At 47.7% G+C, this 70,761-nt stretch overlaps 2 protein-coding genes across 4 annotated transcripts; one reads left to right on the top strand and one right to left on the bottom strand.

The window, feature by feature from the left end:
* Positions 1 to 17,046: 17,046 nt before the first annotated feature.
* On the top strand, positions 17,047 to 24,662 carry LOC311604080 (low affinity immunoglobulin gamma Fc region receptor III-A-like; the record flags this gene model as incomplete). Of its 3 annotated transcripts, XM_084793602.1 has the most annotated exons (6): positions 17,048 to 17,257; positions 17,931 to 17,957; positions 18,323 to 18,577; positions 20,739 to 20,993; positions 24,112 to 24,286; positions 24,459 to 24,662. In XM_084793602.1, the coding sequence occupies exons 1-6, from the start codon at positions 17,218 to 17,220 to the stop codon at positions 24,517 to 24,519; spliced, it is 813 nt and encodes a 270-aa protein (XP_084649728.1). In that variant the 5' UTR covers positions 17,048 to 17,217. The 3 variants fall into 3 exon arrangements, with proteins under 3 accessions (XP_084649729.1, XP_084649730.1, XP_084649728.1); XM_084793603.1 differs by lacking the exon at positions 17,931 to 17,957 and having other exon boundaries at positions 17,047 to 17,257; XM_084793604.1 differs by lacking the exon at positions 24,459 to 24,662 and having other exon boundaries at positions 17,047 to 17,257; positions 24,112 to 24,290.
* A 16,568-nt stretch (positions 24,663 to 41,230) lies between these two features.
* LOC311593695 (low affinity immunoglobulin gamma Fc region receptor III-like) lies at positions 41,231 to 49,019 on the bottom strand. Its single transcript, XM_084775140.1, has 5 exons — positions 48,874 to 49,019; positions 48,163 to 48,183; positions 47,206 to 47,463; positions 42,720 to 42,974; positions 41,231 to 41,429 (listed from the first exon to the last, which is right to left on the bottom strand). The coding sequence occupies exons 1-5, from the start codon at positions 48,938 to 48,940 to the stop codon at positions 41,245 to 41,247; spliced, it is 786 nt and encodes a 261-aa protein (XP_084631266.1). The 5' UTR covers positions 48,941 to 49,019; the 3' UTR covers positions 41,231 to 41,244.
* Between the last annotated feature and the right edge of the window lie 21,742 nt (positions 49,020 to 70,761).

Below are 70,761 nucleotides of genomic sequence, written 5' to 3'. Positions count from 1 at the left end.
CAGGGCGAAATAGGCTAACTCAGAGTAAAGGCAGACATGCTAGGCTTTTTCTCTGGCTTGGGGTTACCACGTGGGCCCAAGAGAGTCAACACTTTTTACCAAACCAGTTTCTAAGGACCTGTTATAGAATCAGCTTTTTCAGCTTCCGGTTGATTTTCTCAAAGCACAATTCATCTCAAGTCCATGTATCTAGTTTTAGCAAAGCACTCTCCTGGACATAAGCAGCTGGTCCTGACCAAGCCACCAGCATGACCTGTCAACAACCTCATACAGGCACCAGACTCAAAACACCAAAAGAACTCTTCATCAGCCAAACATCCCTCCATCATATTCTGACCTAGGGGATGACACCTCCAGACAAAAGCCCAAAGGTCATGGTTGCCTCTTTCCTTTAAAATTCACATCCAAGCCAGGAAAGCTAGGATTCTGTGTACCAGAGAAACCCTGCCTCGAAAGACCAAAAATAAATAAATAAATAAATAAATAAATAAATCTCATATCCAACGTTTGCCAGTTCTCCTTGTTAAACTTCCTAATCTTACTACACCATTCCCTCCTTAGTCTGAAGTCACCTTCATCTGCCACCAGAGCTATTGCGACAACCTGCCTCATTGTTCGTTCCCTCAGTCGTATTCCTCAACCTGTCTGTGAACTGTCACCAGAATTGTCTTCTTAAAGCCCAAGGTACATCTTGACACTTTGTTGTCCAAAACGATGAGCGGCATCCCACGACCAAGCTCACCACAACGGTGAGTGCAAACACCTTTTTACCTTCCACCTGCATCTCACTGTGCTTTTCTCCTCACAATCGAAACGCAAGGCGTTCAATGGCCAGTGGGGTCTTTCATCTCAGTTAGATATTCTGTCCACAAGATGCTTGTTCTGCCTCCTAAAGGTTAAGGGTTCAAGAAAGTTCAGCCATTTGCATTGGTGCAGGGGGAAAGTGGGCGGTCCTTGGGAGAAATGGAGGCTTTCCCACCTCAGGTGTCCTGGTTCTTCATCTTGGTGAACTCAAAGGATGAATTTCACAGGCAGCAACAGGAGGGCGTGTTTATAACGTTTATTATATGTTTACAAGTAAGAGTTTAAGAGATCGGAGGCAAGTAGGACTCATGCATAGCAAGAGTAGGTCCCAAGCAAAGGACTGCCTCTGATGGTTCTTGTCCAGCGGATAGTAAGGCTTCTCAAGGCTGAGGCAAAGAACTGAGCTGGTCTGCCTTCCAAATACTAGGCTCTCTCAACCCGCCTCTCCTGGCGAGCTTGACAGCAGTGAGCAACTGGCGCCCTCTAGCGTTGTAGTCCTCGTTCAAGCCTTTGAAAGCGGTACCCTATTACTTAACACTTTCATGCTTTTAGGAAGGAGTTTCCTAGCCCTTGGTTATAGCTATGTGTAGTCTCCAGTCAGCCCTACATATTTCTATCCCTCAGTCTTGGCAGGAGCCAGAGTTATAGCCTTTATGGTGATCTAGAAGTACAGAAGTACTGGCTAGCATCACAGCCCTCGGCCTGGAGACCCCTGGCTCTCTAAACTCTGCTACATTAACTGAAGTCTTTGAGTCCCTGAAGAGAGTATCATTAGGCGGCTTTCCAGGGCAAATGCCAGAAAACAGCTTAAATAAAAAGAATGGCTTTCTTAAAGGGAAGACAGCCCCAGACTTTTAGATAATTTATAGTAATATTGTTGGTGGTGGGGAAGCTGGGGAAGACACACACACATGCACACACACATGCACACACACACACACACACACGCACACGCACATGCACACACACACACACATGCACACACACACACACATGCACACACACGCACACATGCACACACACGCACACGCACATGCACACACACATGCACACACACACACATGCACACACACACATGCACACACACACACACACATGCACACACACACACATGTGAAAGAGAGGGAGGAGGGAGGAAGGGAGGAGAGAAAGAGTGTGAGGGAAGGAGGGAGGGAGAGAGGGATGGAGGGAGGGAGGGAAGGAAGGAGAGAAAGAGTGGGAGGGAGAGAGAGAGAGAGAGAGAGAGCACTGAAACCTCTTCCCAGTGTTTCCAGTCTCATCATCATCATCAGAAAAAGCATCTTAAATGAGGCAAGGCAAGGAATTAGGAGGAAGTTTGTTTCAGAATGAAAGTGCACACCCAGACAGTGAGCAAGGGCCCCCAGAAACAGTCACGCTGCACAGAATTTTGGATAGCTTGTTTGGGCAAACTTTAATGGAGGGAGAAGATTATGAGTTAAGGCAGGGAATTATCAGGGAGCCCCAGGAATGGCTTGGGATCCCCTTTCATTTCCCCAGCAGGGTGACTGCTCATTTTTTCCTCATATACAGCTTTCAGGTGTAACATAGCAGCAGGTATGTTGAAGGAATTGGCCCTTTTACGAGGGCTCGCCGTTTAGAAACATCATTCTGATGAAGCAAATGACAATTGTCATCTCAGTCGCATCCCAGTCTGTTTCGGGTGGTCTTGTTTTTTTACTGTTTAAGCAGGCTCAACATACCTATGCATCAGAGGGATCTGCTGTCGCAGCAGCCCCTAGTCCCCGTCCCACCCCGCAATGCCATTGGGGGGCCCCCAGACACTTCCTTCTCTTTGCTTTGCTCTCTTTAACATGTCAGCTACTTTTCGTGTGAACGCTTAACGAGGGTGACTGAAGTAGCTCCCTGGCTCCCATGGAGCCTTTAAACAGCACCATGTCCAAAGACTGACAGAGAACACACCAATCCCTGTACCTCAGAACTCAGCAGATTGGGATTGGCTGTCCACAAGCGTGTCACATGCTCAGCGCTATGACTGACAAGGGGATGGAATCATATGACTGCCTTAGAGCTGTGGTTCTCAAAGTCAACATCAGCATTACTTGGAAGAAACTTGTTGGAAATGCAAATCCCCAGGCCTTACCACAAATAGAAACTTTGAGAGAGAGGCCCAGCGTGCCAGATGACTCTGCTAGATAGCTCAACTTTGGGAACTTCCAGCTTAAACTAACTGAAAATTATTTCCTGGTGCTAGGAAAGCTCTAGCCTTGTCTAAAATCTTGTGATTATCATAATCTGAGAAAGATCATGCTTTGTTACTGTATTGGTCAGGGGGAAGAGACTTCCTTAAAGGGGGCAGCTATTAGCCTGGCTTACATGACACAACCCAAGTAGTCCAACCATGGCTGTTTTCACAATGGGGAAGGTTGAGAACTGATCGTTGAGTCCACAAGGCTGGGGATCTCAGCGGTCCCAGCCTGGTGCTGACAGCCGGGGTGATTCCTGAGGAGCCACTGGTCAGTCAGTCCACAGTGAAAGGCAGAAGGAGCTGGCCTCTCATAGTCAGCGAGTAGTGGTGGGTAGCAGCAATGGCGGGTAACAGGGTAGGTGAACTCAAAAGCAGGGTTTTAGGAACTCACTAGTGGGATAGGATGTCAGGCACGCAAAAAACAAAAGCTTTTCCCTCAGACCTCAGAATACCGGGATTACTACCGGCAGCTGGTGCCCAGGTCTACAGTGGGTTTTCCTATGTCAGCTGACCTAATCCAGGAAGTCCCTCCCACATGTACGCACGGGCTTGTCTCTTAGTTGACCCCAGTCAACTGGACAACCATGGTTAATGATCACTGTTAATAAATTAAAAAGAAGAAAGCAGAAATGTCTGTGGAGTAGACAGACTTCTACAAGGTAAATTCCATCTTTGACTGTTCACCCTTAATGATGAAAGTCACTGGGCATGGTGGCACACACCTTTAATCCCAACAGAGGCAGCGAGATCTCTTGAGTTTGAGGCCAGCCTGCTTTACACAGTGAATTCCAGGAGAGCCAGACCTGTGTTGATAAAGCCTGCCTCACCCAACCCCAACAAAAAGAGAGAAGAAAGACCTAAGTAAGTGGTTTAACAATAACAGACGCTCAAAGGAGTAACAGTCTCTTCCTTCCCACTGTGAGCTGTAGTTCCCTGAGAAAGACAAATCAGTGTTGAAGACTCTGCAGAGTAAGTCAGCAGTGAGGAGAGACACACGGCCCTCTGCTGTTCCCCCTCAGAGGCCTGAGCAGGTCCCCATCTCTTTTAGTGACTTCACCTCAGATCAAACTTCATCACAGAAAAGAATTTCAGACCTAGCTAGTACAAAGAAGAAGCCTTAGGCTGGGCTTTAATCCCAGCACTTGGAAGGTAGAGGCAGGTGGATCACTGTGAGTTCGAGGCCAGCCTGGGCTACAAAGCAAGTCCAGGACAGCCAAGGCTACACAGAGAAACCCTGTCTCAAAAAAAACAAAACAAGAAGAAGAAGAAGAAGAAGAAGAAGAAGAAGAAGAAGAAGAAGAAGAAGAAGAAGAAAAAGAAGCAGCAGCTTTGTGGATGTTATTAAAATACATTTATTAATTGGCCTTTTAGAAACAATGTATAGTCGTGAAACTCACTACGTGGACCAGGCTCTCAGAGATCTGTCTGCCTCTGCCTTTGGAGTGCTGAGATTAAAGGTGTGAACCATCATGCCTGGCTTTATTTTATTATTTTTATTAGTGCGTGCGCATGCGCTTGTGGGAGGTTGGAAGACAACTTGCTGGAACTGATTCTCTCTCTCCATCGTGTGGTGCCCTGGATATCAAACTTGCATCTGCAGGCCTGGCCACAAGTGCCTTTACTATCTGAGTCATCTCACTTTCTCTAGGCCTAATTTTTTTTTTTTAAGTCCGGGTCTCTATGTAACTCTGGCTTGCGTGGAACTCTCTATATAGACAAGGGCTGGCCTCAAACTCAGGGACCCACCTGCTTCTGCTTCCTGAGTGCTGGGATCAAAGATGTGCCTGGCTCACGATATTTTTAAAAAGGAGTTTAGTACTGGGGTTATGAGAAAAGAAGATATTCAGGGAAAGAAAATAAGATACGCCTAAGCCATGGGTGTGGACTTCTCCAAGACAAGCAAAGGCGTGGCCAGGTGTGAGTGTGTGCTCCTCAAAGGAGAACGGCAGCCAAGTGTTTTAGGATTTATCATATATTCCAGTTTGGTGGCTTTCAGGTTGTGTCTCAAGAGGTGACAGAAAGTTCACACACCCATACACACACACATCCTTTTGCTAAGTGAGATTTTGAGGTCGTTGTGGAGGTGTCCTGTTCAGAAGACAAAACCAGAAGCCATTAGAATTATACAACGACTTTGTACATGTCCTTTCCTGTAAGTGAAATTTCTGCTGTAACGCCCAGAAAATCGTAGGCTTGTGGTTGGAGGAAGAGGGGAAAACCGACAGCTGCTGGTTCTTTGCTGGCAATCCACTTCCGGTTGTGGGGCTTCTTCCGGTTATGATCCACCCTGAGATTCCGCCTGTTTTTCATTCCTGCTTAAGGATGCACTAACTAAAATAAAACAAGGTAGTATTTCCACTTCCTTTTTCGTTTGTTGATTGGTTTTGGATTTTTGTTGTTGTTTGTTGTTTGTCAAGACAGGATTTCTCTGTACAGGCCTGGCTGTCCTGGAACTCACTCTGTAGACCAGGCTGGCCTTGACCTCTCCGCCTGTCCCTGCCTCTCATTGCTGGGATTAAAGGTGTGGGACCCCACCTCCTGGTTCCCATTTTTTTCCCCCCAAGAGCTAAGTCTTCATTTCCCTATCAGGGTCTCTTGACTATTTTGTGTCTGAGTAAAAGCAAGAATTCCAGTTTTATAACTAATTTTTGGTTTCTGGGGGGGTGTTTTGTTTTGTTTTGTTTTGTTTTGTTTTGTTTCCAAGACAGGTTTTCTCTAGGATAGCCTTGGATGTCCTGGACTCGCTTTGTAGACCGGGCAGGCCTCGAACTCGCAGAGATCCGCCTACCTCTGCCTCCCGAGTGCTGGGATTAAAGGCTTGCTCCTCCACCACCCAGCACTAATTTTTACATGTTAAAAGCTTTGCTCGTCCTTTTACCTGTCCAACATCACCTAAAGACCTTTATTTGGAGTTTCGGGAGAGAAAGAATACAACTTTCTTTCTTTTTTAATATTTTCTATTAATTTATTTATTTAAACACTTTACAGTCTGATTGCAGACCCTCCTTCCTCCCCTCCCAATCCTACCCTCACACAAGCTCCCTTCCCCCACAAGTTCTCCCCCTCCCCTTCTCTGAGGAAAGGAGGCAGAATATCACTTCTTACAGTGTCTGGAAATTATCCATGATGTCAGCCGTGTAGGGTAGAGATGGGAGGTCCAGCTCCCCAGTATGTCACCCACAACACCCAGAGGAGCTCGATTCATCTTTTAGAAACTGTAACTCAAGTCAATCAATCGGGGTTTCAAGGCTTTGGCCCAGACAAGAATTTCAGGACTAGTCTGAGGACTAGCAGAGACAGGGTATGGTAAAGAAATTTAGCATAGACTTTAGCATGCCGGCTAAGAGGAAGCGGGGAAACGCAGAAGAAACAAGACACGTCTAAAAGCACGAGCGTGGGATTGCCTGAGAGCCCTTCGTTGCCTTCGCAATATTCAAATACACCATTTGGGGGGATTGTAAGGTCGGCTAAGGGATGTAAATAAGATGGGGTGAGGTGGGGCGCTGACAGGATTTCACAGGATGTAGGTCTGCGTCACCTGAATACATGGCGGTAAGACACCTTTACCGTAAACCAAGTGGACAGTCCGGGTTGAGATTCTCAGGAAACGGTCTAGAGAAAGGAATGAGGCCCCAATGCAAGATCGCACGTACGCACTCCTCAAGCTTAGTTCCCTGCTGTTTTAAAACAAAGTGTCTCTACATGAAAGGATGTCCTTTTTTTTGTGCTGACATCCTTCACAGCTGCATCTAACCTAATTACCTAACTTTACAAATGAGGAAACAGACGCAGGGAAGGGAAGTGGTTTGATGCCCCCATGAAACTGAAACCAAAACCTGGATTTCCTTCCTTCTAGACCAACATTCCTCTCATAGTGGGGCACTGCAACAACAGTCTTCTGTTCTGAAACTTTAAAATTTGGCTATTTCAAAGAAGTGATAGATGCGTCAGGAGACTGGTATTATACACTTATAGACCAGCGTGGGAACATCACAGGGTGCCCATAAGTGTATAGAGCTTTTCTTTTTTATATACCAGTTAAAAGATACCAAGTTTTAAAAACTATTTAAAAATCATTTTAACCTTCATTTTATTTATTTATTTATTTATTTATTTATTTATTTATTTATTTATTTATCTTAGTTTTTTGAGACAGGGTTTCTCTGTGTAACAGCCCAGACTGTCCTGGAGCTCACTCTGTAGACCAAGCTGGCCTCGGAACTCACAGAGATCCACCTTCTTTTGCCTCCTGAGTGCTGGGATTAAAGGCGTGAGGCACCACTGCCTGGCCTTTTCATCTTTATTTTATGAATATGGGTGTTTTGCCTACATGTATATATGTGCAGCATGTGTGTGCAGTACCTGTGGGGCCGGAAGAAAGCATCAGACCTTCTGGGACTGGAGTTACAGATGGCTATGAGGCACCATGTGGGTCCTGAGAGCCAAACCCAGGTCCTCTAGGATATCAGCCAGTACTCATAATAGCTGGGCCATCTCTCAAACCCCCTAAAACTAACTATTAAAAAAAATTATTATGCCAGGTGTGGTGGCACATGCCTTTAACCCCAGCACTCAGGAGGCAGAAGTTCGCTGTGAGTTCAAAGCCAGCTTGGTCTACAAAGTGAATCCAGGACAGCCAAGGCTACACAGAAAAGCCCTGTCTCAAAAAACAAACATGTACTCCTCTTGTGGAAAACCCAAGATTGGTCCCCACGGCCCACATCTGGCGGCTCATAACTGCTTCTGCTCCTAAGTGTTAGGATTAAAGGCGTGTGCCACCATACCCAGCAGTATCTTCCTTTCTAATTCCCTCTCCGGGGGGTTCTCGCCTACCCTTTACCCTATTTAATATCTCCGTGTCTCTGGGGCTGGAGGGATAAAGGCTCAGTTAAGAGCACTGGCTGCTCTTCCAGAGGATCAGGGTTCAATTTCCAGCATCCACATGGCTGCTAACAACTGTCTGCAACTCCAGTTCCAGGGGCTGCGGCGCCCCCTTCTGGACTGCGTGGGTACTACATGCACCTGCTGCACACGCATAGACATCTAATATAAAAATAAATAACATATTCATGTTTTTACCACCCTATTCCTCATTAATAATATCTTCATGTCTTTAACTACCCTGTTCCTCATTCTATATCACCAGTTTTCTATTTCTTTTCCTCACTTACTAGACACATAAAGTGAACTTTTTTTTTATTAAAATGATTCTGGTACTTACTAGATTTATAACTGTGCTCACATATTTTGCTATGAAAATTAAAATAAGCATGTGGAACAATTGCTTAAAAAACAATTAAAGGTAAGTGCAGTGGTGTATGTCTGTGCTCCCAGCTCAGGGAAACTTGAGTAAGGGGCTCTCAAGTTGGAGACTAGCCTGGTCTACATAGTTCAGACAACTCTACTTGTCTCAACAAAACAAGGCAACTAAATTTCTTTGTGTCTTTCTGTAGACATTAACTGTTAGTTCCTTTGTAAGTGGTTGGGGTTGCGGGGAGTCATCTTTCCTCAACCAGATATTTGTTAAGACACAAAGTTAGCTGGGTGAGTAGAGCATGCCTTGTAGAGCCTATACTTGGGAGACTCAGACAAAAAAACTACAGTGAATTCAATGTCATCCTGGCCAATATATATAAAGACCTTGAAACCAGAAGGGCATCTTAGCAAACATAATATGCTTCCTCATTTCGCAGATGTAAACACTGAGATCTGGTCAAACGCGACTTCTCACCTTGGTTAAACAGCCAGGTCTGGAGTTCCTGAGCTCCAGGTCAGTGTTCGCTCCTCCTCAGTATCTCTCTTCCAGAAAGAGAGTTTTGCTAAGGGGTCATGGCTCATGCCTGGGATTTCAGCACTCAACAGACTGAGACTGAAAGATCCCTGTGAGTTCAAGGTCAACCTGGGCTACAGAGTGACATCCTGTTTTTTTTAAAAAACTCAGAATTTCTTTCTTTCTTTTTCATTTTTCCAGACAGGGTTTCTCTGTATATGTAGCCTTGGCTGTCCTGGACTCACTTTGTAGATCAGGCTGGCTCAAGGTGATCCACCTGCCTCAGCCTCCCAAGTGCTGGGATTAAAGGTGTGTGCCACCACGCCTAGCAAAAAATTGGAATTTCTTATCCTTTGAGTAGATATTAAGGAAATGCCTATATATTCTATGGCTTCCTTTGGCTCAGTGCAACAACCCAGACTCAAGACCTGCCTAAGCAAACAGGAGATGTATTTCAAATTAAAGATATCTGAATTGGGTGCCTCAGAAATTCCTGGAGACACCAAAACCACATTCTATCCTTAATTTTTGTTGTTGTTGTTATTTGTTTTTATTTTTGTTTTTGTTTTTGTTTTTTGCCTCTGACCTTGGTGTTCACCTCAAAGTCCCAAGCTGAGTGCATCACTAAACTATATGTCGAGCCCGGGTGTGGTGATGCAGGCCTTTAATCCCAGCACTCGGGAAGCAAAGGCAAGCAGATCTCTGTGAGTTCGAGGCCAGCCTGGTCTACAAAGTGAGTCCAAGACAGCCAAGGCTAACACAGAGAGACCCTGTCTTGGAAAAAAAAAAAGATGTTTAAAATATATCTCAAGCCCTTGGACTTGGGAGGCATAGTCTTACTATGTAGTCTGTACTGGCCTTGAACTCATGGTGCCCCAAAGTGCTAGGATTACAGGTGATACTATCACAGCCAGCATCAGTCTTTTTGTAGACTAGGCTGGCCTTGAACTCACACAGATCCGCCAGCCTCTGCCTCCGGAGCACTGAGATTAAAGGTGTGCGCCACCATGCCCACCTTCACAGCTCTCAGCAGAATCTGAAACAAAATCAACCCTGCTTCTTGTCCCATAGAAGAAAGAGACTCTCCCAAACATGGCGCTCTTTTCTACCTGGTTGATCTGATTAGGGCAATGCTTTCCTTTCTTCCACATGAGTAATAGCAGCTGGAGCAGTGCCCCATTCTCCGAGGGACATAGATCCACGAGGAGCCACCACTCCACATGGGGATAAAGTCGACTGCTGAATTAAGTCAGGATTGTACTAGAAGGGAGGGAGATGGGTAACAAATCAAATTCTGCTGACTCAGCTGGGTTACAGAACTGTTGAGTTGGCAAGAACGCCGAAATCATTACAGATTCAAAATCAACAAATCCGTGCTTCTTGCGTATGTCGGTGTTCCTCTGTAACTGAGCTGAGAACAGTTCCTTGCTGTTCTAACCTCCGGCAAACTTCTGCATGTGGCAGGGAAGGCGGCATGGGTAACCTCTGACTTTCTTGTTTCTGCTTAGTGTCAGCTAAATGCTTCTTCTTAAAAAAAACTTTTTTTTAAGAGAATGAAAGTTCTGTTGTTCCTTTTATATTCCAACAAACAAAGCAAAAACAAAGACAACAAAGAAACTGCAAATTAATTTACATGCTTTGCATCAAGAGATGGGATATTTATTTTATGTTCTCTCTCTCTCTCTCTCTCTCTCTCTCTCTCTCTCTCTCTCTCTCTCTGAGACAGTCCTGGCTGTCCTGGACTCACTTTGTAGACCAGGCTGGTCTTGAACTCACAGAGATCCACCTGCTTCTGCCTCTGCCTCTGAGTGCTGGGATTAAGGGCATGAGCCACCACCAGCACCTGGCATTTGTCTGGATTTTTTAGATTTATTTCTTTTTATGTGAGTGTTTGCCTGAACCATACTCCCTTGTGCAGCACATGCATGCAGCAGTGCCCTTTGAGGCCAGAAGAGGGCATTGGATCCCCCTGGGACAGGTGCTATGGATGGTTGCAGGCTGCCATGTGGGTGCTGGGAATTAAGCCTGCGTCTTCTGGAAGAGCAGCAAATGCTCGTAAGTACTGAGCCGTCTCTCCAGTTCCTGTGTGAGCTTTTTAGCTGTCCTGATGATTATAATGTGGTGGAAGGGGAAGATGTGTAGCTCCCAACCCTTGTCATAAAGGCCATGTGAATGTGCTAGAAAGACAGATTTATTTTTCTGGAGCTTCTACTCTTAGAACTCTAAGCTACCGTGTAGGAAGTCCAGCTGCCTCCCGGTGCTGCTACATGCGGGCTCTCCAGTTGACGCTTACAGCTGAGCTCAGACTTCAAGCTTTCCTGGCCTGGGTACCAAGTGTATAGGGAAGAAACCTCCATGGGATCCCAACCTCCAACTGTCAGAGTCCTCTGAGAGGACCTGGGTTCAGTTCCCAGCACCCACAGGGCAGCTCACAACAGCTCCAGCTCCAGTTCCAAAGGGTCCCAACTCTCTCTTCTGACCTCTACTAGCATGACACACACGCAGTGCACAATTAAAACCTGCAAAGAAAACACCCACACACAAAACAAAAACAAGTAATGCAATGTCCTAACCAGTTACGTACTTACTTATTAAGGAGTGAGTGTGCCACTGTATGCATACGGGGGTCAGAGGACAGCTCTGTGGGGCCAGCCAAACAAAGGTCAGCAGGCGTGTGCAGCACGCAACCTTACCCACCGAGTCCTATCATCAGCCTTGTTTTTTTTTTTATTTTTACTTCTTTCTCTTCCTTTTTGAGACAGGGTCTCATGGAGCTTTGCTGACCTTGAATTCCCAAACCTCCAGCTTCTACATCCCACGTGCCCGGATAGCAAACGTGCACTACACACTCAGCTCTCAGAATCCTTTTTTTTTTTCTTTTTTAAATAAAAATAAGCCTGATCATGGTGAGGCAGCAAATACAGCACAATGGTTAAATACATTTAACGCCCTTGCAAAGGACCCAGGTTCAGATCCTTGAACCCCACACCAGGCGGCTCGCAACTGCCTGTAACTTCAATTCTGAGGGATCTAACATGCGCGCCCCCCACACCTCTGAGGACACCTACAGGCATGTGGTTCACAAAAAAAAGAAGAAGAAGAAGAAAAGAAAAAGCACGCAGCACTCACAGCTTAATGTTACTCTACAGCGGAGACTCTTTTATTAGTTCCTGGGAGCTCTCAGAGTCAAGGAGTGGAATGCGCGGCACTGCTTCCTCTGGGATCCCCTGGCCAGTGTTAGCTCAGTCCTCACTAGATGACGCACCCGTGGCCTGAGTATTGGGAACCAAGTCATCAAATAAAATGAGTAGACAGCTGTTATGGTTTAAATGTGCAATGCCACCCACAAGCCCTCGGCCCCTAACCAGTGGCAGTCCTTTAGGAGGTGCCGGAACCTTTAGGAGGTGAAGTCTAGCTGAAGAAAGTGGCTCGGCGAAGGGGGTGGGGGTGGGGGTAGCCCTTGAAGTTTGTAGCCTCACTCTGTTTCCTGGTCCTCTGTTTTAGCTCTCTTCTCTGCCAAGCCAGTGCCAGCTGCATACTCCCACTGATGTAGTGCTGCCTGCAGACGCACCTCCTCCACTGTGGTGGACTGTGTCCTATGAAACCGTAAGCCAAAACAAATCCCTCGGTCATAGTGAGGAGAAAAAAAAAAAAAGACTAATACCACAACTGAGTCTGGAACATGAAGGAAAGCCTCAACCCCCCATCTTCTACCTCTCCCACTAATCAACAGGTATGGCTCCACATCCCAGACCACCAACTCTGTCTGAACTGTTTCATTTAAATTCTGCAACCCCTTGGGGTTACTGTTATTATGCTGGCCCCACATTTACAGAGAAGGAAACTGAGGCCTATAAGGCTTAAATAAATGGTAAAGTTGAGATTTGATCCCAGGCTCATTTGAGACCAGATGTCACATGAACAAGAAGTCTGGGGGCTGGAGAGATGGCTGTTCTAACAAAGGTCCCGAGTTCAATTCCCAGCAACCACATGGCCGCTCACAACCATCTGTAAGAAGATCTGGTGCTCTCTTCTGGCCTGTAGGCGGAATCCTGTATACGTAATAAAAAAGAAAGAAAGAAAGAAGCCTGTGCTTCTTTTTTTAAAAGATTTATTGATTGTATATATATGAATACTCTATCTCCACGTACCCTTGCAGGCCAGAAGAGGGCATTAGATTACATTAGAGATGGGTGTGAGCTACCATGTGGTTGTCGGGAATTGAACTCAGGACCTCTGGAAGAACAGACAGTGCTCGTAACCACTGAGCCATCTCTCTCTTCATCCTTTGGGGGTCCAACTAGCACATGTTCTTCCATGTAGACCCTTCATCTAACTGGACCAGCCACTGCCTTCTCTGTGCATATGTAGTATTTATTTATTTATTTTTGTTTTTGTTTTTTAAACAGAGTCTTTCTGTGTAGCCCCGGCTTTCCTGAATTCACTTCCAAGACCAGGCTGGCCTTGAACTCACAGAGATCCACCTGCTTCTGCCTCCCAAGCGCTGGGACTAAAGGCGTGCGCCACCACCACCTGCCTGTATCACGTAGTATTTCAAAAGCACCCTCGTACTTCCCACAGCACTTCAGATTCTTACCTGGTGGTCTCTCTCCAGGAATCCATAAGTCTTGTGGAAAAGCAGCTGATTGACTTGTGTAATCTCAGTAGTTTGTACTTTGAATTCCAGTACTGAAAGAAACAAAGAAAGAGGGGGAAAAGGGGGGGCAGGGAAAGGGAGGAAAAGAATGAGAGGGAAGAGGAAGGAGAAAGCACAAAAAGTGAAGCTAATCGTGTGTTCACAGATACCATGTAAGACATCGCCAGTCCAGCTACGCCTCCGTGGAAAAGTTATTTTTACCCAACTCCGTCATTTGAATCCTTGCAACAACCCCAATAACATTCCATTTAAGGACTGCTACTCGGTGAGCACCCATAAAGTCCCTCTGGTCTAGCCCTTGGAGATTTGAATGAGCATGGGCCGGATAAGCTCACATATTTGAATACATGGTCCCCAGCTGGTGGAACTGCTTAGGAAGGAGGAGGAGGTGTGGCTTTGGTGGAGGAGGTGGGTCACTGGCATTAGGAGGTGTGGCTTTGGTGGAGGAGGTGGGTCACTGGCATTAGGAGGTGTGGCTTTGGTGGAGGAGGTGTGTCACTGGGATTAGGAGGTGTGGCTTTGGTGGAGGAGGTGGGTCACTGGCATTAGGAGGTGTGGCTTTGGTGGAGGAGGTGGGTCACTGGGATTAGGAGGTGTGGCTTTGGTGGAGGAGGTGGGTCACTGGGATTAGGAGGTGTGGCTTTGGTGGAGGAGGTGGGTCACTGGAGGTGGGCTTTAAGTTTCAAAAGTCCAGGCCATTCCCAGCATTCCTCTCCACCTCCCACCTGCAGATTAGGCTGTGAACTCTCAGCTACTGCTCACGTGCCACGCCTGTCTGCCTGCTGCCTTGATGGTCATGGACTTACCCAGTGGAACTCCAATAAACTCCTTTTTCTTTAAGTTGCCATGGTCACTGTGTCTTATTAAAAAAAAAAAAAAACTAAGATATCACCTATCCTGGGGCTTCTTTATCTTCTCCTGTGCACACTTTCCTCTCTTTCCTGTGTAGCATATGCCCATGCTGCTAACAGCTTTCTCCTTTATTTGAGGGTGTCGAGAAAAGATGAGTCAGAGACGAAATTGAAACCCCCAAAGAAGGAAAACTAAAATGAAGCCTTATGCCACAAGCAAAACAGCAGAAAGCTACCAGGAAATTGAAGAACAGAAAGTGCCTGGGAACACACATCCTTTACCTTAGAGACTGCCCACAGGCCTATAAGCACTTTTTTTTTCCCCCTTTCAGGTTTTCTACCTAGGTGTCAAAGCGCTGTAGCAAAGAGCTTTAAGATTTCAGAGTCTCGGCTGTGTTTTGTGCAATGTGACCCTATTGAGCAACATTAGAATGCCTGGGTCACGCCCATTGTCCGTCTTCACTAAACATCTAAGCCACGGGCCAGTTAAGGAGGGTCTGCAGCAAGATCATGAGTAGGACTGGGTGGCAACGGGCAACTGTGGAGGAATTTTAATCCAGCAACATGGCTACTCAACAAGGCATCCCATCCAAAGATCTAGGTCTGTGTGATCTGGCTGGCATACAAACACACCCTTAGTCCACACCTTTAATCCCAAGCAATGATGTCATCGAGGGACAGACAAAGTGATGAATCAGAGAAAGATTTGACGAAACGAGTCAGAGATCGGACAGTCAAGAGAACTACAGGAAAGGGAGGCTACTTAAGAGCAGTACAGGGAGAGAGAGAGTGGAGCTGAGTGGATGCAGTTCAGTTGTGTGCAGCTGAGCTCAGTTGAGTTTGTGCAGTTCCGTGTTCTGTCCTGTTCAGTTTGTGCAGTCGGTGCAGTTCACTTCATGGAGTTCAGAGGCAGTTTTTCCAAGCAGAGCAATTCAGTCAGAAGCTGAGAGAAGCCAGATTAAATCAGTCATATTGGGGAGCAGTTTGAGCCAGAACAGCTGAGTTGAACCAGCTAGCCACGGTTCAGAAAGAACTAGAAAGGGTGAACTTATTCAACAGTGAAGTCTCAGAAACATTCCAGGTCTAGGTTAGCAGACAGAGTCTGGGAGCTGAAGCCTTCAAACTCCAGCCTTACAGAAGATTAGATTGTATGGAGGCTAGAAGCTTCCAAGCTTAGGCCAAGGATAGACTGAACGGAGCTAGAAATCCTCTGGGCTCAGCCCAAGCTGTGTATTCATAAAGCTTAGGTATGGCTCTCACCTCATCCCTTCCTATGAGGAAGTAAAAACAACTTTTGCAGGCAACAGTCAACTAGCTCTACCTATAAACAAAACAAAGAGAAAGTAAAACATGAAGAGTGATTTTCATATGATTCTGGAGTAGGGAGAGCATTAGCACAAAGCAGCGGTCAGCAGGCCTCTTTGGCAGCCCCTACTCCACTCAGCCCTTGCTAATCTTCACTTAGTCTTCCTTACATTGCTCACCCAAGTCAGATGAGAGCAGACCGGATTCCTAGGAACCCACTGGGGGAGCAGCCCTACCAAACAAAACACTTCATTTCTTTTGTCTGGTTGTTGAGCTAAAATGACCATCAAACCCTTAGCTTTGTGAAGAGGTGGTTGAGGGAGAAAAGCGTGTGAATGTGTTTGGGGAGAAGGTGGGAATGAAATGACATTAACCAAATCTTACCACTTCCTGCTACTCCACCCTCCATGTTTTCTGTTGAGGAGCCCTGCGCTTTGGCCATTTGACCCATAGACCAAGCCACACCCAGAGAATCATTGAAGACAGAGCTCCCCCTGAGCTCCTGTGGAGTGGAAGGTCGAGCTGCTAGGCTAGCTTCCTGTTTATTGGTTGCCATGAGGTAAGCAGCCTCCTCTATGGCAATGTTCCTGCCACCACAATGTCCTGGTTCACCACAGGCCTACCACGTGGAGCCAAAGGCTGTGAAACCCTGAGAGGAAGTCCGCCGAGAATGATGTAAAAAGGACGGTGACATATCAACTAAGGGTCCTCTACTTCCTTTCGTCCTCTGCTGGACACTGAAGTGGGACAGCAGCAACCATATTTGGAGCTCAGCACTAAGTAGCTACTGTTCCATTCAGAAACCAGCTGCCAAGTCCCCTCAGCTCACATCTTCGTCTTGGTTTTCCACAAAAGAAGTGCGTATACTTGGTGTGCTGGCTGGTTCCTATACAGAATCAATGGGAATCACACAGGGAGGGGGGGAAGTGTTTAAGGAGTGCTTGTTCTTACCTTGCACCCCAATTCTCTGTTATTCTTCCTCTCGCTGGTTTCTTCTCTTCCCGGAGCATGCCTTCTCTGGTGTGAGTTTCTTTTAACAACAACAACAAGCTATCAAATTTACACTAAGGAGCTGGTAACTTCTATGGACGACATATCCCAAGGGTAGACATCTTGAAAGGACATGTAGGCTGAGACAGTTTTGAAAAGAGATATTTCGTGGGTTGTAAGGTTTAAATTACTAGTTTATATTTATGAGGTCAGACCCTGGGCTGGAGACAGATGGGTCTGTGCCAGGCAAGACAGTGATAAATTCTGAGTTAGATCCATCACCAAGGCCATGCTGCCCCATTCTTGACCCTGGAAGCCTTGGGACTGCTAAAAGTATAAGCTGTTAAGTTCTCCACTCCATGTGTCCCCCATTGGCTGAGCTGTTATCTCCATAGAACAATGGGCCCCTCCCCCTCCTCCCCCTGCCCTGCCACAGGGCTTGGCCCATCTGAGTTCGCGCTCAGAAGTCAGATAATGTTTCTGGAGAAAGGAAACTAGTGAGATGGACTCAGGGGTTGGGGGAAAAGCTACTTACTTCCTCTCTTCTAGGCAAATAGGCTCCTTAAAGGGTTCCGGATATCTGTGGTAACATTTTCTGTCTGGTACAACCAACATGTGGCGGCTACTACCACCAGCAGCTCTGTTTCTTGTAGGTAAGTGGGGCTCAGTGGAAATGAAGGTAAAAGCTTATGATGGCCTGTGTTCAGCAGAGAGCTCCCCTTTCAGGTCAGGCATGGAACCCCCCCGCTACGGGCCTGGATTTAAGTCCTAAGACAGATTGTTAGAGTTGAAAGGCACCCTGGCTCTGATTTGTGCTTCATGTGGAGAGGGCTGTGAGTTCTCCCGGCTGGGTCTCCATTTCCCTAAGCAAGAACTAGGTGGCTCCTAAGGTTTATGCCTTCCAGTCCGACATCCCAAGTTCTCTTGTTTCCCCTCTTTCCAAGTGGGGTTTAGGTTTTCTTTTTACTGAGACAGGGTTCCTCTGTGTAGCCTTGGCTGACCTGCACTCGTTTTTGTAGAGCGGCCTGGCCTCGAACTCACAGCGATCTGCCTGTCTCTGCCTCCCGAGTGCTGGGACTAAAGGAGCGTGCCACCACCACGCTGGGCGCAACCAATCTTTACTTTAGAAACAAAACAAAAACCCTGACAGTTTAAACAGGGAACAAGGAAAAAGGAAACAATGTCAAAATCTAGGATTTGAGTTTCCTGCAGGATGGGCCCAGGGTGTTAGAGGAGGGAAGGAACCTACGGGAGTGAAGGTGGGAGGGAGGCTCCGGGCTCAGCACCCGATTCATGCTTTTTTCTCCCCTACCCCCCACCCCCCAGTTTCAGTTTCCTCGGACATTGGAGCTGGTGAGTTTCCCCTCAGGGCCTTAGGCTGATCGAGGCAGGCACATACAAAGCCACTGGAAGTTGGAAAGGGACGACTGTGTGACGGCTGGCATGTCTAGGGGGTGGGGGGTGGACTAGGAGCAATACCCTAACAAAGTCAGGACCCGGCTTAGTAGCTCTGGCCAATTTTTCTCCAACTACAGAAAGGGTCAAAAAAAAAAAAATGGGGCTAAGTGTTTCCCTGCCCGGACACTCTAAGAATAAGCCATAGATGGGCTTAGAGCACTGTGGGTTTGATCCCTCTGCCAGTGTTACCCTGAGAGTGTCAGGGAAGGGCAGACTCATCTGTGTCTTCCTCACTCCACATTCTCTTGATTCCACATCAGGTCACCAAAAAGCTCGGGTGATACTAGACCCTGGATGGGTCCAGCTGCTCGAGAAAGACAACGTGACCCTCAGGTGCCAGGGCACCTACTCACCTGAGGACAATTCTACAAAATGGTTCCATAATGAAAGCCTCATCTCATACCAGGGTGCCAACTATTTCATTGCAAGCGCCAGAGTTAATGACAGTGGAAAGTACAGGTGCCAGACAGCCCTGTCCACGCTCAGCGACCCGCTGGAGCTAGAAGTCCATATAGGTAAGTTGAAGGCAGAGAAGGGCCCTGAATTACTTGAGGAGAGCCAGTATGGTTTGGGTTAATAGAGATGAGATGTGGTCCATCAGATGGGAGCTGTAAGTTAGCAAAGCATCAGACTCTTTTTTAAAATTTTATTATTGTGTATACAGTGCCCTGCCTGCATGTACACCTGCTCGCCAGAAGAGGGCATCAGATCACATCATCACATTATAGATGGTTGTGAGCCACCATGTGGTTGCTTGGAATTGAACTCAGGACCTCTGGAGGAACAGCTAGTGCTCTTAATCTCTAAGCCATCTCTCTAGCTTCTCCTCCTCCTCTTCTTCCTCCTCCTTCTCCTCTTCCTCTTCCTCCTTCTATTTCTGTAAAGATTTAGCAACAAAACTCTTGCAGTGAGTACAGGATGGTGGCATTGGACGATTTCAGGAATTGGCATTTTCACAGGATACATACAACATAGCTATGTGCCCTGATGTCAGTGCATGCTCCATAATATTCATTAGTTAGACTGATGAATTTGTTCTTAGCATCTCAGTTTTCTCCTCATTCTCAGATGTTACCCTCAAGTTCATCTAAAAGGTCAAAGAGTGGTCCTCTTCAATCTCAGACCTTTTATTTTGTGTTGTTTTTGGTTTTGTTTTTGTTTTGTTTTGTTTTTGAGCCTGACTCTATTTGCATAGCGGTTCTATTTGTAAAATGTGTGGGACAGGCCTGGAGGGGTAGAAGGTGACACAGAAGAGGCACTACATCAGGGTCCCATTGAACTGGGCCTATCAAGTTGGTTCCTGGGGTCCCTTTGCCTCTAGCGATCCAACTAGGCAACACATTCCTCACTCTGCAGAGGTGCAAGAAGGAATATCAGTTATCTTGTTGGATGAGAGGAAGCAATAGAAAAACCACATCTTGGGGCTGGGGGTAAAGATGCTTGCTGCTGATAGGTGGATCGCTGTGAGTTCAAGGCCAGCCTGGTCTACAAAGTGAGTCCAGGAGAGCCAAGGTTACACAAGTCTCGAAAACCAACCAAACAAACAAACAAAAAGATGCTTGCTGCTAAGCCAGATAACCCGAGTTCAGTGCCCAGAAGCCACAGGGTGGAAGGAAAGAACCCATGCCTGTAAATTGTCCTTTGATCTTTATAAACATAATACAGCACATGAGCACACACACACACAAACACTGCACACACCACACACACACATTCACACACATACACACAGGTACATTTTTAAAAACAGAGAACTGAAGGGACAGGCATGGTGGCTTGTTCCTTTAATCCCAGCACTCATGAGGCAGAGGTCAGCTTGGTCCCCATAGTGAGTTCCAGGAGAGCCAGAGCTACATAGTGAGACAAACAAAACCAGAGATGACAAGGGCAGCTACCATTCGCCTCCTCCTCCGCCCACATCTTCCTCTGCCTTTCCTCCCTCCCTCCCTGCTTCCCCCATCCAGGCCCTCCTTTTGGCTTTTATACTGAGGGCTCCTACACTATTGTCGTGACCACTTCTATGAACACTCAGTCTCCTCAATCCTGACCACTGCAGACTCTCTCAATAGCCCTATAACTGCCTGTGTCTTTTGAAATCTAACTTTTGTTTTGTTTTGGTTTGGTTTTTTTGAGACAGGGTTTCACTGTGTAGCCCTGGCTGTCCTGGAACTCACTCTGTAGACCAGGCTGACCTTAAATTTAGAGATTCGTCTGCCTCTGCCACCCAAATGCTGGGATAAAAGGCATGTGCCACCAATGCTTGGCTTAGGAAGTCATTTTTAAATGTAATTTTTACCCTTTGGCTTAAAATACTTGTGAGTCCTTATTACCTGCCAAATGTAAGCCCAGCACATAGGGACCGTGCAGTCATCCTCAGCCAGCTTCTCACCCTCCTCATTCTTAGTTTTTCAGTCTCTGTGTGTGTGTGTGTGTATGCATGTGTGCGTATGCGTGTATGTGTGTGTATGCATGTGCATGTGTGCATGTGTGTGCATGCTCATGTGTGTGTTCCTCTTCTCCTTTAGACAAAAGGTCATGGTGTGAGCTGAGGAGCTGTGAAGGACAATTCTCAGGCTGGATTTCCATCGAGCCGAGGGCGGAGTGGTGACTTTCCCCTGTAGAAGACACCCACCGTCAGAATTTGGCCTCCCACTCCGAGACCTCTCTGTCTTCCAGGCTGGCTGGTGCTTCAGACCACTCAGTGGCATTTCTGGAAGGGCGACTTCATTCGACTGAAATGCCACAGCTGGCAAAACAAACCCGTGTATAAGGTCACCTACCTGCAGAACGGCAGAGGCAAGAAGTATTTCCATAAGAATTCTGAGTTCAACATTTCAGAAGCTACCTACAGCCACAGTGGCTCCTACTTCTGCAGAGGCCTTATTGGCCGAAACAACAAATCTTCAGAGACCCTGAATATCATTGTAGAAGGTAAGGATTCTTCAGGACCTTGTCCAGCATGCTAGGACTTCATATTGCCATGATGATGATGATCATCATCATCACGTTTTTCAATCGTATGTGTGCATGCATGCCTTTGCATGTCTGTGTGCACATGCCACAGCGAGCTTGTGGAGATCAGAGGGCAACTTTTGGAAGTCAGCTCTCTCACCTTCCACCTCACGAGTCCTGGGGATTGGACTAACTAAGGTGGTGAGGATTTGCAGCAAGAGCTTTTGCTGGCCTCTTTTCAAATTTTTTTTTTTAAATCTTAATCTGGCACAGATATAGAGGACCTTGTGTATTCTCAAAGGGTGTCTTCATTATTTTTATATATTACTGTGAAGAGACACCACCACCAAAGCAATGGAAGAAAGCATTTAATTGGCAGTTTGCTCACAGTGTCAGAGGGTGAGTCCCTGACCGGCGTGGTGGGGATCACGGCAGCAGGCAGGCACGGGCACTGGAGCAGTAGCTGAGCGCTCACATCTCCACTGTGTTTCACATAGCAGGCAGAGAGAATGAGAGGCTGAGCCTGGTGTGGGTGCCTTCTGCAACAAGACCACGCCTACTAATCCGTCCCCCAAAACAGTTCCACCAACTAGGGGGCTTTGAGTGGGCCACCACTTCAAACCTCTGCTCTTGCGGAAGACCTGAGTTCAACTCCAAGCACTGACATGGTGACTCACAACCATGCTTCCATAACTCCAGCTTTAGGGATCTTATGCCTCTTCTCACCTGCCAGGGCACTGCGTGAACATGGTACACATCCATGCATATGTACGTACTTATGTACATACAGACTTACACAAGTAATTAAATAAGTATTTTTAAATTAAAATTAAAACTAGGCCGGGCATGTGGCACATGCCTTTAATCCCAGCACTATGAGGCAGAGGCAGGTGGATCTCTGTAAATTGAAGGCCTGACAGGCTTAGCGGGGGGGCCACATAGTAAGACCCTGTCCCAAGCAAAACAAAAAGCAAACAACAACAACAACAACAAAACCCCCAAAACAACAGCAAAATGCAACTAGGGCTGGGGAGCTAGCTCAGTACATCTTAAAGTGTTTGCCTCACAAGTATTGATGGCCTGAGTCAGAGCCCCAGAGCCACATAGCATGCCAGACGTGGTGGCATACCATAATTCCAGTACCAGGATGTAGTGACCAGGGATCCCGGGGCCCTCCCATTTAGCTTAAGTAGTGAGCTCCAGATCAATGAGAGACCTTGTCTGTCTTAGCTCGCTTTCAGTTATGATAAATGACATGGCCAAAAACACCTGCGGGGGGAGGGGGGAGAGATTATTCCCGCTTACACGTCTATGTCATACTCCATCACTGAGGGAAGTCAAGCAGAAACTGAAGCAGAAACCGTGGAAGAGCACTGCTAACTGCCTGCTCTCTGGCTGATGCTCAGCTAGTTTTCTTCTGTAGCTTACCTGCCTAGGGATGGTGTTGCTCACAGTAGGCTGGCCTTCCCACATCAGTCATCTGTCAAGACCATTTCTCACAGATGGTCTAACTTGGGCAATTACCCAGCTGAGGCTCTGCCTTCCCTATGACCCTAGGTTGTGCCGTAATGACAGTAAAAACTAACCAAAATATTGCCTAAAGGAAGTAAACAACATTTCTGAAAGTGACACCCAAGGTTGTTGCCTGGTACTTGCTCTATAGCAGGCTGGCCTGCACACACAAACACATACACACTTATACCCATACTTACATACACAAACACACACATGTAACTCAAGTATATGAACACACAAGCACAAACACACCACATGCATAATTTTTTTAACTAAAAAAAAAAAGTTAAATCCAGCCGGGCGTGTGGCACACTCCTTTAATCCCAGCACTCCGGGAAGCAGAGGCAGGCAGATCACTGTGAGTTCAAGGCCAGCCTGGTCTACAAAGCAAGTCCAGGACAGCCAAGGCTACACAGAGAGACCCTGTCTCGAAATCAAAAGGAAAAAAAAAGTTAAACACAGGGCTGGAGAGATCCCTCGGGGGTTAAGAGCTCTAGCTGCCCTTCCAAAGGACCTGGGTTTGATTCCCAACACCCACATAGTGGCTCGCAATTGTAACTCCAGTTCCGAGGAATCTGACATCCTTTTCTGGCCTTCGTGGGCACCAGACATGAACTTGATCCACAGACACACATGCAGGTAAAATGTCCATACATATAAAATTTAAATTTAAAAATGTTTCAATAAGAAAAATATTGAGCTGGTCTTGGTGCGCTCCTATCTTTAATAGCAGCCCTCAGGAGGCAGAGGCAGGTGGAGCTCTGAGTTTGGGGACAGTATGGATTACATAGTGAACATAGTAAACCAGCCAGGCTACATAGTGAGACCCTGTCTTTACAAAATAACACAGAGAGGTGCTGAAGAGATAGCACAGAGGTTAAGAGCACTGTGTGTTCTTCCAAAGGTCCTGAGTTCAATTCCCAGCAATGATATGGTGGCTCACAACCGTCTATAATGAGATCTGGTGCCCTCTTCTGGTATTCAGGCATACACTCAGAACACCAGATACATAATAAATAAATTTTAAAAAAATAAAATAAGATAAAATAAAAACACAGAGGAGCAGGGCGTGGTGGCGCACTTCGAAGGCAGAGGCAGGCATATTGATGTGACTTCGAGGCCAGCCTGATCTACAAAGTGAGTCCAGGACAGCCAAGGCTACACACACAGAGAAACCCGGTCTCAAAAAAACCAAAAACACAAAACAACCCCCCCCCAAAATAAACCAGAGTGAGAGTAAAGTGCACGAATTTGTCCATTTTCTAGACAACAGTCACATGGCAATGTCACAACTGTCATGTGACTCCTCTAGACAACTTGCTTTGCCAGACCCTCTCTATTGCATCACCACCCAACAAGGAGAAGCTGTGTCTAAGCGTTTCACCTGCTAAGCTCTGCTCAGGTTTCATAAGATGGTGAGTCAGTGCAAGTGAGCAAAGAACTCGCCCGGGCCCTCCCATCTGTTGCTGAGTCTCTTGGGCAGGTGTCAGGAGCACTGTCTGGTGGTGTTGACCTCACTGTTTACTCCAAGTCCCCGCCTCAATGACAGTCATCTTTCTCATGTCTCTGTTTCTCCCACCAGACCGGACACCTTCATCCATCTTTCACCCGTGGCATCAAATCACTTTCTGCCTGCTGATAGTACTCCTGTTCGCAATAGACACGGTGCTGTATATCTCTGTGCAGCGGGGTCTTCGAAGTTCAGTGGCAGACTATGAGGAACCCAACTTCCATTGGAGCAAGGAGCCTGAGGACAAGTGAGCCCTTCTCCCCTGGGGTGGTGAGAGCAGTGATGTGGCATCTATGACCCTCTCTGCGGACTTGCAACCTTGTTATCTGCGTTGGGCACCATGCCTAGAGCAGCAGATATAATACAGAGAAAGACGCCCTCCCCCAACTCTGTCTTGTTTGTTTTATTGTCTCCAATAGACCATCTCAGGAAGAAGGAAAGGCCTGGGATCTTCAAGAACCAACAGGGAAGCAGCAGTGAGTATGTTGCTGCCCTCCCAAGAAGCGATGCTTCAGAGTTTTGCACTTTCTCCGTCCCAAACATTCCCTTGTAAGCAAAGCCGCAGCACGGGCCCTTTCCATGCTTAACAATTGCTCCTAAATAAACTTCTGTAGAAAAGCGAATGACTGGTTGAACTAGTGGGACAGTGGCTTGCATCTGTTCCCTCGGGCCTGGCTGCCTTCAGGGGACCTACAGGCTGCTTCCGGGAGTGTAGGAAATGCTGGGGACCTAGGCAGTGCAGCTGGACCGCTGAAGCTGGAGAAGGGAGGTCTCGCCCCTCCCTGAGCAGCCAGAGGCGGTTGATGATTGGTTGATGATTTCTCCGGGGAGGGGGACATCCCTTTCTGCCCTAGCCTACCACCTGTTCTCAGGCAAGTAACCCTAGTTCAGCTCCAGCGGAAAACAAAGAAACAAGATGTGAAACGAAGTTGTAGAGGGACTTGTTCAGAAGAGCGGCTTCAGCGGGAGTGGGAAGGGGTGAAAGAGGGTAAAAGAGGGTGAGGATTGTCATTACAAGGGTGTCTCCCATCCCCTGACAAGACTGCGACGCCCAGGCTGTGATAAAATGTGCAGAGATAAATGACTTCTGAACTGGTTTCAGAAGACAGCATCTGCTTTATTGCATGCGAGCAACCGCTTATACAGTGGAAGTCTATCGCGTGTGTGATCGGTTAGCACAATACCTCGGATTGGACAGTGAGCACTCACACACTATCCGGTCTCTATGCGGAAGAAGCATTTTAAAGAAGACCTGGAGAGCCCAAACTCCCCCGTAGGCTGGCTCCTCAGGGTACTTCAGAATTCAGTGAGTGCTCTGACTCTGAGGCACAAGGCTGGCTGCCATTCACAGCTGCACTTTCTCCTGTGGAGAGTGACCAAAAGATACTGAATTCATGTATGAAACAGTCAAATACTTTTCAGATTTATTTAGTTTTATGTGTATGCGTGTCTTTCCTTCATGGATGTATACACATCGTATGTGTGCCTGGTGTTTTCAGAGGTCAGAAGAGGGTGTCAGGTCCCCTAGAACTGGAGTAATAGATGGCTCTGAGCCAGCATGTAGGTGCTGGGAACTGAACCAGGGGTCGGGGGGGGGGGGAGGGGCTCTTAACCACTGAGCCATCTCTCCAGTCCCAAGTCAAAAAAATGGGGGGGGGGGGAGTTAATTGTAAAAAGCAGGGGAGGGAGCTGGAGAGATGACTCCTCAATTAAGAGCATTTGCTGCTCTTTCAGAGGGTCTGGCTTTGATTCCCAGACCCACATGGTGGCTTACAACCATCTGTCACTCCAGTCCTAAGCGGTCTGACACCTCTCCTGACCTCCATTGGCACCAGGCACAAAGCACAAATGTGGTGTGCATATGTATGCAGGGGAAACCCTCATACACATAAAATACGAGAGAGGAGAGAGAGAGAGAGAGAGAGAGAGAGAGAGAGAGAGGAAGGGAGGGAGGCACTAGGTCAGATCAGGGAGCCATCACCACCTGAGCCCAGAGATAAGGCTATCTTCCTGGACCAGAAGCTGTGACTAAGGGCATTAATGAGAAGTTGTGTATGCGATGCCAGCTTGAGGTGTTCAGGGGAGTCTCCGCGGGCATTGAGATGGTCTGAAAGCACGTAATATGGAAATGTCTTAATGTGTCTGCCTAGGCCATTGGTCAATTCTCAGGGGTGGGGTTGAAAAGAAAGCAGCAGATGACCGTGTTGTGCTAAGTGAACAAATACAGCTAGCTCTGGACCTGAGCTGGGGAAAAAACGTCTGAAGAGACCACCACGAGGTCCCAGAAAGGAAAGGCCAGAGAGGAGAGACACTTCTGTAGTAGTAAGCATTGCAAGTAGGAGTGACATTGGGACTATAAAAACCAGCTTCTCTCTTTCCATGCCCCTTCTCTGAAGACATGTGATCCTAGCCCTGTGCTCTCCCCACTGTACCTAGGCATAAGATGGTAAGTAGGGAAATCTCTCTAAAAGGAGACTGGCATGTACCCCAAACCAGTTCAAGCTGGGTCAGTTCTTCCTCCATCCCCAGGTGTAAGGGGCCACCCTTAGTGGCTCCTGGAGTAAATATAGGCAGTTCCACTTTGCCTGTAGGCTCCATTTTCTACACCTCTGTTCAGCACGTAGCAAGCTGAGGGTCAGCCCGAGGTCACATCACCCAGTCCCGGTCCCGAGAAACTGCCTGTTTACCTCATCTCTGCAGCGGCTTTCCTCAGAACTTATCTCCCTATGCTTGAAGTGTTTACTCCTGAGCTATATAGCAGAACACCTCCGTTAGCTCCCAGGAACCTGCTTGCTTATCACCTCTACAGCTACATTCTCTCAAAGTTTACTCCCTTATCGAAGTTTTTACTACCGGGCTAGAGAGCAGAATAGCTGCCGTTAGGTTTCCATAGCAACCCTGCCCTTGCCTCTCTGAGACCTTATAAAAACCCTGTGAAATTTTTCAATAAACTGGGTTTGATCAGAATCCAGACTTGCCCTCATTTCTTCGTGTCTCCCTGTCTCTTCTTCAGTCCTGCACCCTCTTCCAGGTGCTGTTTGAAGACCCCACGGGCGGGGGCACCCAGGTACATTGGAAAGACACTTGAGTAATAGAAACTATCTTGCCAGGCATGATGGTGCATGCCTTTAACCACAGCACTCTGTAGGCAGAGGCAAAAACCAAAAAGAAAGAAAGAAAGAAAGAAAGAAAGAAAGAAAGAAAGAAAGAAAGAAACTATCTTGTAGAGGAATGTTCACTCTGAACACAGCTCTTCTGGCCAGAGATCACATGCAAACACCTTCTAGGTCTGTGTGATCTGGCTGTAATACAAACACACTTTTTTGTTGCTTTGTTTTGTTTTTGTTTTTCAAGACAGGGTTTCTCTGTGTAGTCTTAACTGTCCTGGAATCACTTTGTACACCAGGCTGGCCTCAAACTCACAGAGATCTGCCTGCCTCTGCAAACACACCTGTAATCCAAGTGACAGAAGCAAACAGATCTGAGTTCAAGGCCAGCCTGCTATAGAGCAAGTATCAGGTAAAGAAAACCTGGGATCCAGGCGTGGTGGTACACGCCTTTAATACCAAATGAAGGTAGAGTTAGTTTGTAGAAGGTGATGTCTAATTGAGTGGCAGAAAAGATTTGACAGAATAGGATCTGTCCAGAAGAGAGCGGGAAGGGACACTACTTAAGAAGTCGTTTTACAGAGAGAAGAGGCTGTTTTAGCAGCACAGTAATAGAGATGGCTTCCAGAGAGAACTCAGGTGAAGACAGAACGAGCCAGAAAATGAGAAGAAGTCAGAAGACGAGAGCAGATTGCTAAACTAATTTGAGGCCAAACAGAGCAATTCCTGGCCGAAAGAGAAGCTAGATTGAATAAGTCGTCTGGGAGAAGAGTTTGAGCCAGAACGGCAGAGTTGAAGCAGCCAGCCCAGAGCTCAGAAGGAACAAGTAAGGGTGAGCTTATTCAGCAGTTAAGTCTCAGAGGCTGAAAGCATTCTAGGCCTAGGTTAGATTGTACAGAGACTAGAAGCTTCCAGGACTAGGCCTAGGTTACCAGAGGAGGCAGTAAGCCTCCCAGACAACAATTGAGCCAGGAGAATAAAAATTACTTTTACATTATCTAAATGTGATTGTTGCCAGGGGTGGGGAGGCTTACATTATTATTCAGAGATGGAGTGCAGGTTGGGAGTGGGAGGGTCGCATTGTTTGGAGAGGTTAAGTGTACCATAGTACATGCATGGGGAGGAACCAGGCTGTCCTGTGCGTTATAAGCAAGAGAGTGTGTGTATGCATAACCCAAAACCAAGTTGCTTTACCAGGACTGTAAAATGTCTCCTGAGCTTGCCTTTCTCCCGATACTCCCGCCTCTGCCTGCTTCAGCAAATCCTACCTGCGACGGCCACTACAACCTCACTTCAATATGCTAACAGTGCTGAAAAGATCACATGAACAGCTCAGTCTCATCCTTGATGGAGATGCTTTTCTTCTCGTGAGCAAAGCAGGCAGGTAGCAGGAGAGTGGAGAAAGACTGCAGGGAAAGTTCTTTGTAAGAGAGGACATGAAGGCGGGGAGGAGGGGCAGAGGTGGGGGGCGGGGCCCAGGCGGGGCGGGTTGCCAGGTAAAAAAGGAAGAAGGTGGAAGGAAGTTCAGGGGGAAGAGTCAAGAGTCAAACTGTGAGTTTCAGAGGTGTGGTTCTATCTATTGGATGTAAAAGAGTCGGTGAGGGAGAAAGGGGAAGTTCTGGGGCCACTTGCTGTAAGACACTGATATCTAAGCTAAAGAGGTGACATCGGATACCTCCAGGTACTGAAGGAGTTGACGCTGATCAGGTTCAGCGTTAACGGATTCTGGGGCAGCTACTGAGAAAGGAACTCTCAGACCTGAGAAAGGAAACTCCTTGCAGTACTAGGAGGCAATGCTGACATTAAGGAGAAAGTAAGGGCTGGCAAGTGGAGGCTCCAAGAATTGGCAGTCAGGGAGGGGATTCAGGAGTCGCCAGGCCAGGTTCCTCCGGACAAATAAAGAAGTTGTCTTCGGATCATTAGCACTGAACGTCCAAACTCCCGTAGAGTATCAGTTTTCTGATGTAATTTAAGCAGTAAACCTGCAACCGCATTTGCGAAAACGGATTAGCTTTAAGAGACCTAGCAAAATGCCTGCGCCGAGGTATTTCAGACAATTGGGCTTCTCGCTGCTAGCTGAGGAAGTTAGCCTTGAATTACTTGAAGTTACGAATTTCCGGAATGCGAGGTTCAAAACATGTCTGCCCGTCCCTGGGTGGGCTCGAACCACCAACCTTTCGGTTAACAGCCGAACGCGCTAACCGATTGCGCCACAGAGACAGGTGCTGCTAGCCGTCGCTGTCAAGTCATTTACTAAAGAATATATTGGTCGCTCCCGTCTGCCAAAAATTGTGATTGAAACTGACATAGAAACTGGCGACACGAGGAAGGGCACCAGCGCCTACTTCGTGAGAAAAAGGGAGCAGAAGAGCGAACCAAGACTCTGAGAAATCCAAAAATGGATGCTCTCTGAGAGTTTGGGAATTCAGGCGGTTTTGCTCAGAAACGTTGCTGGTCTAGATACTTTACCTATACCAATGTGCATGCGTGAGTACTGATTCATAAATCATTCTTTTTAACATAACAACCACGTTTCCAGGGGTGTCTGGCAAAAAGGACTAAGGATTCTTATAACAAAGCCAGTCATATTAGCTGTTGTGAAGTCTAATGGCACATGAGTCAGCAGACAAAACAGGAAAATTTAAAAGTCTTGTAACTTAATGACGTTAACAATGACACATCTGCAAGCGAATATCAAAGGGCATAGCCCCCTTAGTCTACTGCCTTCAGCTTAAGGGTCCTCGCCAGGGCTGGGGTGTAATGAGGCATTTTCTGTATTGCCCTGGTCTCAGGAGTTCTCTGGAGACTCTGTACAACAGACTTCTTCATGTCTGCTTCTGCAGCATGCCCCAATAATACAGAGATTCAGGTTAAGCATAGGTCAATGTTTTTAAAGATTTCATACAAACATAAATATCTATGTGCAGAAATTATATATACATATATTTATATTTTGTGTAATATATATCCTTGCTTTACATATATAAAATAGTATATACACACACATACACACACACACACACACACACATATATATATATATAATTTGCTACATGACTTTTACATTAAAATTGTTCTGCACTTGTGGTGATTTGATTGAGACTGACCCCATAGGCTCTTGTAATTGAAGGCATGGTCCCTAGTTGGTGGATTAGGAGATGTGGCCTTGTTGGAGGAGGCCTGTCATTGGGGGGGGGGGGTTGAGGTTTCAAAAGGCCATTCCCGTTTATGAATCAGGATGTGAGCTCTCAGCTACTGCTCCAGTGCCATACATGACTGCTGCGTCTGCCATGCTGCAAAAGAATGAACGAAAAGGGAAGAAGTAAAAAAAAGAAGAAGAAGAAGAAGAAGAAGAAGCATTTAAAGAGAATAACAACAACAACAGAAAAGAAGGAAACTGACAAAGAAAGCCAACTTAGGGGGAAACAGCATACCCCACAACGTAACTACCGTATTACACTGTTTCATTAAGCCTTAACCTAATCATAGGTGACATTACAATAAATGGTTTTTATATAATAAAGAAAACAGATGCTAAGTCGTCATATAATATTTTAAAGGCTGAAAGTTGAAGGAGTAAATCCCAGAGAGTCATATGAGGAAAAGTCAAATGGGGGGGGGGTGGACTTAAGGGGGGACTTAGAGGGGACACATGACTCAAATCCTTGCCTCCCTCCTGAGTTGGGCATGCACTAGGGAGGGTTCTAGGGTAGCAAGTGAGCATAATACATGAAAGACTGAGAACAGTGAGCAGAGAGTGCAGTGCTCGCTCTCACCAGGGACAACAGAAAAGCACTAGAACAATGTAAATGTTCAAAACTAAGAGACTTTTAATCAAGAAACTATGATGCAGCCATAATAGGAATAAGACAACAATTGAAAGAATGTTTTAGGCTAATATTTAAGGACTTGAGAAATAGCTTTCTATTCTCCCCACCCCCACCCCACTCCGAGACAGGGTCTCTCTGTGTAGCCTTGGCTGTCCTGGAGTCACTTTGTAGACCAGGCTGGCCTCAAACTCAAAGCAATACACCTGCCTCTGCCTCCTGAGTGCTGGGATTAAAGGCGTGCGCCACCACGCCCGGCTAATATAGAGCTATTCTAAGTAAAAGTCAAGCAGGATTTTTTTTTTAAATGTCTAAATCCATGACATGTACAGCACCAAATGAACTCAGGAATCTGTCTTTTACACATACAATCATTTACACTCAAAACAACTATTCAAAACAGGTAAAATTAACACACACACACACACACACACACACACAGGAGAGAAAGAGGGGGGGAGGGAGACATTCCTCTGAGGAGCTGGCGGGGGGGGGAGTGGAGGAATCCACTGGAAATAATATAAATGCTCAGAAATAAGTTTGTTACCATAAGTATGGTGTAATGCACACAAGGAAGTGATTAGAACAAATGCTGAAACTGGGGCTTTAAAAGATTGAACAATTTGAGGTCAAAGAGTTGAGAATCAAGAACGGTTTGACCGTACAAAGCACAGGATTGTGAGTCCCAGGACTTTAACACCGCAAAGGGTCTTAAAGATCGAGGTCCAATTTATGATGGTAGAAAGTATAGTCCAGAGGAATCAAACGCAGACGCTTCCTTAAAACAGCCAACAAATAAACAAAAGTCAAACGTCCGGACCAGCGCTCCTGCTGTGCTCGGTTCAGATAGGATGAGTTTGTCATTCTGTGTCATCTCCTGCAGCGATGGCACTGGAAAGGGGTTCAAACTTGAAAACTTGACCCAGCCCCTGCTGCCACCTCCCTATAGTATAGCCAAGATGGGAATCAAAGTGCGGTCCAGTGTTTTAAACATGAAAGACTCAGAACCCTAGATACAGGTATGTTTAAGGTACTGCACTCACTGAATAGTTGCTGCCCCTTTCCCACTAATTTGGTTAGAGAAAGGGAGGTTCTTGAAATCTAAACCTTGAGTTTTGTTTTTTAAAGTGATTTTTTTTTTTTAAAGAGGACCAATCAAAGATATACATTATAAAAGGGTTAAGGGTAGTTTAAAAAGAAAAGGCTTGCTAGCCTCCCCGTCGGGGAATCGAACCCCGGTCTCCCGCGTGACAGGCGGGGATACTCACCACTATACTAACGAGGAGTACTACACCAGGAGGACTAAAGTAGCTGCTTAAGAAAGATACATCTAAGCTATTTCTGTTAAAAGTTGGCACAATTTTGTTTTTATTGTCTAGAATAACACACTAAAAAATAAAGGTAACGTGGAATTTTTATCTATCTGCCGATTTTCTAACAGCTACATCTAAACAGTGGAAAGAAACAAGTTCCTAGTTAAAATCAGTGGGTCACAAAACAAAACAAAAAGACACGAAAGTGGAAAAAAGATTGGAAAGAGAAGGGAGGAATCAGGGTTGGGAGGGAATAAAAGAAGGCTCCAGGTGAACGCAGACAAATCATTGTATACATGTGTGAAATTATCAAAGAACAAATTTAATCAATAACAGAGAGACGTGATAAGTTTAATAAGTCCTATTTACCCTAATACATCCAAAGTATTATTTCAACATTAATCAATCTAAAAATTTATTAACTAGATTTTTTAAGCCTTTAAAGTCTGTAATATATTTTACAATAAGAATTTAATAGGAAGAACAAATAGTATCTATATAAATTTCATAAAAATACATAAATAAATACACACATGTCTGTTTCCTGCTTAAAAGTTTTTCAGTATCCGAAATGAGTAGGCATTTACATTTTTCTAGTTAGTAAATGGCTCCGTTAATTATTTGTTTCAATTAATTCAATTCAATTAAAGTTTGAAAATGCGGTTCTTACACGCGCCGGCCAGTTTCAAACACTCAGCAACTCCCGGCTGTTGTATGTGCCTCTTAGATACAGTCTGGTGCAAGGCTGAGATTCTGACAAAAATCCCAGACCCCAGGAGATTCCCAGACAGAAGAAATGAAATAAATACCTTTAGGAGCCTAGTAACAACTTGGTAGCGGTGGTTTCACTCAAAATAGGAGAAAAAGATGCGTTGGCCGGGAATCGAACCCGGGTCAACTGCTTGGAAGGCAGCTATGCTCACCACTATACCACCAACGCCATGTACTCCCGACCCTTTTTTTTTTCCATCTTTCTAATAGAAGTGAAAAATTTGTGGGTTGTACTGAATCTGTCGTCTGTGAACCTAAAAGCCTGCCCAGTGAGAAAATGCGACGTCCACCTAGAGGAAGACATTTTCTCCACTTCTCACCCTGCTCACAGGCGGACATTCCCATCTCCGAGCTCCACATACACTCAGCTCCGCCAAGCAGCTCCCAGAGTCCACGCGGCACGGGATCGGTTAGGCGACTTAGGACGGAGGGTAGGGAGGAGAACTGGCCGGCAAGAGAGCCTCTATGGCCCGACCCGGCCCCTCTGGAGGGAAGGAGACAGAGGAATGGTCCCAGCAGAGATGGAGATGGGAAGTTTAAAGTAATGAGGAAGTAGGAGAGAAGAAAGACCTGTTAACCACCTTCACTTTTTCTGCTTCGCGAAAGCGTTCCGGCAGAATTTGCGGGGTTTTTTGTTTTTTAACAAAGGTAAAAGAGACAGATGATGGCTACGTCATCAGTATTAATGATCTTATAAGAAAGTATGGAAATAGTGAATCTGTATGTCAGGATGGCCGAGCGGTCTAAGGCGCTGCGTTCAGGTCGCAGTCTCCCCTGGAGGCGTGGGTTCGAATCCCACTTCTGACAAATGATAACTTTTTTTTTGGTTAACTCTCCGTCATCGCGGAACATTTATGGTATAAGTTTTGGAAAAAAAAGAAAATAAAAAAATTCCTCAACCCAGGATCTCTCAATTTGTTAAGGTTCAACGCTGAAACAATGTTATCAAAGCGTTGTAAACATAAGATTCTCTATCCCCTTGCTCAAGCCCACCATCAATTAAGTAGAATTGCTATTTACATGAATGTGCTATTTCATTCATATAGCAGAACCGAAAAACCTAAATTCTTCATGACATTTTTTTTTCTAGAAGATCGGAAAGAAAACACTTCCTGGTTTAATAGAAGCTCCGTAGGGGAAGGAGAGGACACGGAATTGTCTTTTTGACAAGAGGGAAAGTTGTTAAGAATTTGACCATAATTGTGAGTTTAGGAAGTGCTTTAGATAGGTTAGTTAACTAGCCTATTACTCTGAGAAATACATTTGATCTTTCTGAGTTTCAATTTTCTTCCTAGTAAAATGGATATAAGAATCGTACCTAGTACTGGAAATTTGGTTAAAGCCCATGATTTAGGAGTCACGGGCCCTAGAAGAACCTACTCCTGCTGTTTACTAAGGGAAGCATCAAATTGCCTTCTAAATATTTATGCTTATAAACACAGATTAGAGCTGTTTTCAGCTTTGGCCACAGCAGCTTAGGGGTTGCCAAAGGTGATGGGAGGGAAGTCTTCAGCAATTCTCAAATAAATTAAAGCTGTTTAAAAAAAAATAAGAGACCACGTGGGTGGCAAAAATCAAAATTCACTCTATAGGTATGTGAAATTGTCAAAGAATGTATTTGTTTATTTATTTATTTATTTTTACAGAAGCTCACTCTATAGCTCTGGCTGGTTTAGAACTTGCAAGGTAGACCAAGCTGGCCTCGAAACCACAGGGGTCCTCTGGGCTGCCTCCTGAGTGCTGACGTGTCCTATAAAAGAATAAATTTAAATTTTAAAATGTCTAAACTCAGACAGGTGAGGGCTGCAGACGTGGCTCAGCTGTTTAGAGCACTTTGTTACTGTTCCAGGGGCCCTAAGTCTGGTTGCCAGTACCCATAAGGGACCCCTCGCCAGCAGCTCTAAGGATGCAGCAGGACTCTCTTCTGGCTATAGCAAGGAACTTTTTTTTTTTTTTTTTTTTAAGAACTTCCAAGGAATTTTCAGCAGCCACTCTGTCCTTCTGGATCTCATCCTCAGCTTTGTCCTGTTCATCTCACAAATCACCTCTCCACCTCCTCCTTGCTGAGCTGGCCTGTCATTGGTAACGATGATCTTGTTTGCACTCAGGATATCATTGGCATCTATGTGAACATTTGCTTCGATGTGAGGGACTCCTCATGGGGCAGGAGGGATGCCACTGGTCGCAAAGCCGCTCGGCAGGTTGTTGTTCTTTGTCACAACCCTCTCATCCTCATATACTTGGATCAGGAACCCAGGCTGGTTGTCAGAGTAAGTAGTGAAGGCTTGGGTCCGTTTGGTAGGGATGGTGGCAAACCACCAGATTAACGGGGTTATCGTTTCACCATCTCCAGCTCCAGAGACAGGGAAGCCACATCTAACAGTAGGAAATCCTGCACCTTCTCACACTCGTCTTCCATCAACACAGCCACCTGCACTGCAGCCCCATGGGCCGTAGCCTCATCATGGCTGATGGTTTTGTTCAGCTCCTTGCCCGTTGAAGAAGTCTTATAGACGTTTCTGCACCTTAGAGGCAAAGGTAGAACCACCCACTAGCGTGAACTCATGGATTTGGGCCTTGGCCAGCTTGGTATCACTTAGCGCCTTCTCCACAGGTCCCATGGGGGCTGCAGAAAAGGTCTGAGCACAGTTCCTCAAAGTGGGCATGAGTAACGGACACATAGAAGCCCACACCTTCGAATAAAGTCCATCTCCAAGGTATATTGGGTGCTGGAGGATAGGGTGTGTTTGGTTCGTTCACAGGCAGTGCATTATCTGCGAAGGGCCGCCTTGTTTCTGTTCGGGTCCTCCCCATGTTTGCCCCGGAACTTCTCCATGAAATAGGTCAGCATCCGGTTGGGCAAGTCCCCTCCACCTGGATAAATGTCTCCAGCTGCGGCCTTCACATCAAAGATACTATTGCCAATGCTAAGGACCGACAGGCATCAGAGGTGCCGCCACCCAGACCAAAATTAAGCACATTGCTCTCTCCAGCACTCTGCGGGTCCAGGTGGTAGGTGATGGTGGCTGCAGTAGGCTCTTTGTGTCCCATGGTGGTAGCCACTCCACCCCATCCTTGGTGGCCTGGCGCTGCCAATTGTTGAAGTAGGCAGGCACCAGGATCACCTCGAGCCTCCCAGGCTGGCCCAGGTAACCCTATGCAATCTCCTTCATCTTGCTCAGACCGCCTTGTTCTCACCTCGGCAGGAAACGCGCACTTTGAGCTTGCCTCCGTTGCGCACTACCTGGAATGGCCAATGCTTCTTGCCTCCGTGAACTTGCCTTTCGGCGTCGAACTCCGTGTTCTGTGAAGGCCTCGTAGCTGGCATGGTGCGGTTGCCCTGGTCATTGGCAAGGATATCCACAGGTCCCGCTGGAACACACCCACGCCCGAGTACTTGGTGCCCAGCTAGATGCTGAAAGCCACTTCCCTAGGGACAAACTCGGCTATGGCTTCTCTGATGCTCGAGGTGGCAGGAGATGGAGTTGGTGTCTTTCAAGCCAACCTAGCTGGAATCCGCTTGGTCTCGGGGCTGCGGGGTTTTTATCCGGTTGTGGGAGCCTCTCCTCCGGCCCTCGCTGGAGAGAACCTTCCCGCGCCTTCCTCGCCCACCCGAGCCGAGCCGTTCCGACTCCGGCAGAAGATTCGGACCCAGCGACCCGGAGAGTGGCTGCGCCCCATCCCCCATTTTGATTTAGAGCTGTTGCAAAGAACCACACAGAAAATTCCAACTCTACCCGGCTGATTCTATAAGTGCAAGGGGGTGACCGCCGCAAGTCAAGGTGGCAAACTGCAGACAAGGTCTTCCTCTTTAGAGGACAGTCCTGCGCACGCGCGAGCCCGAGACCTGCCTTAGGAAGCCCGGCACTTGCTGCCGCGCAAACAGAATCCTAGCTTTTAAGTTAGAAATGTAAATAGTGGTGAGGGGCTTGTTTTAAGAGAATGAATTCTTGAAACATGAGGGTCGAGTTTTCGAGACTGAGGCAAAGAAAATAATTACATAGGACATGCGGCTAGGATTAGGGATCAACTGAAATAAGAGTGTGGAAAGCTATTCCTCCGTTCAGCATTGGTGGTTCAGTGGTAGAATTCTCGCCTGCCACGCGGGAGGCCCGGGTTCGATTCCCGGCCAATGCATAAGGTGTTTTGTTAATTCTTCCTCTTTTAGAGGTTTAATTCCTGTATTTTCTCCAGCCTTCCCAGGAACTTAGGGTTCTTTCGTTTTGACTCTTATTCTTTTACTGGTTTACCTCTGAGGAAGTCAAACTTAACGCTGTGGCCTAAGGATTTGGAAACGACCTAGCGGACCAAACCATGAGAGAACGCTGCACCGGGAGAACCCCCATTTCACTCCTGTTTTTAAGAATAATCTTATAAGTTCCTCTTCCAAAAGCATCGTCCCAGAACATTTTGGAAAGACTTTGTTTTTTTTTTGTTGTTGTTGTTGTTGTTGTTTTTCTCTGAGACCCTGTTTTTCCCTGGGTGGAAATGACCCTAGGATTCAGATGTAGCACCAGCCCATCATATGCCCTAAAGCCGTGTTCTCAGCCTTCCGAGGTTGCGGTTCTTCATGCTGTGGTGACCCCCAGATATAAACTCCCTAACTGTAACTTTACTACTGTTATGCATTTTAATGGAAAGGTCTGATATGCGCATATATGATAATGCGACTACTGTGGGAGGGCCTTTGGACCCACGATGGGGTCGCGACCCACAGGTTAAGAACCGCTGCCCGAAAGGCTGAGGTGGGTTGAAACACCTAACAAAAAACTACCCACTGCATTGCTACCCACTGTCTGCGGTTTTTAAAACTGAGTCTTTTTATCGTGTCCTTTTTTTTTTTTTTTTAAATTCAGAACATCCCATTTCGATTATCGGATGTTGGGTTTATATTAAATCCAAACGACTTCGAGCTGGGCGTGGTAGCGCACTCCTTTAACCCCAGAACACCGGAGGCAGAGGCAGAAGGATTGCTCTGAGTTCGAGGCTAGCCTGATCAACAAAGTGAGTCTAGGACAGCCAAGATAACATAGAGAAACCCTGTCTGGGGTTGGGGGTTGGGGGAGGGATCCAAGCAATTTCAAAACTCTCCTTGAAGAAGAGGCCAGACCACCGCGCACCCCCACACACCACCTCACACACACCACTACCTCATCAGGGAATACAAATTGGGTTCCCAAATTAATAGTCTAGGGGTCTTGATCAAATTCGTTTTTTTCTCTGCCAGCTAAAGAATTAAAAGGCAACAAAAAGCCGGGCTGTGGTGGCGCATGTCTTTAAACCCAGCACTCGGGAGGCAGAGGCAGGAGGATCGCTGTGAGTTCGAGGCCAGCCTGGTCAACAAAGTGAGTCTAGGACAGCCAAGGCTATACAGAGAAAACCTGTCTCAAAAGGGCAACAAAAAAGGAGGAGAAGAAAGGAGTTTTTTGGGGGTGAGTTCACATACTTGCTTCAGAAGACCGGAGAAAGACCCTCTGGGAAGCGGAGTGAGAGAGAGGTGCTCAGAAAGCTAGAAAACCCAGTCTTTTCTCAAGGGCTGAAGGTTTTAAAGCCTGGAGAGAGTTTTCCTCCCCCTACTTTGGGGTTGGTCAGTTTGAGGAACCTGAAGATGGTTGATTGACCCGGAATGAACAGGCTTTGAGCTTGTTGAGCCAGACTGTCAGCAGGAGCTGGCTGCTTGGAGATAAAAGCCTTCAAAGCTATTATTCTTAAGCTGCCAGGCTTTTGTTTTAAGGCAGGACAGTGAGGGAGGAGCTGCCCATGTTGGAAATTTGCCACCTTCGTTACCTAGCCATGGCCCCTCTCCCTGCCTGTCTGCCTACAGGGAGTCTGTCTGACTCCTGGTCTCTCAACACATCACCAGGCAGTCAGAGCTCCCTCTTGCAAGTTCTCAGTATCATCAATAAAAGAACCTAAAAGCAAATCAAAGACCGTTTTATTCGAATTTGAGGAGAAATCACAGAGGGGGCCCATGCAAATGCCAGAAGCTGGCAGGAGGAAGGAGAAGGAGACAGCCCTGCCTTCTGAGGTCAGCCATGGGGGTCTGTCTGCAAGCACCTATAAAAGGGCACTGGAGGTCTTCAAGAAAACAGTAAGAAAGACAATCATCAAGGGCAAGCACACTTAGAATTCTGGTCAGCATCTCAAGAAAAGATAGAAAAGGGGAAGAGCTAGGCATGGTTGGCACCCGCCTTTCATCCCAGCACTCATCAGGCAGTGGCTGCTTTCTCCCCAGAAAGATAACCACCCAGTTGGGTATCTTAAAATACTTAACCACTCTGAGATGAAGGGGCACCTATGATCCAATACTGAGTATAAAATAAAGCCAAGCTATACAGTATGTTTTATAGCATGACCTCAAACTATATATAAAAGTCTGTCAGCTGACTAGCCATATGTTGTTGATCAAGTGATTTCATCTATTTGAGGTACACCTTCCTCTATTTTAAAATGAGGAGGTTGGACTACCTGTATGTTTGTTTTTAAGAGAGGGGGGGTCAGTGGGTTTGTTTGTTTGTTTGTTTGTTTAGGGTTTTTGTTTTTTGAAACAGGGCTTCTCTGTGTAGCTCTGGCTGTCCTGGATCTCACGATGTAGACCGGGCTGACCTTGAACTCAGAGATCCACCTGCCTCTGTCTCCCGAGTGCTGGGATTAAAGGTGTACACCATGGATCACCTTTTATAAAGACTTTTGCAGCCTGATGATTTCTGATTCCAGACACTAAAGAATGCAAACCAGGCTGGCCTCAAACTCACAGCAATTTGCCTGCCTCTGCCTCTGCCTCCCCAGCGCTGGGATTAAAGGGGTGAGCCACCACGCCCAGCTACTTTCAAAGGTTTATTTAGTTCAATTACAGAGACTTTGGTCCAAGTTCAGATGGCCATATTTGCGTGGCTTCTGATGAGAACTTTGTGTTGCTCTATGTGTGGCAGAAAAGTACAGCTGCAAGTAAGGATACTGAGAGAGCAGCTAAGCTGCAGGATGGCGAAGCTATCCCTCCTGAAAAGCAGCAATCCACGCATCTGTGGAGGCGTGGGCTCGTCTTCTTAGGTCTGAATGCCTCCCGTTGCTATTGCTCCACCTCGCAGCAGCACTGCTCTAGAACCAAGCCTCAGTATGGGTTTGGGTTGGAACAAGTCATATTTAAACCAAGGCCAAGTGAAACAGGATGTGGTCTCCTGTAAGCCAGAACATCCCTGAGACAGAAAATGTAGATAGATAGAGGTATAGCTGCTGTGTTCAAGGAAGAGCAAAAAATGACTAAGAGCAAGCAAGGAAAAGCAGAAGGAAATGAGATCAAACAGAGGAGATCATGTGGTGTCATCTTGGAGAACATTGCAAAGTCATTAGATTTCCTTCTAAGGACAAGGAAACACTTTTAAATTTTGTTGTTCTTGTTGTTGTTTTGGTTTGGTTTTTGTTTTGTTTGAGACAAGAGTTTCTCTGTGTAGCCTTGGCTGTCCTGGACTCGCATTTCAGTCCAGGCTGGCTGGCCTGGAACTCACAGGGATCCACCTGCCTCTGCCTCTGGAGTGCTGGGATTAAAGGCGTGTGCCACCACCGCCAGGCCTTTTAAATCCTTTTGAGCAAAGAAATCACAAAAAGAAGATGCTTAGTCCAAATTTATTTTTGTTTTATTGCTGAAGGGCAAACCAAGGGTACCATATATAGTGGATAAACAGCTCTGCCACCAAGACTCAGTCTTCCCTGCTTCTTGTTTTAAAAACAAAAACAAAAAACAGTGCATTTTAATATATTTATTTTGTGTGCATTTAGAGAGAGAAGGTGCACTTGCCATGGTAGGTGTGTGGAGGTCAGAGGACAATTTTCAGGAACTTGTTCTCTCCTTCTGCCATACGGGTACCAGGGATCAAACTCTGGTCAGGTCATGTTGGCAGGTGGCCTTTCCACCACATACACCTACACAGCCCATGCTGGCCTTCTTTTCTTGAAATAGGATCTCATTGAATTATCCAAGCTAGACTTGCACTCACTCTCTATATAACTCAGGCGGGCCTTGAACTGGTGACCCTCCTGCCTCAGGCTCCTAAGCAGTTGTAATCGCAGGACCAAACATCAGGCCTTGTTATAAGCTGCTTTCAAAGGAACGTTGTTGGAGAAGCAACAACAAGGCTGAAAAGATGCTGCTGCCACTTCTGTTTTTTTTTCCCCCCTTACAATGAGATGTCACTTGTCCCTAGGAGCCTCACTCTTTCTGACTGACAGGGTTTTCCTCCAGTACTCCCCAGAGGGTTGAAGTTTTCTCCGTACACAGAAGTAAAGGCCCGTGTCCACGGCAAACAGGAGGCACATCACTAGGCAGAAAGCGACATGGCACCAAAGAAGAAAGATGGTGGATGCACTTGCTGGACCTGGTAGGAGAGCCAGAAGAATTGAAAGAAATGAGCCATTAAGACAGAAATCCAGAATACACTGTGAGGTCCCTAGTGCAGAGCTTTTGTAAAGTCACCCACACCAAGTACTTAAAGGAAGGACAACAATAGATAATAAGTGGGAAGCCTTCAATGGACTTTTTATCTCTCAGCCTTCTCCAATATGTTGTAAAATATGCATTTTCTAAAGGATGAACATGACCACATCTATCTGAAGTATAGAAGATAAAGATTTCTTTTTTGTTTTGTTTTTTGGTGTTTTGCTTTGTTTTTTTGGTTTTTTGTTTTTGTTTTTGGTTTGGTTTGGTTTGGTTTTTCGAGACAAGGTTTCTCTCATAGCCCTGGCAGTCCTGGACTTGCTTTGTAGACTAGCTGGTTGCTCTCGAACTCACAGAGATCCACCTGCCTCTGCGTCCCAATTGCACCACCACACCCAGTGAAGAAGAAGACTTCTATACACAATTTTTGTTATCGTTTTGTATTGTTGAACCAGGATCACTCTGTGGCTATGGTTGGTCTAGAACTTGCTATGTAGATCAGGTTGGCTTTGAACTCACAGAGATCCATCTGCCTCTGGCTCTCAGGTGGTGGGATTAAAGTTTTGTGCTACCATGCCTTAATGAAACACAACTTCTAAAGTTTTCCCTATAATAGCACTCCCATTTCTCTTCCGTTTGAGGCAAGGGTTTTCAGTCGGAGTTTTGATGGAAGCCATCTTTCCCTCTTCAAGATGACCTCTATTTATCATCCTCCTGCCTCAACCTTCCAAGTGCTGGGATTACCGAAATGCATTACCAGGGATCCTTAAATGTATTTCATTGCACTATGAATACAAAGGACCAGAATGCACTTCGTATTCAGCCTGCCTCGGTTTGATCACAGAATCCTTCACTCTGAGAAGCCTGTAGAGAAGTTTCCTAACTAGAAAACAGCCTTTGGGCAACCATGAACTAGCAATCCATAAACCACTTCGCCAGCTCTTCACCAACCCCCTGTGACGAGGAGGTGCTCACTGACCAATTTTGGTCTGTCAAAGTAGGCTGCAATGCCTCCTGAAAGGCATAATTAGGATTTCCCAGTGCACACTTGAGTCCTATTTTCTTGTGAGCAGAGAAAGTCTCCCAGACCAATGTGGCTGCCCCAAGGTGGAGCTTAAGAGGTCAGCACACAGCCACACATCTCTGAATCCCAGAATTAGGACAGGAGACAGGGCAGAGCATTTTGAAACAGAGTAGTGTGTTTGTTTTAAAGCTGGGCATATTGGCTCACCTTGCACAGTGATGGTCACAGGCTTGGAACTGTATTCTGACCTTCCTAGATGTGCTCTGCAGTAGTAGTCACCACTGTGACTGTGGTTGGCATTTAAGATGGAGAAGGTATCTTTGAAATGATGATATTTCACAGATTTTTTATTCTGGTAGAACACAATCCTGTTCAGGTGTTTGTTCATCCAGCTATGGCACCTTAACATGATGGTTTCACCTTCCTCAAACATCAATCGAGGGGTCTGGAGCACCAGCCAGTCTGAAAGATGGAAAGAAAGTTTACTGAGAATAAGAAACAAGGCCGGGAGCTGGGCAGTGGTGGCGCGCTTAGGAGACAGAGGTAGGCAGATCGCTGTGTGTGAGATCAAGACCAACCCGGTCTACAAAGGGAGTCCAGGACAGCCAGGCTACACACATAGACACCCTGTCTCAAAAAACAAAAACAAACCAAAAAACCCAACCAAACAAAAAAAGAAACAAGGCTGGCCTTGGTGGTACATGCCTTTAATTCTAGCACTCGGGGAGGCAGAGGCAGGCGGATCACTGTAAGTTCAAGGTCAGCTTGGTCTACAAAGCAAGTCTAAGACAGCCAAGGCTACACAGAGAAACCCTGTCTCAAAAAACCAAATGAAACAAAAGGGCAGCTGGGCATTGGTGTCTCATGCCTTTAGCCCCAGCATTTGGAAGGCACAGGAAAGTGAGTTTGAGGACAGTCTGGCCAGGACAACCAGGGCTACACAGAGAACTGTCTCCAAAAAGCAAAACAAACAAACAACAAAAACCCCAAGGGGCTAGAGATAGCCATCAGTGGAATGCATGCAAATAATCCTGGATCGAACCCCTAAGGTACAATGTGTGTGGTACAATGACAGCATCTCAGAGGAACATTCAGGACATTCAGAAATTCAGGGTCATCCTCAGCTCTATAGCAAACCTGGACTACAGAAAACCCTGTCTCAAAAAGGAAACCAACCAACGAACAAAAACCCAGACCCTTTGCCATGCCCTCTCACACAGGGCCACATGATTCACACAGGGATAACATGGCGTTACATCTATGAGATATTAAAAGGAATTTTAAAACAATGTTATGGATTTAAACCACTATATTCAAGAGGGAAATATATTAATTTTAGGAACTATAGGACTTACAGAACAGAGCCTAGATCCTTCAGTTTATTATAAATATAGTATCTGCTGGGCAGGGGTGGCGAATGCCTTTAATCCCAGAACTTGGGAGGCAGAGGCAGGTGGATCACTGCACATTCAAGGCCAGCCTGATAAACAAAGCGAGTCTAGGCCAGTCAAGGCTACACAGAGAAACCCTGTCTCAAAAAAAAGAAAAAGAAAAAGAAAAAGAAAAAAAAGAAAGAAAGAAAGAAAAAGGTTTTATGGTCTAGGATTGCAAATTTAATGATATGGCTTTTGAATATATCTTAGAAAATGAGGTAAGTAGCCATTAATTGTATTTGCAGGGAGCACACAGCCTGAAGCATGCCAGCCTCTCTGTCGTGGTCTACTCAGGCTGCATTGACAAAGTACCATAAACTAACCACCAAGAGCAAGATGTGGTAGTGCATGTCCGCAGTCCCAGACGTGAATGTAGAGCAGAAGAATCAAGAGTTCAAGGTCATCCTCAGCTAACTAGTGAGCTGGAGACAAGCCTGGGTCACATGATACTCCATCTTGGTAAACAAATGTTAAGCATAACCTTGGTGGCTTGTAAACAATACACATTTACTTCTCAAATTAATCCAAAACAAGGTGCCAGAAATGTTTACGTCTAATGAGAGTCTGCTTCCTTGTTTATAGAATTGAGGCTTATTGTCACACTCTTCAGACATTTTGTAGGTCTCTCTATTAAGGACTCCATTTTATGACCTAGTTCCCCTCACCCCCACCCCAAGGACCACCCCCTAATACTATCCCCTTGGTGGTAAGATTGCAATATCTCAGCCTGGAATAGAAACATCTGAGAGTACAACACACCCTGAGTGCAATCTTCCATCAACAATAAAAAAAGAAAGAAAGAACAAAGAAAGCATATGATCTTTTGGTGGTATGTAGAAGTTTGTGATGCTAAAGCTCAGCCTAGCCAGGAACTCATTACGTAACCGAGGCTGGCCCCACCCCTCCTTCCTCAGTGGATATTACATTCAGGTGTGAGCTATCATGCCTGGCAAGCCAGGTAAGATGTGTTTGTTTTGAGATGTGTCAGATCCCACTATAGTAGCTCTGGCTGTCCTGGAACTCGTAGAGGCTAGCCTCCAACTCACAGAGCTCTGACTGCTCCTGCCTCTCAAGTGCTAGGATTAAAAGCGTCTGTCACCACACCTGCTTTTTGATACGATCCTTTACATTCAGTGTTCTCTTGTGAATCTGAACAAAAGAGGCAGAACATTTTAAATTTTAACATTGCTCTTCTATCTTCATTAAGAACATTCAGATTACAATAGTCCCCAGCCTTCATTGATGGTCACACACACACACACACACACACACACACACACACACACACACACACACAAAGGCAGGAGGATCTCTGAGTTCGAAGCCAGCCTGATCTACAAAGTGAGTTCAGGACAGCCAAGGCTACACAGAGAAATCCTGTCTTGAAAAAATAAAAAATAAATAAAGGAAGAATAGTTCCTCAAGTACACCATAGGTGAGCCGTAGGCTGGGCAGTAACTAGAGTGCTACCTACAGCTTCTAAGGATTTTTAACTTGTAATTTTATATATTTCATAGGAAAATCAAGAAGTACCATTAGCTGTTTCAAGGACAGGTGAGATGTAAAGAAAGGAAATGGGTAGCCACGGTAAAATTGGGAAGCTTTTTTGAAAGTTAGCGCAATAGTTCTCAGAGCCCTGTCAACAGAAAACACTAGATGCTTACACATTCTGTCTTCAGGGCTTATGCACCAAGGTATATCTGAAGTAAACTATAAACACACTCATGTTTTTCAGATATTGGAATGGGATAAGAATAGTATCCAGGGGCATATTCAATCGGACTCTATTAAACTGAACAGCACCACATATTCACACCAGCCTAAATCAGATCACGTGATTCCTTAAATTAAAACCATCTCATGATGACACAATGGAATACTATTCAGCTGTTAGAAGGAATCCTGTTCGCAACACATGGATTGAATAGGAAATCTCTACGTTAAGAGAGCTAAGCCAGATATAGAAAGACCAGTGTGCAATATCACACATATGACAGTATTGAAAATAGTCCATCTTAGGGGCTGGAGAAATGGCTCAGAGGTTAAGAGCGCTGCCTCCGGTTCCAACGGTCCTGCGTTCAATTCCCAGCAACCAAATGATGTCTCACAACCACCTATAATGAGATCTGGTGCCCTCTTCTGGTGTACATGCAGGCAAAACACTGTGTATATATGATAAATAAATAAATCTTTGGGGAAAAAAAAAAAACCAGTCCATCTTATAGAAGTTGCGAGTAGAATGGAAGTTAACAGAGGCTAAGAAGCTCAGAGGGGAGGGGAGGATAGTGAAAGGCTGATTTATAGTCAGACAGGAGCAAGACATTTTGAAGTGCTATTGTACAGTAAGGTATCTATAAACAATCATACTGTATACTCAGAAAATGTACTGTACATTCAAAAGAAGAAGAAGAAGAATTTGAGGGGGGCAGTGTTCAAGACAGGGTTTCTCTGTCAGCCTTGGCTGTCCTGGACTCACTTTGTGGACCAGGCTAGCTTCAAACTCACAACAATCCACCTGCCTCTGCCTCCCGAGTGCTGGGATTAAAGGCGTGCACCACCACGCCCGGCTCAAAAACAAGAATGTATATTATAAAGAGACGGTAGATATTTAAGGTGATAAATACATTTAACTCAACTTAAGAACTAAACAATATACACACACAACAAAAATGGCACATGTTGTCCTCCATAAATATGTTTTACGTATCAAACGAGAAAATTCGTTTCAAGTTTTTAAAACTTGAAGTTCTATAGGCTTTCATCTCATTCAAGGAGAAAAGTCTTCACACAGCCCATCTCCTTCGACGTGTTTGGTACAAATCCCTTCCCCTCATCTCTGTCCACTGCAGGGTGTGTGTGTGTGCGTGTGCGTGTGCGTGCGTGTGCGTGTGCACGCGCGCGCGTGCGCGAGCTCTCGCCTCCTTGCTCCTCATACTTGTCAGGGCTGCGCCTGTCCCACAGTCTCCATCACACCCCCACACTACCATCACAGCGTTGATATTTATGAAGCAGAGACTTCCTTCTGTTCCCCTCACGGCGGCCTTTCTGTGGCCTCGAGCCCCTTTCTCAATCAGGACTGAGGCAGATACAGCTGTCTCCTTCACACAATGCTAAACAGAGTAGGTAGAGAGGGAACCGAGGAGATAAACGTCTTTCGGGAAAGCTTCCGGTGATGCTTCCCAGAAATCAGGCCATCCTCTTCTTGTAAACTGTCCTGTAAGTAGATTCCCCAGCTCCTCCGTGCGCCTGCCCCTACTAACCGGAAATCACTCCCAGATGTACAGGGTCGCTGAGGCGAGTCTGCTGCATTCGGCACCGGTATTCTCCACTGTCGTTGACCGTGGCCTTAAACGTGTAGTTGGGCTGGACCTGGCTCGGGATGGACCTCCCATTGTGGAGCCACTGGGTAGAGTAGTTCCCAGGGTTGTGGGTCCCTTCACATTGCAGTGTCACACTGTCATCCTTGAGCACCTGGATCCACGGGGGCTCAAGTTTCACCACAGCCTTGGGAAGATCCGCTGAGAGTCAGAGAGCAAAAGAGGAATATGGGCAAGTCAAGCTTGAGGGACTGTGCGTTCCACAGGGGAGCAAAAGGCCAGAGAGCCCCTATTATTGACCCAGTTAAAGACCTGTAATCTAAACCCAGCGTGGTGGCGCACACCTTTAATCCCAGCACTCTCACAGAGGCAGGAGGATCGCTGTGAGTTCGAGGCCAGCCTCATCTACAAAGTGAGTCTAGGACAGACAGCCAAGACTACACAGAGAAACCTTGCCTCGAAAACCAAAACAAACAAACAAACAAAAAAACCCAAAAGCCCTCTAATCTAGTGATGGGAGAGATGAAGCACTTAACACCGGACACCTGACTGTGATGTATAATCAGCCTCAAGACCACTTGTGGGCAGCTTAGCAAGTCTGTTTCAAAAAACATTTCAAAAGGCTTATAACTCAATGGTAGACACTTGTGCCCCACACTCCAGGCCCTGGGTCCAGTCTCTAGACCACTAAAAACCAAATAGTCTCTTTCCCTTGGGTCTTTGGAGAATCCAGTTGGAATTTTACCAAGGATTATATTCCGGGCCCTACTGTGAGAGAACAGTTCAATCTGACCCCAAGTCTGACTGACCCTTGGTAAAACCGACATTTCCCTACAAAGTAAACCTAGCATTTTATTGTAAAGAAGTAACCCCGTGAAAACATGGAAAGCACAAACTTACCAGTCTGCCTGTCTGCAAAGGCTGTAAATAAGAAGTGAAAGGGTCAGTGTAGAACAGCAGCAGCCGATAAAAGCAAAGTCAGCATAGGCTTGGAGCCTCTTCCCCCACAAACCGCCTCAAGAGTCTATTTCTAGTTTATCTTATCAGTTTCTATTTTATTTCGCTCTCATATCCTCCTCAGCTAATCCTGGCTAATGGATGACAAGGCTACAACGGAAGCACAAATGGTGGGTACAAGGCTACCTTTCCGGGGACTGTATCGTACCTCTGAATTCTGACCTTCACAAACACTAGAACAGTAACAAGTTAGAATCCTCTGTTGTTGTTGTTGTTGTTGTTGTTGTTGTTGTTGTTGTTGTTGAGACAAGGCAGCACCATGTAACATTGGATGGCCTGAAACTCACTATATCAACCAAATTAACCACTTGCCTCTATCTCCTAAGTGCTGAGACTAAAGCATGTCTCACCCCACCCAGCTCTAGAGTCCTCTTTTATGACAGGGTCCCACGAAGCCGGCTTGGCCAGGAATTGGAACTCACTATAGCTGAAGCTAGCCTTGAACTCCTGATTCTCCTGTGGTCACCCAAGCAAATGCTGGGAATACAAGCAGATCCCACCAGACCTGTGTCTCTTGCCTTTTTCTCTCTCCCCGGTTTCTAAACCAGGCTTCGCTTCTGAAATTACTGTTTTTCAAAAGGACTCTTTACTCACCAAACAGCAGGAAAATTGTCAGTGGTTGAAGCAGCCATTGGCTTCCGGAATGTACATTCTGAAACATCTGGACTTCTAAAAGGCTTTCAAGAACCGATTCGGAGTCTGATGAGGATTAGGAGATAGCTATAAAAAAGAGGAAGGAAATAAGCTCTTCCGTAACCGTCATGGGTCAGCAGACTGCTTCTGCTAACTTTACAATAACAGGTCAAACCATATGTGGACTCCACTTGAGAGACAACGCTTTCTGTACGTAGCTCCTTGTTATGCCCTTGGGGGAGGGGGAACCCCCCAAGTTACTGTTTGCTGGTAAGGAAACTGGGGGAAACATTAGAAAGCAGAGGAGGGAGCCTCCGTTTGCTGTCTGGGAACCTAGATTTCATGCTGTTTTCACAACTTCCTCTACTGTCACACAGCACAGAAAGTCCTGTGGGAGCTTTGGCAAAGGAACTTTGACCTAGGTAAGATAACGAGACCTTGTAAACAGATAACTGAAGGAATCAACATTAGACAATTGATTGTTGTTGTTGTTTGTTGTTGTTGAAGAAATTAATCCAAGGTCTCCATCCTACACATTAAGAGTATGACTTGTCCTCCACACACATAAGAAAGTTGTCTGGGGGGGGGGGGGAGCGTGGGGTTGTTTTGATTTTTGAGACACTGTCTCTCTATGCAACCCTGTACTGAAACTCACTGTATAGACCAGGCTAGCCTTGAACTCACGGAGATCAGCCTGCCTCAGCCATCTGAGTGCTGGGATTAAAGGCATGTGCCACCATGCCCAAAGCAAAAACAAAGTTTTTTGGCTTTTTTGTTTGCTTTGTTTTTTGAAACAGTGTTTCTATGTCACCCTGGTTGTCCTAGACTCGCTCTGAAGACCAAGCTGTCCTCGAACTCATAGAGATCCACCTGCCTCTGCCTCCTGAGTGCTGGGATTACAGGCATGTACCACCACACCCGGCTCAAAAACAAAGTTGTTGGTTTTTTAAAAAATATGTATTTATTATTATGTATACAGTGCTCTGCCTGCATGTACATCTGCAGGCCAGAAGAGGACATTAGATAACATTACAGATGGTTGTGAGCCACTGTGTGGTTTCTGGGAATTGAACTCAGGACCTCTAAGCTACCTCTCCAGCCCCAAAACCAAAGTTTTTAAGGATAAGAAATAAATGTGTCAATAAAGAAATTGTAATAGCGTAACTGCCATTCAAAAGAGGAAAATGGGCTGGGCGTGGTGTGCATGCCATTAATCCCAGCAGAGGCAGGTGGATCTCTGTGAGTTTGAGGCCAGCCTGGTCTACAAAGTGAGTCCAGGACAACTAAGGCTGCACAAAGAAACCCTGTCTCGAAAAACCAAAACAAAACAAAAGAGGAAAATGGGAGTTGGCAGGATGGCTCAGTAGGTAAAGGCACTTACTACCATGTCTGATGACCAAAGTTGCACCTCTAGAACCCACATGGTGATTGGAAAGAACAGATTTCCTCTGTCCTCTGAACACACACATACACTAAATATTAAAAGAAGAAGAAGAAGAAAACATTTTTGGGGTCTATATACTCATTGTCTGCACATTCTGACACCAAGTGTGGGGGGGGGGTAGTGGGAGTGGGTGGGATGGGGTGCTTCTATACCAAACAAGTCTACAACACCATCTGGGATTCCTACAATTCAACTCAGTTCTGACACTAACTAAAATTAACATGGCTGTTTCATAGAATAGACATAACGAAAGACAGGAAACTTGAGCATGCATGTATACTTGTCATGTTAAATTAATAGAACCCTTTTACATGTGATGGTTGGCAGTTTGGTAATCTTTCCTGAAACTGTGCCTTCCTTTTGTCCTGCAAGTCAGTCTCCTCTTGCAGAATTGTTAATTCTTCATAACTTTTGTTACGATGTTTCAGTATTTCATACTTTCTAATTTTCAAAAGCCAACATAGATTGTTTTGCCTCCAACCTATTTCAATTTAGACTCAATTTTAAGTATTCCAAGGGCGGTGGCTACTACATTTACTACATATCAACTGAGGAAAGGAAAAATAATTTAGAAAACTCCCAGTTTCATAAAGAGATAAACAATCTTAGCTCTGGGCACAGGACTAAACCCTCAAAGTACCCAGTACTCCTACAGCAACTGACTTCAGGCATTAAAGTAGATGGCACGCTAAGGCAACAGGAGGATTCTCTAGACCTTTAGCTTTGTTAATTGGGCTTAACAAGCCCAGAACTAGCTCATTCCTACTATCTGCTTACAGGGACGCTGGATGGCGACTGTGTTCTTCCTGTGTAGCATTACTCCTTATGCCTACTATCTGCTTACCGGGACCAAGAGGGGACCCTGGATGGCGACTGTGTTCTTCCTGTGCAGCAACTCTCATTACTTCTCCTGTGTCTCCTTTCTTTCCTTCTTGTTTGTTTTGTTTTTGTTTGGTTTGGTTTCTCGAGACAGGTTTTCTCTGTGTAGCCTTGGCTGTCCTGGACTCACTCTGTAGACCAGACTGGCCTCGAACTCACAGAGCTCCACCTGCCTCTGCCTCCTGAGTGCTGGGATTAAAGACAGGGGCCACCACAGCCCAGCTCTCTGGTGTTTTCTTATCTCTGTCTATTGCTTTTCTCATTTTATGGCAGTGAGCACAGGAAGCAGCAGTCTCTTAATCCCACTTTTATTCCTCCTACAATCAAATCTCCAGGGTGTACCACTCATTAAGTGGCTGGAGAAGCAGTAGGCTCCAAGCTAGGATGTTCCCTTTACTCCACTTAATTCTGAAAAGAAAATTGAAAACAAACAAACAAACAAACAAACAAACAACTGGTTGTTTTCATAATGCTTATTTTAAAATGAGTTTTGTACCGGTGTCTGTGTGTGTGGGTATATGCATGTGACTACAGATGCCAGGAGGTCCAGAAGAGAATGTTGGATCATTTGGAACTGGAGTTACAGGCAATTGTGAACTTCCACACATGGTCCTGGGAACTGAACTCTGGAAAAGCAGTATTAACTGCTGAGTTGTCTCTCCAACCACAAGACATTGGTTATTTTAAAACATTCAGTTTTCTTTCTTTCTTTCTTTCTTTCTTTCTTTCTTCTTCTTCTTCTTCTTCTTCTTCTTCTTCTTCTTCTTTTGTTTATTTTTAGACAGGGTTTCTTTGTGCAGCCCTGGGTGTCCTAGAACTCAATTTATAGACCAGGCTGGCCTGGAACTCACAGAGATCAGCCTGTTTCTGCCTCTCCGGTGCTGGGATCAATGGCAAGCGCCCCCTCATCAAGTGCTCTTTTAAAGTGGTACAATAACCAACAGTAAAATCTTGGGATCAACCCCCTCCCCCATTTCCTGTGTTACCATATCTAGTTTCTCAGGAAAGCTGTCATTCCTATTTATCTGGAATTTAACACCTTGAATCTACTGTATGTACAACGCTTGCACAGGCCTCTACCCTCTCGATCCTGCGCTGCTGCAGTACCCGCCCCCCCCCCCCACCGCCCCATTTCTCCCTTTTATCCTTGCTAGACTCATGTCTGTTCTCAACACAGCACACAGAAGGAACCTTCTAAAACTTAAGCCAGGCCACGTCATTCCTACTCCCAAAAGCCCTTTGCTGTTTTCTCTTTCCTTTCAGAGTGAAAGCTAGTGCTTTCACAAAGTACATGCTTACAACTTCTTCTGAACCCTTTCTTTGCAGTTCTTTTTCTCAAATCAGTACGGTTTAGAAATATTTTTGTTTGGTTGATTGGTTGGTTTGGCTTGGTTTTGCTATCACCAGCACCCTGCCCAGTAATGGCATTTTTTAAAAAATGAAAGGAAAAAAAAAAAAAAAAGATGTATTTACTTATTATGTATAGTGTTCTGCCTGCACATACACCAGAAGAGGGCACCCGATCTCACTAAAAGATCTCACTGAAGATGGCACAATGTCGTGGCTGGGAGTAAAACAAAGCAACTTTGGAAGAGCTCTTAACCTCCGAGCCCCCTCGGGAGTATTCTTCAGAATTCCAGACGGAGATCGCTTTTAAACCCTTGACTCATACTTCTTACGGCTGACAGTATTCCTTCACCGTGGAAAAGAGTCCACAGAACAAAAGTCGAGACACTCGGAGGCGCCAAATTGGTTTTACAGCTCGGAACCTGACCAGATCCCGATATTCCTAACCCATCACTGAAAAGAAACACACGTTAAGTCTGCCCAGGTGTGTGGGACCGGCCACTCCAGATGCCATGGGCGAGGCCCGCAGCCACTTTTCACGGCTCTCCAGCAGCCAAGCAGGGGCTGAGCGACGCGGTGGTCACACAGGACTGCGGGCCCGGGTTCCTGGAGGGAGAAGTGTTCTGCTGGGCTGTCGAAACCGGAGGCTTCTGGGTTGGGTGCGGTGGTGGGCAGCGGATCGATCAGCAGGCGGCTGGTGAGCCTGCAGGTCGTTGGAGAGAGTCCCGCGTCCCGATAGCAGAATCGCCGTCGTCCTCGTTAGTATAGTGGTGAGTATCCCCGCCTGTCACGCGGGAGACCGGGGTTCGATTCCCCGACGGGGAGACTTTCTGTCCTTTTTAGCCAGATGGCCCGCCCGGGAAAGTGCTTGGCCCCAGACCAAGACCCGTGTCCTCCGGCGCAGCAGCGGGGGCTCGGGTGGTTGCCAGGTCCCTGTGCTCTTTAGCTTCTTGCCTGGCACTCTGCCCGGGGCTCTGGTGCCTGCTAACTCGCCGCCCCACGCCCCCCACCTCTCCTTTTCACTTAAGAGGTGGCAAGTGTCAGAACAGGCTGCGTGCGACTCGCAGGGTATGAGCACAGGTGTGCCTGCCAGGCAGGTTTGGGTGGTGAGCGGCTCCAAGTGGTCTCGGGTGCGCCCCGGTCCCTAGGGCCCTGGTCGCCTGGCCTGGCCTGACGCGCCTGGTCGCAGTGGCGAGGAGGCGAGAGCGCCCCAGAGGACAGGCGTGTGCGTGCGAGAGGCGCCTGCGGGACGACGTGGAAGAGCGCTCAGAAGTCGGCAGCGGCGACCCGAAGGCTCAGACCGCTCACTTGTGGCAGTCCCCAGCATCGTTTGGGCATCATCTCAGCGGTGTGGCGTTGGTGGTATAGTGGTGAGCATAGCTGCCTTCCAAGCAGTTGACCCGGGTTCTATTCCCGGCCAACGCAGCGTGTCCACGTTTTGCCAAGGTTCCCAAGCCGAGAGGGCGCCCAGGGAAGAGCAAGAGTGGGGTCCTGACTGGAGGACGTCTCTCAGCTTGTCCCGAGTTTGCACGACCGAGCCGAGGAGGCCTGAGACCTTTTAAGTTTGTGGACGCCAGCGGGAGAAGAGGCAGGGGCAGCCGTCTAGTCTGAGTGGTCGCCCAGAGGGCACAGAGCACAGAGCCCAGGGCAGCTGGCAAGGTATTGCAGGGCAGGTCAAGGCCAGACGCCGGGGCGAGCGTGAGCACCAGCCCTTTAACGATGGTCATTCCAACTAGCTAGCTGGTGAGCAGGCCAGCGGTCTGGCTGGCACACAGGTTATCTGTCTAGCTCCAGGAGGGGAGAGTTGGTTTCCCATTACCCGGTGCTCCCTGGTGGTCTAGTGGTTAGGATTCGGCGCTCTCACCGCCGCGGCCCGGTTTCGATTCCCAGTCAGGGAAAGCATCTCTTCTTGTCTCCATCCTCTCTGCACCTTGGCCTTACTCCCGACTCTCCCTTCCTTAACCTCGCTCCATTTGCAAAAACAACCTCAGACTCTCACCCTATCCCTCTCTGCACACACATTATCCTTTTCCTACTTCCTCACTCACAACCACACTCTACCCTGCCTACCCACACACAACAACTCTGCACCTTTCCTCACCTGCCTGCAGCCTTCACCCTCACCACACAGACCACACATGCATTCAACGCTCTCAAGCACACTTCCGGGATCACACACACTCAGCCACTGATGGAGCCCACAGCCTCTTCACCTGACTCCATCGCCTCATCGCCTGCTCTTGGGGCTGGAACGCACCCTCTGCCTATCCCGCCCCACTTGTCTCACCTGCATCTCTTACCTCACCTGCATCCCAGGCTCCCTGGCAGCTTACCCAGACTCTTCACAACTGAACCTCTGCTTCGAACAACTGGAGCCATTACTTTCACTTAAAACGGTTGCGCGAGATATATGTAAATATATGTATGTATATGTGTAGGTATGTATGTGTATGCATGTATGTATATGTCTGAAGAGCTGCAGGGGGTGCTGGTGCCCGTGGTGCTGGTGTTGTGGGCCGTACAGTGCGGGGGTCTGGTGAGGAGGGTAAGGGACACCTGTGGAGAGGTGTTATTGCAGCCAAATGTCCCTGGCTGAGCTGAAAACCCCAGGTGTATTCGCTGCAGTCTGGCAGAGACAGACAGACAGTCCAGTCGACAGGAAGTCGACAGGATTTCCCTGCAAGCCCCCAGAGAGCCTTGGGCGAGCTGAGGCCAAGCCAAGCAGTTGTTTCTCGGGATCCTAGGGTTTGGGGGAGAGAGGATGCTGGTGTGAGTTTCAGTTGGGAAACAGGAGCAGAACCTCCTGCCCACCGGTTGTGCCCCCTACCAGGGCCCATTGGCCCTGACCTTGCAATCCAGTCGGAGCACAGAGTCCCATCCTGAGTGCTGACTGGTGGCTTGAGCTCCACCTCAGTCAGAGGCACAGTGGGAGCTTCTAGCAGATCCTGGGAACGCCCAGATTATGCCTTACCCTCACCAGACTCCAACCCACCCTTGACCCTGAAGCCCTCCCAGTCCCGAGCACCAGGAGGCACCAGTGGGAACCCGCATCCCAGGACACTCTGACTTACAAGCGCCCCCAGGGCAGCCCTGTGGGGAGAGAAGACCTTGGGAAACAGACACTGGGCAAGCTTAGGCCAGCAGGTGTCCAAAGCAGGGGACGCTGCATGCCGACTGCAAGGATGCAGGTTCGGTTCTATGCTAGATGGGTTTGCCAACTTGACATCTCTACAAAGAGGGACTCTGACTTGAGAAAAATGTCTCCATAGGATGCGCCCGCAGGCAATGCTGTGGTCGGATTTAGCGATGGCTGTGGGACAGCCCACTGTTGGTAGGGATGTCGTTCAGGTCGGGGGATTTGTGGCCAGGGCGTGCCACCCCTGCCCAGGTGGTCCTGTGTACTGGAACCCCACTAGAAACATTAGAGCTAGGGTAAGCATTACAGTGAGAGAGTTGGTTTTGCTGTGTTTAGGGAGACATCAGAATGAAGAGTTGTTGTCCTGAAGTTCTTTGAGGAAATCCTTGCAGAAAACCCAGAGAGACTGTTTTCTGTCATCTAGAGAGTTGTTCTTCTGAAGGAGCGTTAGGGTCTTTGCATGGGTTTTGGTCACAAGACGGTCCTGGCACCACTGGAATGTCTTGCATTATTAAGTAAGTTCTGCAAATAGTATATTGCAAGGGCTTGATTTTTTGCTTTATGTAACACAGAGTAGATTAGGTGCTTTTGTATGAGGAACTTCTTTTACCTCCATGTCCTTCCTGATGCTCAAGAAGGAGGAGGAGGAAGAGAAAGAAGAGGAACAGGAAGAAAAGGAGGAGGAGGAAGAAGAAGGAGAAGAAGAAGAAACACCTTCTTGTAACAAACAATAATATGCATGGCTGTTGCAGAAAGGTTCAGTTCCTTGAGGCCTGAAGGACTCTGTTGGGGCCATTTGGTTGCTGTTTGTTGTAGTTGACTGCAGTTTGATAAGTAGTCGTGAATAGGAGGAGGGTTGAGGGAGATTTAAAGAGGATTAGAAAGGAGAAAACAAAAATGTAAGGCGCAGCCGCACCCGATAATGGCGGCGACCTTTACCACCTGAGACGCAACTGTTACCGCTCCCGCACATGCGCAGACATAAGCCCTCTCAATGCACCCCTCCCGAACAGGGGTATGCAAATGAAGCACTCCAACACGGCCCTCTCAACTGCAGGCATGCTAATGGGGCAGGCTAATGAGGCATCCAAATGTAACCAATGAGACTTTGACACGCTACGTCCAGACAGTATTTAAACGGTGTGCTCGAAGGCATTCGGGGTCTTTCGCTTCAGCTTCAAGGATGCTCACAATAAAGCGCGATTGAGAAGGATCCTGGTGTCTGCGTCGTTCCTGCCGGCCGGAGGGCACGACACAAAAAACAGCAGCAGAAGAAGGTTTAGACAAATTGCAAGTGTAAGAAGAAAAATAAATAGAAGAAGGAGAGGAATAGGAATAAGAAAAAGAAATAAAAGACGATGAAGTCTAAGAGAAGGAGAAACAGAAGGGGAAGGGGAAAAGACGAGGCAGCAGAACAAGAAGATTTAGAAGAACTAGAAGAATAAGGAAAAGAAGAGGAGTAGAGGAAGGATATGAAGAGGAAAAGAAAAATAGAAGGTGATGAGGAAATAAAAGTGAGGAGAAGAAGGAGAAATAAAAGCAGCAATCAGAAAAACAAACAAAGAAAACAATTGGGAATAAACAGAATAAGGTGAAAAAGAATAAGAAGAAGAAGACTAAGCAGTAGCAGTAGTTGTAGCAATAGCTGTAGCTGTAACTGTAGGTGTAGCTGTAGCTGTAGCTGTAGCTGTAGCTGTAACAGTAGGTGTAGCTGTAGCTGTAGCTATAGCAGTAGGTGTAGCTGTAGCTGTAGCTGTAGCAGTAGCTGTAGCTGTAACTGTAGCTGTAACAGTAGGTGTAGCTGTAGCTGTAGCTGTAGCAGTAGCTGTAGCTGTAACTGTAACTGTAGCTGTAGCTGTAGCAGTAGCTTAGCTGTAGCTGTAGCTGTAGCAGTAGCTGTAGCAGTAGCTGTAGCTGTAGCAGTAGCTTAGCCGTAGCTGTAGCTGTAGCAGTAGCTGTAGCAGTAGCTGTAGCTGTAGCAGTAGCTGTAGCTGTAGCTGTAGCAGTAGCTGTAGCTGTAGCTTAGCTGTAGCTGTAGCTGTAGCAGTAGCTGTAGCTGTAGCTTAGCTGTAGCTGTAGTATTAGTTGTACCATGAGGATTGAAAGCAGCAGCAGGAGGAGGACAAGGAGCAAGAGGCCGAGTTGGTTTTCCTGATAGTGAAGATCAAACTTGCCCCACGGACCTGGCAGCCCCTGATCAGCAGGAAGTGTTCTAACAAAGACGCCTCCTCCTTTCATCTCTGCCTGGTTTTCACTGCAATCTGGGGGTACTGAGTTGAAAGAGAAGAAGAAGAAGGAGGAGGAGGAGGGGTGGAGAAGAGAGGAAGAAAGAAGAAGCCACAGAAGTTGCAAAAGTCCATTGAGACAGTGTTGGGGAAGTGGGACCCACAAGACAGCCAGGGAACAACAGGCTTGACAGGGTCTCTGGGTGTTTTCAGAGACTGAACCTTGAAGGTTGGCACTGTTATAGGCTGTGGGATACAGTTCTCTCTGTTTTAAATGGTGATATTGAGCTCTTGGGGATGAGCAAGAAAGAGAAGGTTCTGGCTCAGGAAGGGACCTGTTTGTGAGCCAGGTGGACAGAGTCTCTCTGGCTAACTCCTAACCTGCTTCTGCTTCTGCTTCTTCTTCTCTGTAGGCCTGCTGTCTGTCTGTCTTTTGTCTGTCCCCACCCCTTGTCCCACTCCACCTCGCCCCTCACAGCAGAGAAGGACCTGGAGTAATGTCCCAAAAGGCCAGTGTCACAGCAGATACCACACTGTGTGATGGCTTGGGATGAGCAAGCCAGACAGAAAGAACTGAGAACTGGGGGTTGGCCCCACCAAGTCACAAATGAGACCAGTAAACCACCGCCCTGCTGGGGATCCACGCACCCCTGGCTCTGGTCAGGAGCTGGGATGCTATCAAGGGTCTAGACAAGTTGCGTTGTGGTGGTGCAGAGGAGGCTAGGGGAAAGATGGCACCTGGTCCCCACGCTGACTTTCCTGTGTTGGCATAGGAGGGACAACAAGGTCCTAGGTGCTTCAGGACTGGAGGAAGAAAGGCCAGTGTCCCTAGGGAGAGAGCCAGGAAGTCACCCTAGGGTAGGAATGTGGAGGTGTGTCTGGTACAAGGGTGGGGTTCTAGAAGGGGCCTGTTAGGTGCTGGTGTTGGCCATAGATAGTGTCAAATGGTTTGGGGTGCAAAGAGATTGGAGTGTGTAGGTGTTGCAGAGCTCTGCGGCTTGGTTGTCTCCAGTGAGGAGCTGTGCATTGCAGCCTGGGCTCCTGAGGGCCAAAAAAGGGACTGATTTCTGCATGGGCCGGGAATCGAACCCGGGCCTCCCGCGTGGCAGGCGAGAATTCTACCACTGAACCACCCATGCTGTGACATAACTTATCACTTGACCTTCCTATATCTTATGTGCCCTGACAGCTCCAGGCCTGGCCAGCTGCTCTTTCCCTCACAGTCCCTGGGACCTGGATGCATGCACCTGGCAGGAGAGCGCAAAGGCCACGGAGAGTCCTGGCTCCCGACTGAGGTCCTGTGCTTTAACCCCTCTTCACCTCACCACCAGCCCCACCAGCCCCGCCACCCTGGACGCCTAGGCCACATCTCAGCCTCCCTAGTCCCCGCACTCAGCTCCTTCAATTCCAATGCCACCTCCCTGGAGCCAGCGCCCTCCCAAGTTTATGTTCCTGTGTGCACGCCTGTGTGAACGGGGGACTCTCCTGCAGGCACAGGGCTGGCAGGGAAGGTTGGAGGGCGAGGGGAGTGGCGGCGCTGCGCGGGGAAGTTGTGGTAGGAAGCTAGAGATACCGTCTCTGGTGCTGGGGTGCGGTTGTGGTGGGGATGTCCAAAAGGTGAGCTTGTCAGGAGTGGGATTCGAACCCACGCCTCCAGGGGAGACTGCGACCTGAACGCAGCGCCTTAGACCGCTCGGCCATCCTGACAGAGGGCCGGGAAGCGGGCTGCCCGTCTGGCTGACAGCCGGCGCCCAGCAGTGCTCCAAGCGGACTTGACCCGACGGGGCGCCGAGGCTCGTGGGTTCGTGGGCCCGTGGACTCTTGCGAGTCTGGGTGTGCAAACTGCGGGCCTCACCCGCCGAACCCAAGCCTGCTCCGCCTCGCCTGGTGTCCAGCTCATCGACATCTTTACTCTCCTAGACGCCAAAGTCCCTCCGGATCCGGGCACCGACCCCACTGCACGCAGGGCCGCCCAGGTGTGTGGGAGCAGCGGCTTCTGGTGCCGTGGGCGAGGTCGGCAGCCACTTTTCAGCTCTCAGAGCACGGCTCTGGGCAGGGGCTGAGCAACGCGGTGGTCACACAGGGCTGCGGACCCAGGTTCCTGGTGAGAGGGGTGTTCACATCTATTCCTGACCCGGGAAGCTTCTGGGTTGGTTGGGGCGGTGAGCAGTGGATCGATCAGCTAGCTGGTCGGCTGGAGGGTCTACGGGTCGTCTGAGAGGATTCGGTATCCCGGTAAAGGTGTTATTGTCATCCTCGTTAGTATAGTGGTGAGTATCCCCGCCTGTCACGCGGGAGGCCGGGGTTCGATTCCCCGACGGGGAGGCGTGTTACCTTTTTTAGCCAGATGGGCGGCCAGGGGAAGCGCTACTGCTTGACCCAACCCGAAACTAAAACCCAGACTCGTGTCTCCGGGCATAGCCCGGGATTCGGGTGGTTGCCAGGTCCCCGGACCATCGAGCTTCTTGCCTGGCATCTAGCCCAGGGCTCTGGTGCCTGAGAACGCGCTGCCCCACAGCCCCACTCCTTTTTTTCCCCCTAAGAGGCGGCGAGGGTCAGAACAGCCTGCATGCGACTCGCAAGGCCTGAGCACAGCTGTGCCTGCCAAGCACGTGTGGGTGGTGACCTGTCCGAAGCGGTCCCGGGAGCGCCCGGGTCCTTGGGGCCCTGGTGGCCAGACCCGGCCTGGCCTGACGAGCCTGGTTGCAGTGGCGAGGAGGCGAGAGCGCCCTAGAAGACAGGCGTCTGCCTGCGAGAGGCGCCCGCGGGAAGACGCTGAAAAGCGCGCAGAGGTTGGCGTCGTGGACGGGCACGGGGAAGCGCTAGGTGACCCAGATGACTCAGGCCGCTCGCTGGTGGCAGTCCCCGGCGTCGTGTGGGTGCCATCCTGACGGTGTGGCGTTGGTGGTATAGTGGTGAGCATAGCTGCCTTCCAAGCAGTTGACCCAACGCAGTGCGTCCGTGTTTTGCCAAGGTTTGCCAAGGTCCTCATGCCGAGGGGACGTCCAGGGAAGAGCAAGAGAGGGGGCCCTGCCTGGATGACACCTCTCAGCTTGTCCCTAGTCTGCGCGACAGTGCCAAAGAGGCCTGAGACCTTTTGATCCTGCGACGGAATCCTGCAGCGGGAGAAGAGGCAGTGGTAGCCGTCTAGTCCTAGTGGTCGCCCAAAGGGCACAGGGCAGCTGACAGAGTTAGGGCAAGGCAGGGCGGGGCCAGGCGTGAGCCCTAGCCTCTTAATACCGGGCGGCTCATCCCGCTTGCAGGCATACGGGCAGTCTGGCTGGCACACGGATTGTCTGTCTGACTGGCTCCAGGAGGAGAGAGCGGGTTTGAATTATTAAGCAGTACTCCCTGGTGGTCTAGTGGTTAGGATTCGGCGCTCTCACCGCCGCGGCCCGGGTTCGATTCCCGGTCAGGGAAGCTTCCTTTTCTTCTTCTCAGCATCTTGCCCTTCCCACTCCCTCTATTCCTTCACGCCTCAACCTCCTCCATCTCTATTTTCAACAACAGCCTTCCTCTCTGCACATACACCATCTTTTTCTTATCTACTTCAACACTGTCAGCCATCCTCTCTGCCCTGCCTGCCCGATCACAACTCTGCACCTTTCCGCACCTGCCTTCAGCCTTTACTCACACCACACAGACCACACACGCTCGCCACACGCAGCGCTCTCAAGCACGCTTCCGGGATCGCAGACACTCTTCCACTGACGGAGCCCACAGCCTCTCCACCTGACTCCATCGCCTCATCGCCTCATCACCTGCTCTTGGGGCTGGAACGCACCCTCTGCTTAAGCCGCCCCCATTTGCCTCACCTGCGTCTCTTACCTCACCTGCATCCCAGGCTCCCTGGCAGCTTCTCAGACTCTTCACAACTGAACTGCTTCAACTGCATCACAACTGCTTCAAACCAGTGGAGCAATTACTTCCACTTAATACACACACACACACACCCGCACACGCACCACAATAAATGTAAATATGTATGTATGTGTATGTATGTATCTATGTGTGTGTGTATGTATGTATGTATATGTCTGAAGAATTCCAGGGGATGCTGGTGCCGGTGCTGCTGGCGGTGTGGGTCGTAGACCATGAGGGGGGGGGGGCAAAAGGACACCTGTGGGGTGAGGTTAGTGTAGTGCAGATGTCCCCTGCAGAGCCGAAAGCCCATGGAGTAGCTTCAGCAGGCAACCTGGCAGAGACAGTCTGGTCCGTAGGAAGTCGCCAGGATTTCCCTGCAAGCCCCCAGAGAGGCTTGGGTGAGCTTTGCTGGGCAGTTGGTTTCAAGGATCTTTGCATTTGGGGGAGGCGGGACGCTGGCACGAGTGTGAGTTGGGAAACTGAAGCAGAACCTCTTGCCCACCGGTTGCGCCCCTGGCCAAGGCCCATCAGCCCTGACCTTGCCAGCCAGTCGGGGCACAGAGTCCCATCCTAAATGCTGACCCAAGAATAGAGGTCCAACTCAGTCAGAGGCACAGTGGGAGGTGCTAGTAGATTCTGGGAGCGCCCAGACTTGCCTTATCCTCACCAGACCCCACCCCACCCCTGGCCCTGAAGTCCTCCCAGTCCGGAGCAATGAAAAGCACCAGTAGGAACCCACAGCCAGGAAGGATCTGTCCTCCGGGTGACACCAGGGCAGCCCCGTAGGGAGAGAAGACCTTGGGAAACAGACACTGGGCAAGCCTAGGCCAGCAGGTGTCCAAGCAGGGGACGCTGCATGCCGACTACAAGGATCCAGGTTCGGCTCTGTGCTAGATGGGTTTTAACACCTTGACACCTCTGCAAAGGGGGACTCTGACTTGAGAAAATGTCTCCATAGGATGCGCCCGCAGGCAATGGTGTGGTCGGATTAGCGATTGCTGTGGGACAGCCCACTGTGGGTAGGGATGCAGTTGGAGCATGGATATTTGTGGCCAGGGCGTGCCACCCCTGCCCAGGTGGTCCTGTGTACTGGAACCCCACTAGAAACATTAGAGCTAGGGTAAGCGTTACAGTGAGAGACTTGGTTTCACTGTGTTTAGGGAGACATCAGAATGAAGAGCTGTTGTCCTGAAGTTCTTTGAGGAAATCCTTGCAGAAAACCCAGAGAGACTGTTTTCTGTCATCTAGAGAGTTGTTCTTCTGAAGGAGCGTTAGGGTCTTTGCATGGGTTTTGGTCACAAGATGGTCCTGGCATCACTGGAATGTCTTGCATTACTGAGTAAGTTCTACAAACAGTACTTCACAGGAGCGTGATGTTTTTGCTTTAAGTAACACATAGAGTAGATTGGTATGAGGAACTTCTTTACCTCCCTGTCCTCTCCTATCCAAAAAAAAAAAAAAAGTAACAGAAGATAAAACAGGGGCTGGAGAGATGGTGGCTCAGGTTAAGAACACTGGTTGTATAAAAAATTTTAAAAAATAAAAATAAGTTTAAAAAAGAACACTGGTTGTTCTTCCAAAGGTTCTGAGTTAAATTCCCAGCAACCACATGGTGGGTCACAACCATCTATACTGAGATCTGGTGCCCTCTTCTACTCAGTGTACATGAAGTCAGAGCATTGAATACTACCTAAATAAATCTTTGAAGAAGAAGGAGGAGGAGGAGGAGGAGGAGGAGGAGGAGAAACACCTTTTTTTGACAATCAATTAATATTCTGTAGTGCGCTGTTCAAGGGAGGATCAGTTCCTTGAGGCCTGATGGAAACTGTTGAGTCCATTTGGTTGGTGTTGTTTGCAGTTGGCTGTGGTTTGGTAAGTAGTCCTGAATAGGAGGCGAATGAGGAGGAGGAGGAGGGGGAGGAGGGGGAGGAGGAGGAGGAGGGGGAGGGGGAGGAGGAGGAGGAGGAGGAGTTGAGGATGATTTAAAGAGGAATAGAAAGAAGAAAACCAAGAAGCAGCAGCAGCAGAAGGTTTAGACGAACTACAAGGATAAGAAGAATAAATAGAAGAAGAAGAGGGATGGGAAGCGATGAAGGCTAAGAGAAGGAGAAACAGAAGAGATTGCACTTGCCACCCTTCCCTACTCCCCACCCACCAGTATGGCCCTTATGATCTGTAATGAGAAACAAACCATTCTCACCCCAAGTTGCTTTGGGGCACCGTGCATCCCCCCCCCCCCCGCCATACATCTCCAGCAACACCACAACCACCATCTGTCTGTCTGTGTTTTGTCTGTCTCCTCCCCCCTTTCACCACCCCACCGTGCCCCTCACAGCAGAGGAGGACCTGGAGTAGTGTCCCAAAGGGCCAAAGTCACACCGGATGCCCCACGGTGTGATGGCTTGGGATGAGCAAACCAAGATGCCGAGATCGGAGAGGTGGGGGTTCGCACTACCACATCACAGGTGAGACCTGTTTGGATCCATGCACCCCTGACTCCAGTCGGGAGCTGGGAAGCTATCAAGGGTCCTAGACAAGTTGACTTGGTGAGAAGGAGGCTAGGCCCCCCTGGTGCCCACGCTGACTTTCCGTGTTGGCATAGGAGGAACAAGGTCCTAGGTGAATCACATGCTTCACAGAGAGGCAAGTGTCCCTTGGGAGAGAGGCAGGCTGTGTGTGGAAGGCACTCTAGGGTAGGGATGTGGAGGTGTGTCTGGTACCAGGGTAAGGTTTTAGAGGGGCCTGTTTGGTGCTGGTGCTGGCCATAGATAGTGTCAAGTGGTTTGGAGTGGAGTGCAAAGAGATTGGAGTGGGTAGTGTGTAGCTAGCTGTTGCAGAGCTCTGCAGTGGCTTGGGGCTTGGTTGGCTCCCGTGAGGAGCAGGTAGGAGCTGTGCGGTGCAGCCTGGGCTCCTGAGGACCAAAAAAGGACTTGTGTCTGCATGGGCCGGGAATCGAACCCGGGCCTCCCGCGTGGCAGGCGAGAATTCTACCACTGAACCACCCATGTTGGACTCTTAGCTTGTCACCTGACCTTCCTAAAGCCTGTGCACCCCGACATCCCCAAGACCAGCTAGCTGCTCTTTCCTTCACAGTCCCTAGGTGGGGCATGCACGGACTCTGCAGAGGAGCGCCAGGACCACAGAGAGTCCTGGTTCCAGACTGACTTTTGCCGATTTACTCCGCTTCCCCGGATGCTTAGGCTGCCCCTCATCCTCCTGGTGCCCAGCACTCCGCGGACGACACCGCCACCTCCCTGTAGCCTGCGACCTCTCAAGTTTGTGTTCCTGTGGGAACACCTGTGCGAAGTGGGGGGAGGAGATGGGAGGGAAGAGCAGAAGAGCAAGAGGAGAGGGAGCTTCTTGGACGGGCACCAGGGGAGGAGGGGGGGGGATCTTTGAGGAGGCCAAGCCTTGGGGGTGGTAGATCCAAACTCAGGCGGGCCCCAAATAGCGTTTCCTTCGGCAGCGCCTGCGGGTTCTCTGTTGGCACAAGGCGCTGGCACCTGGCTGGCTGGCTCAAGACCGGCCTCTTACTCTCTCCACCTTCCCCCTGGAGAAGCAACGCGACCACCACACGCTACCCCCTCCCCCAACCTCTTCGCCAGTCCTACCCTAGCCTCAGCTCCCCAGCAGAAGTTGGTGACTGTTCCTAGGAAGGACTCTCCTGCAGGCACAGGTCTGGCAAGGAAGGTTGGAGGGTGAGAGAGTGGCGGCGCTGCGCGGGGGAGTTCTGGAAGGAAGCGGGAGATGCGGTCTCTGGGGCTCAGGTGAGGTTGTGGTGGGGATGTCCAAAAGGTGAGCTCGTCAGAAGTAGCATTCGAATCCACGCCTCCAGGGGAGACTGCGACCTGAACGCAGGTGCCTTAGACCGCTTGGCCACCCTGATGGTCGTTCTGGGAGCCAGACAACTCGTCTGGCTGACAGCCAGCGCCCAGCAGTATGCTGACCGCACTTGACATGACAGAGCGTCCGAGCTCGTGGGCTCCTGGGCCCGTGGGCTCTTCCGGGTCTGGATGTGGAAGCTGCAGGCGTTGCCCTCCGAACCCAAGCCTCCTCCGCCTCGCCCGCTGTGCACCTCGTCGACATCTTTACTCTCCTAGGCGCCAAAGTCCCTCCGGGTCCCGATCCGAATCCCGACACCTGCACGCAGGGCCGCCCAGGTGTGTGGGAGCAGCGGCTTTTGGTGCCATGGGCGAGGCCGGCAGCCACTTTTCGGCTCTCAGAGCACGGCTCTTCTGCTTTCCGACAGCCAGGCTGGGCCTGGGTCTGAGCGACGCGGTGGTCACACGGGGCTGCGGGTCCGGGTTCTTGGAGGAAGGAGCAGTGTTCTGCTGGGCTGCGGACCCCAGAGGCTTCTGGGTTGGGTGCGATGGTGAGCGGTAGATCGATGAGCGCGCTGCTGGCGGGTCGTCGGAGAGGGTCCGGCATCCCAGTAGAAGCGCCGTTGTCGTCCTTGTTAGTATAGTGGTGAGTATCCCCGCCTGTCACGCGGGAGACCGGAATTCGATCTCCCGACGGGAGACATACTACCATTTTTAGTCCGATGGGCGGCCCTGGGGAGCACTACTCCTTGGCCCCACCCGAGACACACAACCAGACTCGTGTCCTCTGGCGCAGCCTTAGGGCTCGGGGAGTTGCCAGGTCCCCGTGCCTTCGAGCTCCTTGTCTGGCACTCAGCCCGGGGATCTGGTGCCTGCGCACGCGCCGCCCCACGCCCCCTATCCTTCCTTTTCCCCTAAGAGGCGGCGAGGGTCAGAATGGGCTGCTTGCGACTCTCAGGTATGGGTGGTGACCTGCCTGAAGTGGTCCCTGAGGCTCTGTTGGACTGGCCTGGCGCGCCTGGTTGCAGCGGCCAGGAGGCGAGAGGGCCCCCAGAGGACAGGCGTGTGTTTGCAAGAGGCGCCCGCAGGACGACGCGGAAGAGCTGGCGTCGGGGGCTCGCTGGTGGCAGTCGCCGGCATCCTATGGGTGCCATCCCGTCGGTGTAGCGTTGGTGGTATAGTGGTGAGCATAGCTGCCTTCCAAGCAGTTGACCCGGGTTCGATTCCCGGCCAACGCAGTGTATCCACCTTTTTGCCACGGTTTCCCAAGGTCCCCACGCCGAGCGGGCGCCCAGGGAAGAGCAAGAGGGGGCCCTGCCTGGAGGACGCCTCTCAGCTTGTCACTAGGCTGCGCGACAGAGCCAATGTGGCCTGAGACCTTTTGATTTTGCGACCGCCAGCGGGAGGAGAAGAGGCAGGGGCAGCCGTCTAGTCCGAGTGGTCGCCCAGAGGGCACAGGGCAGCTGGCAGAGTAGGGCAAGGCGGAGCAGGACACGGTGAGGCGAGGGCCAGCCCCTTAATGCCTGGCAGTCCATCTTGTTTGCAGGCATACGGGCTGACTGACTGGTTCCAGGAGGAGAAAGCCGGTATGACTCTTCTTAGCCGACCCTCCCTGGGGATTCGGCGCTCTCACCGCCGTGGCCCGGGTTCGATTCCCGGTCAGTATCTCTTGTCTTCTTCCTCTCTGCACCTTGCCGCCTTTCTCCCTCTTCACACCTCAACCCCTCTCTCCCTTTGCAACAACAGCCTCCTTCTCCTACCTACTTCACAACACTCACAGTAACTCTCTCTGCCCTGCCTGCCCGAGCTCAACAACTGCACCTTTCTACACCTGCCTTCAGCCTTTACCGTCAACCGCACAAACCACACACGCTCGCCACACGCAGCGCTCTCAAGCACGCTTCCGGGATCGCACACACTCATCTACTCATGGAGCCCACAGCCTCTCCACCTGACTCCATCGCCTCATCGCCTGCTCTTGGGGCTGGAACGCACCCTCTGCCTAACCCACCCCACTTGTCTCATGTGCGTCTCTTACCTCACCTGCATCCTGGCAGCTTCTTGGACTCTTCACAGCTGAACCGCTGGGCGATTCACCAATGACTGGAGCGTTTACTTTCGCTTAACACACACACACATACACACACACAGACACCCACCCCCACGATATATGTAAATATGTATGTGTGTGTGTGTATGTGTATGTATGTCTGTTAACCTGGTGCAGGACAGATATCGATCATCTAAACTACCTCCCATAGTGGGGCAGGCTTGGAATCTCTGTCTCAATCCCATGCCATCTGCTTCTAATAACTTTTATCAAGGTACCTCCCATCTATAATCCCAAATACTTGTTAATGTTTTTCGTCTGGCTTGGATTTTCCATCCACGACGCTGGACATGTGCTTCTCCTCCAGCCAACCCATGGCGGCCTTCCTCTCCTCTCTTCAGGTCTCTCTCTTCTCCTCGTGGCAGTCCTCCTCCCCCCCCATTCCTCCCTCTCTCCTAGCCCCACCCATCTCCTGCCCTGCCCAAGTGGGATGGCTTTTTATTAAGCAGAAGGTGGGTCAGACAGCAAGCAGTAATTAGCATCAAAATATATCAGGTTATCCCCCAAACACCTCCCCTTTTCTGTCTAAATAAAAAAGGTCATTTTTATATACAGTAAGTACAATTATGAAAAATTATTAAAAAAATAAACAATAGGTAAGACTTACACACATAATTTTTAATCAAAATGTATTTGACAACCTTATAGAAAATATTAACTATTTTATCTTGGTAAATCTAAAGTTTCTAACCTAAATCAACATCTATTAAAGCTTAAATCTATCAACCTAAAAGTATCTATCTAGACTTAAAAGTATTCTTTTAACTTTTAAAACAACTAACCTTAATTTTAAAATCTTAACTATCTGGTCTTCAACCTGATCAGAGAATTGAGAAGGAATAAATTTAACTACCTGAGTAAACAGGAAGTGCAGGTTAGCAGCTTCCAAAATGAAAAAAATGACAGAGACGGTTTACTGCTTGAACAGTCACCTAACACTTTCTATAATGTTGGGGCATCATTTTTAGCCTTCTGACTCAGTATATTTGACAGACATATTTGTGAGACAGGAACCATTGAGGACTTGTTTACCTTGTCTTGGCAGAGTCTGGCTGTCAACTCTGCCTGTATCCAAGCTTGCCCATTTTAGGCAAAATTCTGTCTTTGGGAGAAACGAGGACATTTTTGTCCAGTGGCTGTTTTGTCACACTCAAAGCCATTTCCACAAGGAGGTTTTTTTAATGCTCATCATCTTCTGTGTTAGGCTGGGTACTGTCAGGAGTTAATTTGTCTTATTTTCAAAGAATTTTTAAAACAATAAAAATCTTTTAAAATGCCATATTTTGTAGGTCTCTGAGGTTTTTGAAGACCTTACCTAACTATTTTACCACAAATATCTATCTATAGAATCATATCTGTTAAACCTAGCATGTATATTTTTATAATTGACATGACTATGAATAATTAGTTCACTTGTATTACTTAATTATTTTAAACAGTTTACAATAACATCATTAGACTATTGGAAGTAAACTATGTATTAATTGAACTGTATATGTACAATACTTCTACTAGAGTAGAAATATAATGTGTGAAGAACAATACCAGATTTGAATTTTATTTCAATGTATCAAAATTAAACCTACTTTGTATCAATATACAAAATTCTGTATCAATGAATCAAAATTAACTTTATTTGTGAGTAACAATTAGGGCCTCAAGTAGAGGAGTAGATTCAATAATCTACTTTTTGTCTTATCATCCCTACATATCTCTATACTCCCCTTTCTTTCTTTACCACCCCTATCTTTATACCTCTTTTAATGACAATATATATCTGTAGCCCAAGAATACAACCAAAAACCTACCCAAACCCCTTTAAGGGAAAAGAGTGTCTTTCTCTTAAAGTTTTTTAAGTTGATTTGGTGTGGAGAATACCTGTAGCACCCCCCCCCAAAAAAAAAGGTTAAACAAACTGGGAACAGTATTTGTGGTCCAGTCTCTAAATTTTGAGAAATTTTAGGCTTAATATTAGTTTTGTGTAGCACAGTCTGAAATGCTGGGCTGGACCAATTTGGATCAGGAGTCTTTTTTGAAGCTGTCCTTTTTTGATGAGGAACAGCAACCAAAGCACTTGGGCCTGGAACATGAAGGATGCAACGTGTCAGCGTCTCAGCATGTTGGAGGAATGAATCCTGTCAGGTCTGATCCAGCGTTAACGTCCAGTTCTTTTATTTTGAAAGCATAGAAATTTTCACAAGAATTATACAGTCTTAAAACTATGAATGTATTAGGTGTGCAGGATGCGCATGTCTCTCAGCCAGTCTTAGCGCTATTCCCATGTAGTGGGATTAGCAATATAAGTTGACTGCTTGTTTTGTAGTTTGAATTTATGTAAACATAGACTTTTTAAAGTTAGTAGTTTTTCTTTTATTTAGGTCTGTTTTATTTTGACCTCTTTTAAAGACAAAATATAACATCATCACTAATAATGATCATACAATTATCATATTGGAATCAAAATAAGATTGTATAGTTTTAAATGTCTTTTTTTAGGCTCTGGCACTTGATGTATAAGCTAGGCAGCAACCTGTTTTTTAAGAAAATGTTTCTCATTTTAGAAGCAAGCCAGTTGCCCTGAGCAGAAAATAAAAGCCATCAAGTTTTAAATAAACATCAGATAGATTTTTATTTTATCTTAGGGTTTATGTATATAGTAGGTATCTTATACCTACATAGGCAGCTTTTATGTTTGTTTCTCTTTTTAACCTTTTCTTGGTCCTTATCTTGACCAACAAAATATATTTCTTAGGCCGTATGTATCTTGTACGTGGCTGTTTACATTTATTATGAGTGGTTTTGCCTCACCCCTTCTCTATGTGGGAGCCCTGTAGCTTCATGTCTGTCTCCTCATTTAACCTATGTCTTTACCTTGACTAACAAAACATATTTAAAGCATTTTTATTACCATTAAAAAAAAACATAAACCTTTGATTGATGTATATCTATCCTTTAGATCAGTAAGTATATATAATCCATTGTTAAGAAAAAGAAACATACCAAAAAATGTCACTTTAAATCCT

Source organism: Acomys minous, assembly GCF_964271855.1.
Source record: "Acomys minous genome assembly, chromosome: 1".
NCBI classification, from domain to species: Eukaryota; Metazoa; Chordata; class Mammalia; order Rodentia; family Muridae; genus Acomys; species Acomys minous.
Note: the sequence above shows the minus strand (reverse complement) of the source record. Positions and strands in the feature narration are given on the sequence as shown.

What these genes read in the sequence shown, in the direction of transcription:
- LOC311593695 (XM_084775140.1), bottom strand. Translation starts at nt 48,940, where the DNA reads ATGTTTCAGAATGTACATTCCGGAAGCCAATGGCTGCTTCAACCACTG. An exon ending in GACAATTTTCCTGCTGTTTG is followed by an intron (nt 48,184 to 48,873) that starts GTGAGTAAAGAG and finishes TCTTATTTACAG; the next exon opens with CCTTTGCAGACAGGCAGACT. An exon ending in ACATCTGGGAGTGATTTCCG is followed by an intron (nt 42,975 to 47,205) that starts GTTAGTAGGGGC and finishes TCCATCTTTCAG; the next exon opens with ACTGGCTGGTGCTCCAGACC.